The sequence below is a fragment of the Eleutherodactylus coqui genome, chromosome 13 (genome assembly GCF_035609145.1).
Source record: "Eleutherodactylus coqui strain aEleCoq1 chromosome 13, aEleCoq1.hap1, whole genome shotgun sequence".
Classification (NCBI taxonomy): Eukaryota; Metazoa; Chordata; class Amphibia; order Anura; family Eleutherodactylidae; genus Eleutherodactylus; species Eleutherodactylus coqui.
Window position 1 is genome coordinate 70452704 of NC_089849.1, and position 60948 is coordinate 70513651.

The 60948-nt window shown below is 49.6% G+C and overlaps 1 protein-coding gene across 1 annotated transcript; it reads left to right on the forward strand.

Moving 5' to 3' along the window:
- Positions 1-37922: 37922 nt before the first annotated feature.
- TSEN54 (tRNA splicing endonuclease subunit 54) lies at positions 37923-60729 on the forward strand. Its single transcript, XM_066586342.1, has 11 exons — positions 37923-38007; positions 40763-40927; positions 43266-43329; positions 43478-43561; positions 44503-44601; positions 44690-44742; positions 46686-46772; positions 48248-48876; positions 50389-50449; positions 58486-58602; positions 60011-60729. Exons 1-11 carry the CDS (start codon positions 38000-38002, stop codon positions 60159-60161), a joined length of 1518 nt encoding a protein of 505 aa, XP_066442439.1. The 5' UTR covers positions 37923-37999; the 3' UTR covers positions 60162-60729.
- Positions 60730-60948: the final 219 nt, after the last annotated feature.

Sequence of the window (60948 nt, forward strand, 5' to 3'; positions counted from 1 at the left end):
GCTCTTATGTTGCTTTTTGGGTCCGGCCTACTTTTTGGCGACGGGCCCTTGACTGTTCTCTTCCAGCGTCGCCTTTTGGGCCCGGCCTACTTTTCGGGCGACGGGCCCTTGACTGTTCTGCTCCTGCGTCGCTTTTTGGGCCCGGCCTACTTTTTGGGCGACGGGCTTTTTCCTGTTCTGCTCCTGTGTCGCTTTTTGGGCCCGGCCTACTTTTCGGGCGACAGGCCCTTGACTGTTCTCCTCCCGCATCGCCTTTTGGGTCCGGCCTGCTTCATAGGCGACGGGCCCTTGATTGTTCTGCTCTTGTGTTGCTTTTTGGGCCCGGCCTGCTTTTTGGGCAACGGGCCCTTGACTGTTCTCCTCCATCGTTGCCTTTTGTGGCCCGGCCAATTTCTTAGGCGACGGGCCCTTGATTGTTCTGCTCTTGTGTTGCTTTTTGGGCCTGGCCTACTTTTTGGGCGACGGGCCCTTGACTGTTTTGCTCCTGTGTTTATTTTAAGGCCCAGCCTACTTTTTGGGTGACGGGCCCCTTGACTGTTCTCCTCCAGCATCGCCCTTTGGGTCTGGCATGCTTCATAGGTGACAGGCCCCCTTATTGTCCTGTTCTTGTGCCGTCTTTTGGGCCCGGCCTGCTTCTTAGGCGACGGGCCCGCCCACTGTTCTGTACTTGTGCTGTCGTTTGGATGTGGCATGCTTCATGTGGGATGTTTGATAATTTGCAAAATGCTTTTATATTAGTGGTTGCGTTATGAGTGGTGAAAGAATGTAGCGGGCACATAGTTTAGTAGTCCAGATTATTCACTAGAGAAGAGCTCCCTCCGTCCATCCGTCACCACTGAGGGGGTGGAAGAGCCATTAAAGTATATGGGTATGACTGTGTATATGTCTGAAGATTTTCCCAGTATAATAAATATATATAATATATAAATTATTCTCCATAGACATCTTTTGAATTAAGTCTGAGATGCAGGCTCCACTGTATTTAAACGTGCAATATTACATTCCATGTTAAACGTCACTGCGATATATGTACAATATCCAAAGCAATATTACTCTCTAAGGATTACCTGACAACACGCGCAAATCCGATGTCATGCATCTTCAATGTTGTGATCAACAGAAATCCAGTTCAGGGCTCTCCAACCAACTTCCTATAATCTTGGCTGTGGGGGGTTTCTTCATTATGCTATGGTAAATTCCCTGGGCTGTGTTCTAGATTTGCAAGTAGTTTTTCCCCTCTCTCCCTCAACGCTATCTTCATATATTTTAGCTATGTTGCGCATATATGGTTTCCAATGCTGCCATAACTGCTAAGCATCACTCTTCTTGGGCGATGGACATCCCAATCGTTCTGCTCCTGTGCCATCCTTTGGACATGACCTACTTCATGGGCGATGGGTTCCTCAACTGTTCTGCTCCTGTGCTGTCTTTTGGGCCCTGCCCTGCTTCTTGGGCGACAGGCCCTTGAATCTTCTGCTCCTGTGTCGCTTTTTGGGCCCGGCCTACTTTTCGGGCGACAGGCCCTTGACTGTTCTCCTCCCGCATCGCATTTTGGGTCCGGCCTGCTTCATAGGCGACGGGCCCTTGATTGTTCTGCTCTTGTGTTGCTTTTTGGGCCCGGCCTGCTTTTTGGGCAACGGGCCCTTGACTGTTCTCCTCCATCGTTGCATTTTGGGGCCCGGCCAATTTCTTCGGCGACGGGCCCTTGATTGTTCCGCTCTTGTGTTGCTTTTTGGGTCCGGCCTACTTTTTGGGCAACGGGCCCTTGACTGTTCTCCTCCCACATAACCTTTTGGGCCCGGCCTACTTCATAGGCGACGGGCCCTTGATTGTTCTGCCCTTGTGTTGCTTTTTGGGTCTGGCCTACTTTTTGGGCGACGGGCCCTTGACTGTTCTGCTCCAGCGTCGCCTTTTGGGACGGCCTATTTCATAGGCGATGGGCCCTTGATTGTTCCACTCTTGTGTCGCTTTTTGGGCCCGGCCTACTTTTTGGGCGACGGGTCCTTGACTGTTCTCTTCCCACGTCACCTTTTGGGCCCGGCCTGCTTCATAGGCGACAGGCCCTGGATTGTTCTGCTCTTATGTTGCTTTTTGGGTCCGGCCTACTTTTTGGCGACGGGCCCTTGACTGTTCTCCTCCAGCGTCGCCTTTTGGGCCCGGCCTACTTTTCGGGCGACGGGCCCTTGACTGTTCTGCTCCTGCGTCGCTTTTTGGGCCCGGCCTACTTTTTGGGCAACGGGCCCTTGACTGTTCTCCTCCCACATAACCTTTAGGGCCCGGCCTACTTCATAGGCGACGGGCCCTTGATTGTTCTGCCCTTGTGTTGCTTTTTGGGCCTGGCCTACTTTTTGGGCGACGGGCCCTTGACTGTTCTGCTCCAGCGTCGCCTTTTGGGACGGCCTATTTCATAGGCGATGGGCCCCTGACTGTTCTGCTCCTGCGCTGTCTTTTGGGCCCAGCCTGCTTCATAGGCGACAGACCCTTGATTGTTCTGCTCCAACGCCGTCTTTTGGGTCTGGCCTGCTTCACGGCCACGTGTCCCCCATTTGTTCTGCTCCTGCGTCACTTTTTGGGCCCGGCCTACTTTTCGGGCGACAGGCCCTTGACTGTTCTCCTCCCGCATCGCCTTTTGGGTCCGGCCTGCTTCATAGGTGATGGGCCCTTGATTGTTCTGCTCTTGTGTTGCTTTTTGGGCCCGGCCTGCTTTTTGGGCAACGGGCCCTTGACTGTTCTCCTCCATCGTTGCCTTTTGGGGCCCGGCCAATTTCTTAGGCGACGGGCCCTTGATTGTTCCGCTCTTGTGTTGGTTTTTGGGTCCGGCCTACTTTTTGGGCAACGGGCCCTTTACTGTTCTCCTCCCGCATCGCATTTTGGGTCCGGCCTGCTTCATAGGCGACGGGCCCTTGATTGTTCTGCTCTTGTGTTGCTTTTTGGGCCCGGCCTGCTTTCTGGCAACGGGCCCTTGACTGTTCTCCTCCATCGTTGCCTTTTGGGGCCCAGCCAATTTCTTAGGCGACGGGCCCTTGATTGTTCCGCTCTTGTGTTGCTTTTTGGGTCCGGCCTACTTTTTGGGCAACGGGCCCTTGACTGTTCTCCTCCCACATAACCTTTTGGGCCCGGCCTACTTCATAGGCGACGGGACCTTGATTGTTCTGCCCCTGTGTTGCTTTTTGGGCCTGGCCTACTTTTTGGGCGACAGGCCCTTGACTGTTCTGCTCCAGCGTCGCCTTTTGGGACGGCCTATTTCATAGGCGATGGGCCCCTGACTGTTCTGCTCCTGCACTGTCTTTTGGGCCCAGCCTGCTTCATAGGCGACAGACCCTTGATTGTTCTGCTCCAACGCCGTCTTTTGGGTCTGGCCTGCTTCACGGCCACGTGTCCCCCATTTGTTCTGCTCCTGCGTCACTTTTTGGGCCCGGCCTACTTTTCGGGCGACAGGCCCTTGACTGTACTCCTCCCGCATCGCCTTTTGGGTCCGGCCTGCTTCATAGGTGATGGGCCCTTGATTGTTCTGCTCTTGTGTTGCTTTTTGGGCCCGGCCTGCTTTTTGGGCAACGGGCCCTTGACTGTTCTCCTCCATCGTTGCCTTTTGGGGCCCGGCCAATTTCTTAGGCGACGGGCCCTTGATTGTTCCGCTCTTGTGTTGCTTTTTGGGTCCGGCCTACTTTTTGGGCAACGGGCCCTTTACTGTTCTCCTCTCGCATCGCATTTTGGGTCCGGCCTGCTTCATAGGCGACGGGCCCTTGATTGTTCTGCTCTTGTGTTGCTTTTTGGGCCCGGCCTGCTTTCTGGCAACGGGCCCTTGACTGTTCTCCTCCATCGTTGCCTTTTGGGGCCCAGCCAATTTCTTAGGCGACGGGCCCTTGATTGTTCCGCTCTTGTGTTGCTTTTTGGGTCCGGCCTACTTTTTGGGCAACGGGCCCTTGACTGTTCTCCTCCCACATAACCTTTTGGGCCCGGCCTACTTCATAGGCGATGGGCCCTTGATTGTTCTGCTCCAGCGTCGCCTTTTGGGACGGCTTATTTAATAGGCGATGGGCCCTTGATTGTTCCACTCTTGTGTCGCTTTTTGGGCCCGGCCTACTTTTTGGGCGACGGATCCTTGACTGTTCTCTTCCCACGTCACCTTTTGGGCCCGGCCTGCTTCATAGGCGACAGGCCCTTGATTGTTCTGCTCTTATGTTGCTTTTTGGGTCCGGCCTACTTCATAGGCGACGGGCCCTTGACTGTTCTCTTCCAGCATCGCCTTTTGGGCCCGGCCTACTTTTCGGGCGACGGGCCCTTGACTGTTCTGCTCCTGCGTCGCTTTTTGGGCCCGGCCTACTTTTTGGGCGACGGGCTTTTTCCTGTTCTGCTCCTGTGTCGCTTTTTGGGCCCGGCCTACTTTTTGGGGGACAGGCCCTTGACTGTTCTCCTCTCGCATCGCCTTTTGGGTCCGGCCTGCTTCATAGGCGACGGGCCCTTGATTGTTCTGCTCTTGTGTTGCTTTTTGGGCCCGGCCTGCTTTTTGGGCAACGGGCCCTTGACTGTTCTCCTCCATCGTTGCCTTTTGGGGCCCGGCCAATTTCTTAGGCGACGGGCCCTTGATTGTTCTGCTCTTCTGTTGCTTTTTGGGCCTGGCCTACTTTTTGGGCGACGGACCCTTGACTGTTCTGCTCCAGCGTCGCCTTTTGGGACGGCCTATTTCATAGGCGATGGGCCCCTGACTGTTCTGCTCCTGCGCTGTCTTTTGGGCCCAGCCTGCTTCATAGGCGACAGACCCTTGATTGTTCTGCTCCTACGCCGTCTTTTGGGTCTGGCCTGCTTCACGGCCACGGGTCCCCCATTTGTTCTGCTCCTGCGTCGCTTTTTGGGCCCGGCCTACTTTTCGGGCGACGGGCCCTTGACTGTTCTGCTCCTGAGTCGCTTTTTGGGCCCTGCCTGCTTGTGAGGCGACGGGTCCTTGACTGTTCTCCTCCCGCTTCCCCATTTGGGCACGGCCTATTTCATAGGCGACGGGCCCTTGATTGTTCTGCTTCTGTGTCGCTTTTTGGGCCAGGACTACTTTTTGGGCGACGGGCCTCTGACTGTTCTCCTTCCACGTCGCCTTTTGGGCCCGGCCTATTTCATAGGTGACGAGCCCTTGATTGTTCTGCTCTTATGTTGCTTTTTGGGCCCTGCCTACTGTTTTGGCGACGGGCCCATGACGATTCTCCTCACGCGTCGCCTTTTAAGGCCCGGCCTATTTCTTCGGCGACGGGCCCTTGATTGTTCCACTCTTGTGTCCCTTTTTTGGTCCGGCCTACTTTTTGGGCGATGGGCCCTTGACTGTTCTCTTCCCACGTCACCTTTTGGGCCCGGCCTGCTTCATAGGCGACAGGCCCTTGGTTGTTCTGCTCTTGTGTTGCTTTTTGGGCCTGGCCTACTTTTTGGTCGATGGGCCCTTGACTGTTCTCTTCCAGCGTCGCCTTTTGGGCCCGGTCTATTTCATAGGCGACAGACCCTTGATTGCTCTGCTCCTGCGCCGTCTTTTGGGTCCGGCCTGCTTCATGGCCACGAGTCCCCCATTTGTTCTGCTCCTGCGTCGCTTTTTGGGACCAGCCTACTTTTCGGGCGATGGGCCCTTGACTGTTTTGCTCCTGTGTTTATTTTAAGGCCCAGCCTACTTTTTGGGTGACGGGCCCCTTGACTGTTCTCCTCCAGCATCGCCCTTTGGGTCTGGCCTGCTTCATAGGCGACAGGCCCCCTTATTGTCCTGTTCTTGTGCCGTCTTTTGGGCCCGGCCTGCTTCTTAGGCGACAGGCCCGCCCACTGTTCTGTACTTGTGCCGTCGTTTGGATGTGGCATGCTTCATGTGGGATGTTTGATAATTTGCAAAATGCTTTTATATTAGTGGTTGCGTTATGAGTGGTGAAAGAGTGTAGCGGGCACATAGTTTAGTAGTCCAGAGTATTCACTAGAGAAGAGCTCCCTCCGTCCATCCGTCACCACTGAGGGGGTGGAAGAGCCATTAAAGTATATGGGTATGACTGTGTATATGTCTGAAGATTTTCCCAGTATAATAAATATATATAATATATAAATTATTCTCCATAGACATCTTTTGAATTAAGTCTGAGATGCAGGCTCCACTGTATTTAAACGTGCAATATTACATTCAATGTTAAACGTCACTGCGATATATGTACAATATCCAAAGCAATATTACTCTCTAAGGATTACCTGACAACACGCGCAAATCCGATGTCATGCATCTTCAATGTTGTGATCAACAGAAATCCAGTTCAGGGCTCTCCAACCAACTTCCAATAATCTTGGCTGTGGGGGTTATCTTCATTATGCTATGGTACATTCCCTGGGCTGTGTACTAGTTTTGCAAGTAGTTTTTCCCCTCTCTCCCTCAACGCTATCTTCATATATTTTAGCTATGTTGCGCATATATGGTTTCCAATGCTGCCATAACTGCTAAGCATCACTCTTCTTGGGCGATGGACATCCCAATCGTTCTGCTCCTGTGCCATCCTTTGGACATGACCTACTTCATGGACGACGGGTTCCTCAACTGTTCTGCTCCTGTGCTGTCTTTTGGGCCCTGCCCTGCTTCTTGGGCGACAGGTCCTTGACTCTTCTGCTCCTGTGTCGCTTTCTGGGCCCGGCCTACTTTTTGGGCGACGGGCTTTTTCCTGTTCTGCTCCTGTGTCGCTTTTTGGGCCCGGCCTACTTTTCGGGCGACAGGCCCTTGACTGTTCTCCTCCCGCATCGCCTTTTGGGTCCGGCCTGCTTCATAGGCGACGGGCTCTTGTTTGTTCTGCTCTTGTGTTGCTTTTTGGGCCCGGCCTGCTTTTTGGGCAACGGGCCCTTGACTGTTCTCCTCCATCGTTGCCTTTTGGGGCCCGGCCAATTTCTTAGGCGACGGGCCCTTGATTGTTCTGCTCTTGTGTTGCTTTTTGGGTCCGGCCTACTTTTTGGGCGACGGGTCCTTGACTGTTCTCTTCCCACGTCACCTTTTGGGCCCGGCCTGCTTCATAGGCGACAGGCCCTTGATTGTTCTGCTCTTATGTTGCTTTTTGGGTCCGGCCTACTTTTTGGCGACGGGCCCTTGACTGTTCTCCTCTAGCGTCGCCTTTTGGGCCCGGCCTACTTTTCGGGCGACGGGCCCTTGACTGTTCTGCTCCTGCGTCGCTTTTTGGGCCCGACCTACTTTTTGGGCGACGGGCTTTTTCCTGTTCTGCTCCTGTGTCGCTTTTTGGGCCCAGCCTACTTTTCGGGCGACAGGCCCTTGACTGTTCTCCTCCCGCATCGCCTTTTGGGTCCGGCCTGCTTCATAGGCGACGGGCCCTTGATTGTTCTGCTCTTGTGTTGCTTTTTGGGCCCGGCCTGCTTTTTGGGCAACAGGCCCTTGACTGTTCTCCTCCATCGTTGCCTTTTGGGGCCCGGCCAATTTCTTAGGCAACGGGCCCTTGATTGTTCCGCTCTTGTGTTGCTTTTTGGGTCTGGCCTACTTTTCGGGCAACGGGCCCTTGACTGTTCTCCTCCCACATAACCTTTTGGGCCCGGCCTACTTCATAGACGACGGGCCCTTGTTTGTTCTGCTCTTGTGCTGCTTTTTGGGCCCGGCCTGCTTTTTGGGCAACGGGCCCTTGACTGTTCTCCTCCATCGTTGCCTTTTGGGGCCCGGCCAATTTCTTAGGCGACGGGCCCTTGATTGTTCCGCTCTTGTGTTGCTTTTTGGGTCCGGCCTACTTTTTGGGCAACGGGCCCTTGACTGTTCTCCTCCCACATAACCTTTTGGGCCCGGCCTACTCCATAGGCGACGGGACCTTGATTGTTCTGCCCCCGTGTTGCTTTTTGGGCCTGGCCTACTTTTTGGGCGACAGGCCCTTGACTGTTCTGCTCCAGCGTCGCCTTTTGGGACAGCCTATTTCATAGGCGATGGGCCCTTGATTGTTCCACTCTTGTGTCGCTTTTTGGGCCCGGCCTACTTTTTGGGCGACGGGTCCTTGACTGTTCTCTTCCCACGTCACCTTTTGGGCCCGGCCTGCTTCATAGGCGACAGGCCCTTGATTGTTCTGCTCTTATGTTGCTTTTTGGGTCCGGCCTACTTTTTGGCGACGGGCCCTTGACTGTTCTCCTCCAGCGTCGCCTTTTGGGCCCGGCCTACTTTTTGGGCGACGGGCCCTTGACTGTTCTGCTCCTGCGTCGCTTTTTGGGCCCGGCCTACTTTTTGGGCGACGGGCTTTTTCCTGTTCTGCTCCTGTGTCGCTTTTTGGGCCCGGCCTACTTTTCGGGCGACAGGCCCTTGACTGTTCTCCTCCATCGTTGCCTTTTGGGGCCCGGCCAATTTCTTAGGCGACGGGCCCTTGATTGTTCCGCTCTTGTGTTGCTTTTTGGGTCCAGCCTACTTTTTGGGCAACGGGCCCTTGACTGTTCTCCTCCCACATAACCTTTTGGACCCGGCCTACTTCATAGGCGACGGGCCCTTGATTGTTCTGCTCTTGTGTTGCTTTTTGGGCCCGGCCTGCTTTTTGGGCAACGGGCCCTTGACTGTTCTCCTCCATCGTTGCCTTTTGGGGCCCGGCCAATTTCTTAGGCGACGGGCCCTTGATTGTTCCGCTCTTGTGTTGCTTTTTGGGTCCGGCCTACTTTTTGGGCAACGGGCCCTTGACTGTTCTCCTCCCACATAACCTTTTGGACCCGGCCTACTTCATAGGCGACGGGCCCTTGATTGTTCTGCTCTTGTGTTGCTTTTTGGGCCCGGCCTGCTTTTTGGGCAACGGGCCCTTGACTGTTCTCCTCCATCGTTGCCTTTTGGGGCCCGGCCAATTTCTTAGGCGACGGGCCCTTGATTGTTCCACTCTTGTGTCGCTTTTTGGGCCCGGCCTACTTTTTGGGCGACGGGTCCTTGACTGTTCTCTTCCCACGTCAACTTTTGGGCCCGGCCTGCTTCATGGGCGACAGGCCCTTGATTGTTCTGCTCTTATGTTGCTTTTTGGGTCCGGCCTACTTTTTGGCGACGGGCCCTTGACTGTTCTCCTCCAGCGTCGCCTTTTGGGCCCGGCCTACTTTTCGGGCGACGGGCCCTTGACTGTTCTGCTCCTGCGTCGCTTTTTGGGCCCGGCCTACTTTTTGGGCGACGGGCTTTTTCCTGTTCTGCTCCTGTGTCGCTTTTTGGGCCCGGCCTACTTTTCGGGCGACAGGCCCTTGACTGTTCTCCTCCATCGTTGCCTTTTGGGGCCCGGACAATTTCTTAGGCGACGGGCCCTTGATTGTTCCGCTCTTGTGTTGCTTTTTGGGCCCGGCCTGCTTTTTGGGCAACGGGCCCTTGACTGTTCTCCTCCATCGTTGCCTTTTGGGGCCCGGCCAATTTCTTAGGCGACGGGCCCTTGATTGTTCCGCTCTTGTGTTGCTTTTTGGGTCCAGCCTACTTTTTGGGCAACGGGCCCTTGACTGTTCTCCTCCCACATAACCTTTTGGACCCGGCCTACTTCATAGGCGACGGGCCCTTGATTGTTCTGCTCTTGTGTTGCTTTTTGGGCCCGGCCTGCTTTTTGGGCAACGGGCCCTTGACTGTTCTCCTCCATCGTTGCCTTTTGGGGCCCGGCCAATTTCTTAGGCGACGGGCCCTTGATTGTTCCGCTCTTGTGTTGCTTTTTGGGTCCGGCCTACTTTTTGGGCAACGGGCCCTTGACTGTTCTCCTCCCACATAACCTTTTGGACCCGGCCTACTTCATAGGCGACGGGCCCTTGATTGTTCTGCTCTTGTGTTGCTTTTTGGGCCCGGCCTGCTTTTTGGGCAACGGGCCCTTGACTGTTCTCCTCCATCGTTGCCTTTTGGGGCCCGGACAATTTCTTAGGCGACGGGCCCTTGATTGTTCCACTCTTGTGTCGCTTTTTGGGCCCGGCCTACTTTTTGGGCGACGGGTCCTTGACTGTTCTCTTCCCACGTCAACTTTTGGGCCCGGCCTGCTTCATAGGCGACAGGCCCTTGATTGTTCTGCTCTTATGTTGCTTTTTGGGTCCGGCCTACTTTTTGGCGACGGGCCCTTGACTGTTCTCCTCCAGCGTCGCCTTTTGGGCCCGGCCTACTTTTCGGGCGACGGGCCCTTGACTGTTCTGCTCCTGCGTCGCTTTTTGGGCCCGGCCTACTTTTTGGGCGACGGGCTTTTTCCTGTTCTGCTCCTGTGTCGCTTTTTGGGCCCGGCCTACTTTTCGGGCGACAGGCCCTTGACTGTTCTCCTCCATCGTTGCCTTTTGGGGCCCGGACAATTTCTTAGGCGACGGGCCCTTGATTGTTCCGCTCTTGTGTTGCTTTTTGGGCCCGGCCTGCTTTTTGGGCAACGGGCCCTTGACTGTTCTCCTCCATCGTTGCCTTTTGGGGCCCGGCCAATTTCTTAGGCGACGGGCCCTTGATTGTTCCGCTCTTGTGTTGCTTTTTGGGTCCAGCCTACTTTTTGGGCAACGGGCCCTTGACTGTTCTCCTCCCACATAACCTTTTGGACCCGGCCTACTTCATAGGCGACGGGCCCTTGATTGTTCTGCTCTTGTGTTGCTTTTTGGGCCCGGCCTGCTTTTTGGGCAACGGGCCCTTGACTGTTCTCCTCCATCGTTGCCTTTTGGGGCCCGGCCAATTTCTTAGGCGACGGGCCCTTGATTGTTCCGCTCTTGTGTTGCTTTTTGGGTCCGGCCTACTTTTTGGGCAACGGGCCCTTGACTGTTCTACTCCCACATAATCTTTTGGGCCCGGCCTACTTCATAGGCGACGGGCCCTTGATTGTTCTGCCCCTGTGTTGCTTTTTGGGCCTGGCCTACTTTTTGGGCGACAGGCCCTTGACTGTTCTGCTCCAGCGTCGCCTTTTGGGACGGCCTATTTCATAGGCGATGGGCCCTTGATTGTTCCACTCTTGTGTCGCTTTTTGGGCCTGGCCTACTTTTCGGGCGACGGGTCCTTGACTGTTCTCTTCCCACGTCACTTTTTGGGCCCGGCCTGCTTCATAGGCGACAGGCCCTTGATTGTTCTGCTCTTATGTTGCTTTTTGGATCCGGCCTACTTTTTGGCGACGGGCCCTTGACTGTTCTCCTCCAGCGTCGCCTTTTGGGCCCGGCCTACTTTTCGGGCGACGGGCCCTTGACTGTTCTGCTCCAGCGTCGCCTTTTGGGACGGCCTATTTCATAGGCGATGGGCCCTTGATTGTTCCACTCTTGTGTCGCTTTTTGGGCCCGGCCTACTTTTTGGGCGACGGGTCCTTGACTGTTCTCTTCCCACGTCACCTTTTGGGCCCGGCCTGCTTCATAGGCGACAGGCCCTTGATTGTTCTGCTCTTATGTTGCTTTTTGGGTCCGGCCTACTTTTTGGCGACGGTCCCTTGACTGTTCTCTTCCAGCGTCGCCTTTTGGGCCCGGCCTACTTTGCGGGCGACGGGCCCTTGACTGTTCTGCTCCTGCGTCGCTTTTTGGGCCCGGCCTACATTTTGGGCGACGGGCTTTTTCCTGTTCTGCTCCTGTGTCGCTTTTTTGGCCCGGCCTACTTTTCGGGCGACAGGCCCTTGACTGTTCTCCTCCCGCATCGCCTTTTGGGTCCGGCCTGCTTCATAGGCGACGGGCCCTTGATTGTTCTGCTCCTGTGTTGCTTTTTGGGCCCGGCCTGCTTTTTGGGCAAATGGCCCTTGACTGTTCTCCTCCATCGTTGCCTTTTGTGGCCCGGCCAATTTCTTAGGCGACGGGCCCTTGATTGTTCTGCTCTCGTGTTGCTTTTTGGGCCTGGCCTACTTTTTGGGCGACGGGCCCTTGACTGTTTTGCTCCTGTGTTTATTTTAAGGCCCAGCCTACTTTTTGGGTGACGGGCCCCTTGACTGTTCTCCTCCAGCATCGCCCTTTGGGTCTGGCCTGCTTCATAGGTGACAGGCCCCCTTATTGTCCTGTTCTTGTGCCGTCTTTTGGGCCCGGCCTGCTTCTTAGGCGACGGGCCCGCCCACTGTTCTGTACTTGTGCTGTCGTTTGGATGTGGCATGCTTCATGTGGGATGTTTGATAATTTGCAAAATGCTTTTATATTAGTGGTTGCGTTATGAGTGGTGAAAGAATGTAGCGGGCACATAGTTTAGTAGTCCAGATTATTCACTAGAGAAGAACTCCCTCCGTCCATCCGTCACCACTGAGGGGGTGGAAGAGCCATTAAAGTATATGGGTATGACTGTGTATATGTCTGAAGATTTTCCCAGTATAATAAATATATATAATATATAAATTATTCTCCATAGACATCTTTTGAATTAAGTCTGAGATGCAGGCTCCACTGTATTTAAACGTGCAATATTACATTCAATGTTAAACGTCACTGCGATATATGTACAATATCCAAAGCAATATTACTCTCTAAGGATTACCTGACAACACGCGCAAATCCGATGTCATGCATCTTCAATGTTGTGATCAACAGAAATCCAGTTCAGGGCTCTCCAACCAACTTCCTATAATCTTGGCTGTGGGGGTTATCTTCATTATGCTATGGTACATTCCCTGGGCTGTGTACTAGATTTGCAAGTAGTTTTTCCCCTCTCTCCCTCAACGCTATCTTCATATATTTTAGCTATGTTGCGCATATATGGTTTCCAATGCTGCCATAACTGCTAAGCATCACTCTTCTTGGGCGATGGACATCCCAATCGTTCTGCTCCTGTGCCATCCTTTGGACATGACCTACTTCATGGGCGATGGGTTCCTCAACTGTTCTGCTCCTGTGCTGTCTTTTGGGCCCTGCCCTGCTTCTTGGGCGACAGGCCCTTGAATCTTCTGCTCCTGTGTCGCTTTTTGGGCCCGGCCTACTTTTTGGGCGACAGGCTTTTTCCTGTTCTGCTCCTGTGTCGCTTTTTGGGCCCGGGCCTACTTTTCGGGCGACAGGCCCTTGACTGTTCTCCTCCCGCATCGCCTTTTGGGTCCGGCCTGCTTCATAGGCGACGGGCCCTTGATTGTTCTGCTCTTGTGTTGCTTTTTGGGCCCGGCCTGCTTTTTGGGCAACGGGCCCTTGACTGTTCTCCTCCATCGTTGCCTTTTGGGGCCCGGCCAATTTCTTAGGCGACGGGCCCTTGATTGTTCTGCTCTTGTGTTGCTTTTTGGGCCTGGCCTACTTTTTGGGCGACGGGCCCTTGACTGTTCTGCTCCAGCGTCGCCTTTTGGGACGGCCTATTTCATAGGCGATGGGCCCTTGATTGTTCCACTCTTGTGTCGCTTTTTGGGCCCGGCCTACTTTTTGGCCGACGGGTCCTTGACTGTTCTCTTCCCACGTCACCTTTTGGGCCCGGCCTGCTTCATAGGCGACAGGCCCTGGATTGTTCTGCTCTTATGTTGCTTTTTGGGTCCGGCCTACTTTTTGGCGACGGGCCCTTGACTGTTCTCCTCCAGCGTCGCCTTTTGGGCCCGGCCTACTTTTCGGGCGACGGGCCCTTGACTGTTCTGCTCCTGCGTCGCTTTTTGGGCCCGGCCTACTTTTTGGGCGACGGGCTTTTTCCTGTTTTGCTCCTGTGTCGCTTTTTGGGCCCGGCCTACTTTTTGGGCAACGGGCCCTTGACTGTTCTCCTCCCACATAACCTTTTGGGCCCGGCCTACTTCATAGGCGACGGGCCCTTGATTGTTCTGCCCTTGTGTTGCTTTTTGGGCCTGGCCTACTTTTTGGGCGACGTGCCCTTGACTGTTCTGCTCCAGCGTCGCCTTTTGGGACAGCCTATTTCATAGGCGATGGGCCCACTGACTGTTCTGCTCCTGCGCTGTCTTTTCGGCCCAGCCTGCTTCATAGGCGACAGACCCTTGATTGTTCTGCTCCTACGCCGTCTTTTGGGTCTGGCCTGCTTCACGGCCACGGGTCCCCCATTTGTTCTGCTCCTGCGTCGCTTTTTGGGCCCGGCCTACTTTTCGGGCGACAGGCCCTTGACTGTTCTCCTCCCGCATCGCCTTTTGGGTCCGGCCTGCTTCATAGGTGACGGGCCCTTGATTGTTCTGCTCTTGTGTTGCTTTTTGGGCCCAGCCTGCTTTTTGGGCAACGGGCCCTTGACTGTTCTCCTCCATCGTTGCCTTTTGGGGCCCGGCCAATTTCTTAGGCGACGGGCCCTTGATTGTTCCGCTCTTGTGTTGCTTTTTGGGTCCGGCCTACTTTTTGGGCAACGGGCCCTTGACTGTTCTCCTCCCACATAACCTTTTGGGCCCGGCCTACTTCATAGGCGACGGGCCCTTGATTGTTCTGCCCTTGTGTTGCTTTTTGGGCCTGGCCTACTTTTTGGGCGACGGGCCCTTGACTGTTCTGCTCCAGCGTCGCCTTTTGGGACGGCCTTTTTTATAGGCGATGGGCCCTTGATTGTTCCACTCTTGTGTCGCTTTTTGGGCCCGGCCTACTTTTTGGGCGACGGGTCCTTGACTGTTCTCTTCCCACGTCACCTTTTGGGCCTGGCCTGCTTCATAGGCGACAGGCCCTTGATTGTTCTGCTCTTATGTTGCTTTTTGGGTCCGGCCTACTTTTTGGCGACGGGCCCTTGACTGTTCTCTTCCAGCGTCGCCTTTTGGGCCCGGCCTACTTTTCGGGCGAAGGGCCCTTGACTGTTCTGCTCCTGCGTCGCTTTTTGGGCCCGGCCTACTTTTTGGGCGACGGGCTTTTTCCTGTTCTGCTCCTGTGTCGCTTTTTGGGCCCGGCCTACTTTTTGGGCAACGGGCCCTTGACTGTTCTCCTCCATCGTTGCCTTTTGGGCCCGGCCAATTTCTTAGGCGACGGGCCCTTGATTGTTCTGCTCTTGTGTTGCTTTTTGGGCCTGGTCTACTTTTTGGGCGACGGGCCCTTGACTGTTCTGCTCCAGCGTTGCCTATTGGGACGGCCTATTTCATAAGCGATGGGCCCTTGATTGTTCCACTCTTCTGTCGCTTTTTGGCCCCGGCCAACTTTTTGGGCGACGGGTCCTTGACTGTTCTCTTCCCACGTCACCTTTTGGGCCCGGCCTGCTTCATAGGCGACAGGCCCTGGATTGTTCTGCTCTTATGTTGCTTTTTGGGTCCGGCCTACTTTTTGGCGACGGGCCCTTGACTGTTCTCCTCCAGCGTCGCCTTTTGGGCCCAGCCTACTTTTCGGGCGACGGGCCCTTGACTGTTCTGCTCCTGCGTCGCTTTTTGGGCCCGGCCTACTTTTTGGGCGACGGGCTTTTTCCTGTTCTGCTCCTGTGTCGCTTTTTGGGCCCGGCCTACTTTTTGGGCAACAGGCCCTTGACTGTTCTCCTCCCACATAACCTTTTGGGCCCGGCCTACTTCATAGGCGACGGGCCCTTGATTGTTCTGCCCTTGTGTTGCTTTTTGGGCCTGGCCTACTTTTTGGGCGACGGGCCCTTGACTGTTCTGCTCCAGCGTCGCCTTTTGGGACGGCCTATTTCATAGGCGATGGGCCCCTGACTGTTCTGCTCCTGCGCTGTCTTTTGGGCCCAGCCTGCTTCATAGGCGACAGACCCTTGATTGTTCTGCTCCTACGCCGTCTTTTGGATCTGGCCTGCTTCACGGCCACGGGTCCCCCATTTGTTCTGCTCCTGCGTCGCTTTTTGGGCCCGGCCTACTTTTCAGGCGACAGGCCGTTGACTGTTCTGCTCCTGTCTCGCTTTTTGGGCCCTGCCTGCTTGTGAGGCGATGGGTCCTTGACTGTTCTCCTCCCGCTTCCACATTTGGGCACGGCCTATTTCATAGGCGACAGGCCTTTGATTGTTCTGCTTCTGTGTCGCTTTTTGGGCCAGGACTACTTTTTGGGCGACGGGCCTCTGACTGTTCTCCTTCCACGTCACCTTTTGGGCCTGGCCTATTTCATAGGTGACGAGCCCTTGATTGTTCTGCTCTTATGTTGCTTTTTGGGCCCTGCCTACTGTTTTGGCGACGGGCCCTTGACGATTCTCCTCACGCGTCGCCTTTTAAGGCCCGGCCTATTTCTTAGGCGACGGGCCCTTGATTGTTCCACTCTTGTGTCGCTTTTTGGGTCCGGCCTACTTTTTGGGCGACGGGCCCTTGACTGTTCTCTTCCCACGTCACCTTTTGGGCCCGGCCTGCTTCATAGGCGACAGGCCCTTGATTGTTCTGCTCTTGTGTTGCTTTTTGGGCCTGGCCTACTTTTTGGTCGATGGGCCCTTGACTGTTCTCTTCCAGCGTCGCCTTTTGGGCCCGGTCTATTTCATAGGCGACAGACCCTTGATTGCTCTGCTCCTGCGCCGTCTTTTGGGTCCGGCCTGCTTCATGGCCACGAGTCCCCCATTTGTTCTGCTCCTGCGTCGCTTTTTGGGACCAGCCTACTTTTCGGGCGATGGGCCCTTGACTGTTTTGCTCCTGTGTTTATTTTAAGGCCAAGCCTACTTTTTGGGTGACGGGCCCCTTGACTGTTCTCCTCCAGCATCGCCCTTTGGGTCTGGCCTGCTTCATAGGTGACAGGCCCCCTTATTGTCCTGTTCTTGTGCCGTCTTTTGGGCCCGGCCTGCTTCTTAGGCGACAGGCCCGCCCACTGTTCTGTACTTGTGCTGTCGTTTGGATGTGGCATGCTTCATGTGGGATGTTTGATAATTTGCAAAATGCTTTTATATTAGTGGTTGCGTTATGAGTGGTGAAAGAATGTAGCGGGCACATAGTTTAGTAGTCCAGATTATTCACTAGAGAAGAGCTCCCTCCGTCCATCCGTCACCACTGAGGGGGTGGAAGAGCCATTAAAGTATATGGGTATGACTGTGTATATGTCTGAAGATTTTCCCAGTATAATAAATATATATAATATATAAACTATTCTCCATAGACTTCTTTTGAATTAAGTCTGAGATGCAGGCTCCACTGTATTTAAACGTGCAATATTACATTCCATGTTAAACGTCACTGCGATATATGTACAATATCCAAAGCAATATTACTCTCTAAGGATTACCTGACAACACGCGCAAATCCGATGTCATGCATCTTCAATGTTGTGATCAACAGAAATCCAGTTCAGGGCTCTCCAACCAACTTCCTATAATCTTGGCTGTGGGGGTTATCTTCATTATGCTATGGTACATTCCCTGGGCTGTGTACTAGATTTGCAAGTAGTTTTTCCCCTCTCTCCCTCAACGCTATCTTCATATATTTTAGCTATGTTGCGCATATATGGTTTCCAATGCTGCCATAACTGCTAAGCATCACTCTTCTTGGGCGATGGACATCCCAATCGTTCTGCTCCTGTGCCATCCTTTGGACATGACCTACTTCATGGGCGATGGGTTCCTCAACTGTTCTGCTCCTGTGCTGTCTTTTGGGCCCTGCCCTGCTTCTTGGGCGACAGGCCCTTGAATCTTCTGCTCCTGTGTCGCTTTTTGGGCCCGGGCCTACTTTTCGGGCAACAGGCCCTTGACTGTTCTCCTCCCGCATCGCCTTTTGGGTCCGGCCTGCTTCATAGGCGACGGGCCCTTGATTGTTCTGCTCTTGTGTTGCTTTTTGGGCCCGGCCTGCTTTTTGGGCAACGGGCCCTTGACTGTTCTCCTCCATCGTTGCCTTTTGGGGCCCGGCCAATTTCTTAGGCGACGGGCCCTTGATTGTTCTGCTCTTGTGTTGCTTTTTGGGCCTGGCCTACTTTTTGGGCGACGGGCCCTTGACTGTTCTGCTCCAGCGTCGCCTTTTGGGACGGCCTATTTCATAGGCGATGGGCCCTTGATTGTTCCACTCTTGTGTCGCTTTTTGGGCCCGGCCTACTTTTTGGGCGACGGGTCCTTGACTGTTCTCCTCCCGCTTCCACATTTGGGCACGGCCTATTTCATAGGCGACAGGCCTTTGATTGTTCTGCTTCTGTGTCGCTTTTTGGGCCAGGACTACTTTTTGGGCGACGGGCCTCTGACTGTTCTCCTTCCACGTCGCCTTTTGGGCCTGGCCTATTTCATAGGTGACGAGCCCTTGATTGTTCCGCTCTTATGTTGCTTTTTGGGCCCTGCCTACTGTTTTGGCGACGGGCCCTTGACGATTCTCCTCACGCGTCGCCTTTTAAGGCCCGGCCTATTTCTTAGGCGACGGGCCCTTGATTGTTCCATTCTTGTGTCGCTTTTTGGGTCCGGCCTACTTTTTGGGCGACGGGCCCTTGACTGTTCTCTTCCCACGTCACCTTTTGGGCCTGGCCTGCTTCATAGGCGACAGGCCCTTGATTGTTCTGCTCTTATGTTGCTTTTTGGGTCCGGCCTACTTTTTGGCGACGGGCCCTTGACTGTTCTCCTCCAGCGTCGCCTTTTGGGCCCGGCCTACTTTTCGGGTGCTGGGCCCTTGACTGTTCTGCTCCTGCGTCGCTTTTTGGGCCCGGCCTACTTTTTGGGCGACGGGCTTTTTCCTGTTCTGCTCCTGTGTCGCTTTTTGGGCCCGGGCCTACTTTTCGGGCGACAGGCCCTTGACTGTTCTCCTCCCGCATCGCCTTTTGGGTCCGGCCTGCTTCATAGGTGACGGGCCCTTGATTGTTCTGCTCTTGTGTTGCTTTTTGGGCCCGGCCTGCTTTTTGGGCAACAGGCCCTTGACTGTTCTCCTCCATCGTTGCCTTTTGGGGCCCGGCCAATTTCTTAGGTGACGGGCCCTTGATTGTTCTGCTCTTGTGTTGCTTTTTGGGTCCGGCCTACTTTTTGGGCAACGGGCCCTTGACTGTTCTCCTCCCACATAACCTTTTGGGCCCGGCCTACTTCATAAGCGACGGGCCCTTGATTGTTCTGCCCTTCTGTTGCTTTTTGGGCCTGGCCTACTTTTTGGGCGACGGGCCCTTGACTGTTCTGCTCCAGCGTCGCCTTTTGGGACAGCCTATTTCATAGGCGATGGGCCCCTAACTGTTCTGCTCCTGCGCTGTCTTTTGGGCCCAGCCTGCTTCATAGGCGACAGACCCTTGATTGTTCTGCTCCTACGCCGTCTTTTGGGTCCGGCCTGCTTCACGGCCACGGGTCCCCCATTTGTTCTGCTCCTGCGTCGCTTTTTGGGCCCGGCCTACTTTTCGGGCGACGGGCCCTTGACTGTTCTGCTCCTGTGTCGCTTTTTGGGCCCTGCCTGCTTGTGAGGCGACGGGTCCTTGACTGTTCTCCTCCCGCTTCCCCATTTGGGCACGGCCTATTTCATAGGCGACAGGCCTTTGATTGTTCTGCTTCTGTGTCGCTTTTTGGGCCCGGACTACTTTTTGGGCGACGGGCCTCTGACTGTTTTCCTCCCACGTCGCCTTTTGGGCCCGGCCTGCTTCATAGGCGACAGGCCCTTGACTGTTCTGCTCTTATGTTGCTTTTTGGGTCCAGCCTACTTTTTGGCGACGGGCCCTTGACTGTTCTCCTCCAGTGTCGCCCTTTGGGCCCGGCCTACTTTTCGGGCGACGGGCCCTTGACTGTTCTGCTCCTGCGTCGCTTTTTGGGCCCGGCCTACTTTTTGGGTGACAGGCCCTTGACTGTTCTCCTCCCGCGTCGCCTTTTGGGTCCGGCCTGCTTCATAGGCGACGGGCCCTTGATTGTTCTGCTCTTGTGTTGCTTTTTGGGCCCTGCCTACTGTTTTGGCGACGGGCCCTTGACGATTCTCCTCACGCGTCGCCTTTTAAGGCCCGGCCTATTTCTTAGGCGACGGGCCCTTGATTGTTCCATTCTTGTGTCGCTTTTTGGGTCCGGCCTACTTTTTGGGTGACGGGCCCTTGACTGTTCTCTTCCCACGTCACCTTTTGGGCCTGGCCTGCTTCATAGGCGACAGGCCCTTGATTGTTCTGCTCTTATGTTGCTTTTTGGGTCCGGCCTACTTTTTGGCGACGGGCCCTTGACTGTTCTCCTCCAGCGTCGCCTTTTGGGCCCGGCCTACTTTTCGGGTGCTGGGCCCTTGACTGTTCTGCTCCTGCGTCGCTTTTTGGGCCCGGCCTACTTTTTGGGCGACGGGCTTTTTCCTGTTCTGCTCCTGTGTCGCTTTTTGGGCCCGGGCCTACTTTTCGGGCGACAGGCCCTTGACTGTTCTCCTCCCGCATCGCCTTTTGGGTCCGGCCTGCTTCATAGGCGACGGGCCCTTGATTGTTCTGCTCTTGTGTTGCTTTTTGGGCCCGGCCTGCTTTTTGGGCAACAGGCCCTTGACTGTTCTCCTCCATCGTTGCCTTTTGGGGCCCGGCCAATTTCTTAGGTGACGGGCCCTTGATTGTTCTGCTCTTGTGTTGCTTTTTGGGTCCGGCCTACTTTTTGGGCAACGGGCCCTTGACTGTTCTCCTCCCACATAACCTTTTGGGCCCGGCCTACTTCATAGGCGACGGGCCCTTGATTGTTCTGCCCTTCTGTTGCTTTTTGGGCCTGGCCTACTTTTTGGGCGACGGGCCCTTGACTGTTCTGCTCCAGCGTCGCCTTTTGGGACAGCCTATTTCATAGGCGATGGGCCCCTAACTGTTCTGCTCCTGCGCTGTCTTTTGGGCCCAGCCTGCTTCATAGGCGACAGACCCTTGATTGTTCTGCTCCTACGCCGTCTTTTGGGTCCGGCCTGCTTCACGGCCACGGGTCCCCCATTTGTTCTGCTCCTGCGTCGCTTTTTGGGCCCGGCCTACTTTTCGGGCGACGGGCCCTTGACTGTTCTGCTCCTGTGTCGCTTTTTGGGCCCTGCATGCTTGTGAGGCGACGGGTCCTTGACTGTTCTCCTCCCGCTTCCCCATTTGGGCACGGCCTATTTCATAGGCGACAGGCCTTTGATTGTTCTGCTTCTGTGTCGCTTTTTGGGCCCGGACTACTTTTTGGGCGACGGGCCTCTGACTGTTTTCCTCCTACGTCGCCTTTTGGGCCCGGCCTGCTTCATAGGCGACAGGCCCTTGACTGTTCTGCTCTTATGTTGCTTTTTGGGTCCAGCCTACTTTTTGGCGACGGGCCCTTGACTGTTCTCCTCCAGTGTCGCCCTTTGGGCCCGGCCTACTTTTCGGGCGACGGGCCCTTGACTGTTCTGCTCCTGCGTCGCTTTTTGGGCCCGGCCTACTTTTTGGGTGACAGGCCCTTGACTGTTCTCCTCCCGCATCGCCTTTTGGGTCCGGCCTGCTTCATAGGCGACGGGCCCTTGATTGTTCTGCTCTTGTGTTGCTTTTTGGCCCGGCCTGCTTTTTGGGCAACGGGCCCTTGACTGTTCTCCTCCATCGTTGCCTTTTGGGGCCCGGCCAATTTCTTAGGCGACAGGCCCTTGATTGTTCTGCTCTTGTGTTGCTTTTTGGGTCTGGCCTACTTTTTGGGCAACGGGCCCTTGACTGTTCTCCTCCCACATAACCTTTTGGGCCTGGCCTACTTCATAGGCGACGGGCCCTTGATTGTTCTGCTCCTGCGTCGCTTTTTGGGCCAGGCCTACTTTTCGGGCGACGGGCCCTTGACTGTTCTGCTCCTGTGTCGCTTTTTGGGCCCTGCCTGCTTGTGAGGCGACGGGTCCTTGACTGTTCTCCTCCCGCTTCCCCATTTGGGCACGGCCTATTTCATAGGCGACAGGCCTTTGATTGTTCTGCTTCTGTGTCGCTTTTTGGGCCCGAACTACTTTTTGGACGACGGGCCACTGACTGTTCTCCTTCCACGTCACCTTTTGGGTCCGGCCTGCTTCATAGGCGACGGGCCCTTGATTGTTCTGCTCTTGTGTTGCTTTTTGGGCCCTGCCTACTGTTTTGGCAACGGGCCCTTGACGATTCTCCTCACGCGTCGCCTTTTAAGGCCCGGCCTATTTCTTAGGCGATGGGCCCTTGATTGTTCCGCTCTTGTGTCGCTTTTTGGGTCCGGCCTACTTTTTGGGCGACGGGCCCTTGACTGTTCTCTTCCCACGTTACCTTTTGGGCCCGGCCTGCTTCATAGGCGACAGGCCCTTGATTGTTCTGCTCTTGTGTTGCTTTTTGGGTCCGGCCTACTTTTTGGCGACGGGCCCTTGAGTGTTCTGCTCCTGCGTCGCTTTTTGGGCCCTGCCTGCTTGCGAGGCGATGGGTCCTTGACTGTTCTCCTCCCACTTCCCCATTTGGGCACGGCTTATTGCATAGGCGACAGGCCTTTGATTGTTCTGCTTCTGTGTCGCTTTTTTGGCCAGGACTACTTTTTCGGCGACGGGCCTCTGACTGTTCCCCTCCCACTTCGCCTTTTGGGCCCGGCCTATTTCATAGGTGACAGGCCCTTGATTGTTCTGCTCTTATGTTGTTTTATGGGACCGGCCTACTGTTTTGGCGACGGGCCCTTGTTGATTCTCCTCACGCGTCGCCTTTTAAGGCCCGGCCTATTTCTTAGGCGACGGGCCCTTGATTGTTCCGCTCTTGAGTCGCTTTTTGGGTCCGGCCTACTTTTTGGGCGACGGGCCCTTGACTGTTCTCTTCCCACGTCACCTTTTGGGCCCAGCCTGCTTCATAGGCGACAGGCCCTTGATTGTTCTGCTCTTGTGTTGCTTTTTGGGCCTGGCCTACTTTTTGGTCGATGGGCCCTTGACTGTTCTCTTCCAGCGTCGCCTTTTGGGCCCGGTCTATTTCATAGGCGACAGACCCTTGATTGTTCTGCTCCTGCGCCGTCTTTTAGCCCCGCCTGCTTCATGGCCACGAGTCCCCCATTTGTTCTGCTCCTGCGTCGTTTTTTGGGACCAGCCTACTTTTCGGGCGACAGGCCCTTGACTGTTCTCCTCCAGCGTTGCCCTTTGGGGCCCGGCCAATTTCTTAGGCGACGGGCCCTTGATTGTTCCGCTCTTGTGTTGCTGTTTGGGCCCGGCCTACTTATTGGGCAACGGGCCCTTGACTGTTCTCCTCCAGCGTTGCCCTTTGGGGCCCGGCCAATTTCTTAGGCGACGGGCCCTTGATTGTTCCGCTCTTGTGTTGCTTTTTGGGTCCGGCCTACTTTTCGGGGAACAGGCCCTTGACTGTTCTCCTCCCACATAACCTTTTGGGCCCGGCCTACTTCATAGGCGACGGGCCCTTGATTGTTCTGCCCTTGTGTTGCTTTTTGGGCCTGGCCTACTTTTTGGGCGGCGGGCCCTTGACTGTTCTGCCCCAGCGTCGCCTTTTGGGACGGCCTATTTCATAGGCGATGGGCCCCTGACTGTTCTGCTCCTGCACTGTCTTTTGGGCCCAGCCTGCTTCATAGGCGACAGACCCTTGATTGTTCTGCTCCTGCGCCGTCTTTTGGGTCCGGCCTGTTCATGGCCTCGGGTCCCCCATTTGTTCTGCTCCTGCGTCGCTTTTTGGGACTGGCCTACTTTTCGGGCGACGGGCCCTTGACTGTTCTGCTCCTGTGTCACTTTTTGGGCCCTGCCTGCTTGTGAGGCGATGGGTCCTTGACTATTCTCCTCCCGCGTCCCCATTTGTGCACGGCCTATTCCATAGGCGACAGGCCTTTGATTGTTCTGCTTCTGTGTCGCTTTTTGGGCCCAGCCTACTTTTCGGGCGACGGGCCCTTGACTGTTCTGCTCCTGTGTCGCTTTTTGGGCCCTGCCTGCTTGTGAGGCGACGGGTCCTTGACTATTCTCCTCCCGCGTCCCCATTTGGGCACGGCCTGTTTCATAGGTGACGAGCCCTTGATTGTTCTGCTCTTATGTTTCTTTATGGGCCCGGCCTACTGTTTTGGCGACGGGCCCTTGACGATTCTCCTCACGCGTCGCCTTTTAAGGCCCGGCCTATTTCTTAGGCGACGGGCCCTTGATTATTCCGCTCTTGAGTCGCTTTTTGGGTCCGGCCTACTTTTTGGGCGACGGGCCCTTGACTGTTCTCTTCCCACGTCACCTTTTGGGCCCGGCCTGATTCAAAGGCGACAGACCCTTGATTGTTCTGCTCCTACGTCGTCTTTTGGATCCGGCCTGCTTCACGGCCACGGGTCCCCCATTTGTTCTGCTCCTGCGTCGCTTTTTGGGACCGGCCTACTTTTCGGGCGACGGGCCCTTGACTGTTCTGCTCCTGTGTCGCTTTTTGGGCCCTGCCTGCTTGTGAGGCAACAGGTCTTTGACTGTTCTCCTCCCGCGTCGCCTTTTGGGCCCGGCCTATTTCATAGGTGACGAGCCCTTGATTGTTCTGCACTTATGTTGCTTTTTGGGCCCGGCCTACTGTTTTGGCGACGGGCTCTTGACGATTCTCGTCACGCGTCGCCTTTTAAGGCCCGGCCTATTTCTTAGGCAACGGGCCCTTGATTGTTCCGCTCTTGTGTCGCTTTTTGGGTCCGGCCTACTTTTTGGGCGACGGGCCCTTGACTGTTCTCTTCCCGCGTCACCTTTTGGGCCCGGCCTGCTTCATAGGCGACAGGCCCTTGATTGTTCTACTCTTGTGTTGCTTTTTGGGCCTGGCCTACTTTTTGGTCGATGGGCCCTTGACTGTTCTCTTCCAGCGTTGCCTTTTGGGCCCGGTCTATTTCATTGGCCACAGACCCTTGATTGCTCTGCTCCTGCGCCGTCTTTTGTGTCCGGCCTGCTTCTTGGCCATGAGTCCCCCATTTGTTCTGCTCCTGCGTCGCTTTTTGGGACCAGCCTACTTTTCGGGCGATGGGCCCTTGACTGTTTTGCTCCTGTGTTTATTTTAAGGCCCAGCCTACTTTTTGGGTGACGGGCCCCTTGACTGTTCTCCTCCAGCATCGCCCTTTGGGTCTTGCCTGCTTCATAGGCGACAGGCCCCCTTATTGTCCTGTTCTTGTGCCGTCTTTTGGGCCCGGCCTGCTTCTTAGGCGACGGGCCCGCCCACTGTTCTGCACTTGTGCCGTCGTTTGGATGTGGCATGCTTCATGTGGGATGTTTGATCATTTGCAAAATGCTTTTATATTAGTGGTTGCGTTATGAGTGGTGAAAGAATGTAGCGGGCACATAGTTTAGGAGTCCAGAGTATTCACTAGAGAAGAGCTCCCTCCGTCCATCCGTCACCACTGAGGGGGTGGAAGAGCCATTAAAGTATATGGGTATGACTGTGTATATGTCTGAAGATTTTCCCAGTATAATAAATATATATAATATATAAATTATTCTCCATAGACATCTTTTGAATTAAGTCTGAGATGCAGGCTCCACTGTATTTAAACGTGCAATATTACATTCCATGTTAAACGTCACTGCGATATATGTACAATATCCAAAGCAATATTACTCTCTAAGGATTACCTGACAACACGCGCAAATCCGATGTCATGCATCTTCAATGTTGTGATCAACAGAAATCCAGTTCAGGGCTCTCCAACCAACTTCCTATAATCTTGGCTGTGGGGGTCATCTTCGTTATGCTATGGTACATTCCCTCGGCTGTGTACTAGTTTTGCAAGTAGTTTTTTCCCTCTCTCCCTCAACCCTATCTTTATATATTTTGACTGTTCTCCTCCAGCGTTGCCTTTTGGCCCCGGCCAATTTCATAGGCGACAGGCCCCCGACTGTTCTGCTCCTGTGTCAATTTTTGCGCCCGGCCTACTTTTTGGGCGACGGACCCCTTGACTGTTCTCCTCCCGCATTGCCTTTTGGGCCCGGCCCACTTCATAGGCCCCTGATTGTTCTGCTCCTGTGTTGCTTTTTGGTCCCATCCTACTTTTTGGGCGACGGGCCCTTGACTGTTCTGCTGCTGTGGCGCTTTTTGAGCCTGGTCTACTTTTTTGACGACGGGCCCTCTGACTGTCCTGCTCTTGTTCCATCCTTTGAGCCCGGCCTGCTACTTAGGCGACGGGCCCACCCACTATTTTGCACTTGCGCCGTCTTTTGGGCCCAGCCTACTTCATAGGCGATGGGCCCCTTACTGTACTCCTCTTGCGTTGTCTTTTTGGCCAGGCCTACTTCATGGCTATGGGCTCCCCCAATTGTTCTGCTCCTGTGTCGTCTTTTGGGCCTGGTCTGCTTCTTGTGCAATAAGCCGACCCCCTGTTCTGCTCCTGTTTCGCTTTTTGGACCTGGCCTGATTCTAGGGTGATGAGCCCTTAACTATACTGCTCCTGTGTTGCTTTTTGGGTCCGGCCTACTTTTTGGGCGATGGGCCCTCTGACTGTCCTGCTCTCGTTCCGTCTTTTGGGCCCAGCCTGCTTCTTAGGAGATAGGCTCACCCACTGTTTTGCACATGCGCCTCCTTTTGGGCCCAGTCAACTTTATAGGTGTTGGGCCCCTGAGTGTACTCCTTTTGCGCCATCTTTTGGTGCCATGGCCACGCTCCCCCCCTCCCCCAACTGTTCTATTCCTGCGTTGCCTTTTGGGCCCGGCCTGCCTCTCGTGCCATTGGCCCACCCACTGTTCTTACCTGTATCGGTTTTTCGGCCCGGCCTACTTTTTGGGTGATGGGCCCCTTGACTGTTCTCCTCCAGCATCGCCCTTTGGGTCTGGCCTGCTTCATAGGCGACAAGCCCCCTTATTGTCCTGTTCTTGTGCCGTCTTTTGGGCCCGGCCTGCTTCTTAGGCGACGGGCCCGCCCACTGTTCTGTACTTGCGCCGTTGTTTGGATGTGGCATGCTTCATGTGGGACGTTAGACAATTTGCAAAATGCTTTTATATTAGGGGTTGCGTTATGAGTGGTGAAAGAATATACCGGGCACATAGTTTAGTAGTCCAGAGTATTCACTAGAGAAGAGCTCCCTCCGTCCATCCGTCACCACTAAGGGGGGGGGGGGGGAGGGGGGAGAGCCATTAAAGTATATGGGTATGACTGTGTATATAAATTATTCTCCATAGACATTTTGTGAATTAAGTTTGAGATGCAGGCTCCACTGTATATAAATATGTGCATTATTACATTCAATGGTAAACGTCACTGCGATATATGTACAATATCCAAAGCAATATTACTCTCTAAGGATTACCTGACAACACGTGCAAATCCGATGTCATGCATCTTCAATGTTGTGATCAACAGAAATCCAGTTCAGGGCTCTCCAACCAACTTCCTATAATCTTGGCTGTGGGGGTTATCTTCATTATGCTATGGTACATTCTCTCGGCTGTGTACTAGTTTTGAGATTTACTATAGAGCTGCATCATAGTCTGGAATTGTGCGTAATCTGCGACATTTCTTTAACTCACAGGTGAATTAAATGTTTTCCCAGAACAGATGGACAGAGTTCAACTTTTCTCAAGTTCTGATAAAGCTGGAACAGTTGCCTATAGCAACCAATCAGATGCGAAGTCTCATATTTGGAGCTTTCTGAAAATGAAAGCAGCACCTTATAGGTTGCTATGGACAATTTCTACTTTTCCTTTCTTTTGCGTTTCTGCCTTTCATTCCTGTTTCAGAGCGGTTTGCCGTGCGAAGTCGAGAGTAGAGCCTTCCTCAGCGTACACACGGACAGATGGGTCACAGATACAGAATGAGAAGCTGGAGTTCTGTCGTGCGGAGCGGTGGGAACTATTAGAGGAGCACATGGAGTGACTGTAAGTAATTTGTGGTAATAGAAGGATTAGACCCCTCACCCTAGTGACTAACTATAATTTCTTTAGGCTGAGGAGAGAAGTTCTGTCCAGGTTATAGGTGCTTATAGGAGGCATTTGGGATAAGGGGAACTACGCAGGGATGGGATGGAAATTGGGCTACCTTTGTACACAGCCCCGATTGAACGAACCATATGCAAATTCGGCCTCCAGTACCGTCTCTATGCTGACGACACCCAGCTATGCACCTTTTCCTGTGAGATCTTTGCACCCTTCCTCCAAAACATCACCGACTGTCTGCTGTCTCTAACACCATGTCCTCCCTCTTTGTCAAACTTAAGCCCTCAAAAACTGACCTTCTTGTCTTTCTGCCCTCAACCAGCCAACCTCTCCCATCACCATATCAGTGTCTGGCACTTCCAGACAGCACGCTCGCTGCCTCGGGGTCACACTGGATTTCGACGGCTCCCTTACCCCCCACATCCAATCTCTGGCCTGACATGCTACCTGCACCTCAGAAATATTGCTAAAATACATCCGTTCCTAACCATGGACATGCTAAATACATTTGTTGCCCTCATCCACTCCCGACTTGACTACTACAACTAGCTGTTCATCACCTCCCCCGCACCAGACTTGCTCCACTCCAATCTATACTAAATGCAGCAGCTAGGCTCAATTTTCTATCCAGCCATTTCTCAGATGCCTCTGCACTATGCCAGTCATTGAATTGGCTGCCCATCCACTGCAGAACTAAATTTAAACTCCTCACCCTCACCCACAAAGCACTCCATGGCGCAGCACCACCGTACATCATCCAGCCCGCTCACTCAGATCTACTAAGACACTCAGACTAAATACCCCTCTAATACGAACCTCACATGCTCGCCTCCACGACTTCACCAGAGCAGCACCCATCCTCTTGATTGCTCTACCCCAAGACATCCGGACAATTTCCGATGCACGAAACTTCAGACGTGCCCTAAAAACGCACCTTTTCAGGAAGGCATACCAAGTCTTCTGACCTAGTCCCCCTGTCCCACCCTATGGCTCCCCACACCTTCCACCCTGCCTATCGCATATGACCTCTACCCCTGCACCTCCTTACCGCCCCACCCCGTTTGCCTTCTAATAATTAATTTGCACATATAATTCCCTACTGCCTGCATCCCCCAGTGCCTTATCTCCCCCCACACACATATTCTGTATCCACACACACACACACACACACACACACACACACACACTCCTTTGTTTCAAGCTGATTGTATACCACATGCAATCTGTTGTGCTTGTCTGTGTTCTCCCGTGCTTGAAAGCGCTGCGGAATAAGTTGGCGCTATACAAATAATAATAATCTTCATTATTATTACACTCAGACCTGTGCCTGTGGTTCTGGCCTACTTCTGTTGTTCAGCTCCATCCATCGTTCTCTTTTGTATAGTGGGTTACTTGGAGACGTTTTGTAGTATAACTAATAGGTTTTTACTATGGAGCTACAGCTACACTTCACAGGAATACAAGGAGTGACAGCTACAGTCCACAAGATCATATGTAACTCCATTAAAATCACTCATTTTTACACAAGCATGCAAAAGTCTCTATAGCACATACCTTCATATTTCTGGCCGATACCAACAATGTCATCATTCGGCCAATCCAAATAGCACAGGTATCATCCTCAACTCCCCCACTAACTTATGCCTGGTTTAGACAACGATTCTCGCTCAAAATCCAGCTTTTGAGCGATAATCGTGTGCACTTACAGGGCAAGGTGATCGCTCAAACAGCAGTTTGACAGTTTTGAGTGATCACTTGGCGCTCCAAGCGGGGTATACAGAAGACAAGCGAGCTGCTTGTCTTCTGTATACTCCGCCTGTGTTCACAGAGCGCTCTGCTGGTATACAGCTGTGCGCTCGGAGCGGGGTACGCAGAACACAGCTGGAGCGCGGTGTTCTTCATACTCCGGCTGTGTTCTCCAAGCAGGATAGCAGCTGAAACAATAGTATCAGCGGTATTCCTCTGAGAACTCAGTGTACGGCACTGATAAGGCTCATCGTTCTCTTTCAGCTTGCTGTAAGAGAACGATGAACGACTCGTTAACGAAAACTGCACAATGTCTGTGCAGTTAGACCTAACAATTCTCGCTCAAAAGTAGGCTTTGAGCGAGAATCGTTGGGTCTAAACGGCCTTTACTGTATAGGAGTGTCATTCTATAAACATGCTTAAAACCAATCCTGTGTGATGCCGTGTTCTTAATAAAACTTGTTTGAAAATCTAACCCTCATTAAATGAATAAAATTCTGCTAGACACAAACTTATTATTTTATAGCTGATTGCTACAAAAACTTACTTTTTGATCTCTTCTTCGAAAGTATAAATTTGTATAGCTAGTTCCTGGTAGCTTTGTAGGGCAGACTCATAAAGACTACTACCCCAGCCCATATGATTAACCCTTAGGGCTGTTTTGTACCTTAAGGGTGGATTCAGACGACCGTATATCGGCTCGGTTAGCCGATATACGGTGTCCTTGTCAGTAGAGGTGGGGGGGGGGGGGGAGGATGGAAGAGCCAGGAGCAGGAACTGAGCTCCCGTCCTTTCCCCGCCCCTCACCACTATTTGCAATGGGAGGGGCGGGGGCGGAGCTAAGCACCAGGACTTAGCTCCACCCCCGTCTCGCCCCCTCGTACTGCAAATAGTGGCAAGGGGCAGAGAGGGGGGGGGAGCTCAGTTCCTGCTCCTGGCTCTTCCATTTCCCCCCCCTGCAGACAAGGACACCGTATATCAGCTCGGCGTGAAAACCGAGCCGATATACGATCGTCTGAATCCAGCCTAAGGACCAGACACTTTTTAGGGATCTTAACCATGTGGTAGTTTTACTGCCCTATTTTTCTTTTTTCTTTAGTTATCAAAATGATTTTTGCAGCGTTTTTTTTCCCCCGTAACATATAGGTCGATTTTTTTGAATATCTTTTTCACCGACTTTTATTTCTGTTTTTTAGTTTTGTTAGGGGCAAAAAGCTAAAAAAAATGATTTTTTTTACGTTTATAGTTTATTTTAGTAATGTTTTTCCCTGTACGGCTCCTGCTCCCGGAGATCCACCGCGGAATAACGCAACAGCCGTGGACAGGCAGCCTTACAGGGAAAAACATCCCCTGTAGTAATATTAGTAATTGGCAGAGCTAATCAGGGTTTTCTTGGAGCCTGTAGCTCTGCTGCAGCAGAGAATCACATGACCCCCTGGCTCCCAGAGTGGACGTTACACTTCCACGTTCACTTTTCAGTACACAGTGCTCATTGTGTACTCAGGGAAGAAGACAGAAAGGGTTAAAAACCCCTCCTGCCTTCTCCTCTGGGTTATCAGCTGTGACTAACAGCTGACAACCGATCCTGTCTCTGATTGATTGCAGGGGCAGGGGGTTTAAATCCCCGCCGGAATTTTACTATCAGCTGGGCTTTAAGCCCTGGACCAGGCGCTGTATATTTACCGCGCTTGGTCCTTAATGGGTAAAGAGGCAGTTCTCTCAGAGCAGGGAACCGCCTCTTAACCCTTTCCGATCCAATTTCCCTGCAATCATATGTATATTACACTATGCAGAATAAAGCTTTGACGTTGGACCTCTCTTCTGCATAGTGTGAGAAACATGTCGGACTTTGTCCCACATGGGAGCTATGCGGGGAAATCTCAATATCGTATGAGATCCGACACCGGATTGGAAAGGGTTAATCGGTCAGCCATTGTTGGAATGGCCTCGATGTAATACTACTTTCCTGATCAACACTGTGGCTGCCTTTATAGATTGTTATTGTGTGTCCATGTCCCACCATGGGACACTTGTTTCCGGAGAAGTGGTGCCTCGTAGCATTGCATAGTCCCCAGTGAAAGCAATAGGGACTGGATCTTCCGAGGGTGAACTGTTTTTGCAGTATCTCTTTGTTCTGACTATTAGATGGGAACCATGGTGGTGGGCCCATTATTAGGGCAAAGGCTGACCCCAAGTCAAGAGCACTTATCACTGTCAGTCATCATAGCCTAGTTTGCCATTGTTAACCTTACTTATGTTGTTTGATGCTGATAAGTTCTGTCTTTCTGCCCATAGCTTTGATGAACAGATCCCTTCCCTGCGAACAATGAAGATCCTGGCATACCGGAGTGGAGGCGTACCTGTTGTGTTTGCGCTGGTGGATTGTGGAGAAGTAGCCTTTTATACCTTCAAAGATTTTCAGCTACCGGTGGATGTTTACCCATGAGAGAATCCCCGAACCTCTCTGTGGATAGAAGACGTTCTGCTGCTTTTGGTTGAAGAGTTTGATTAATAAATATGTGTTGAAGGAAAAAATGTCACCTTGTATTTATTTTGAAAAACAAAATTATCTACATAAGGACAACTTCAGACGACCGTATATCGGCTGGGTGTTCACGCCGGCCAATATACGGCGTCTCTCTCTGCAGGGGGAAGAGGCTGGAAGAGCCGGGAGCAGTGCTCTGAGCTCCCGCCCCCTCTCTGCCCCTCTGCACTATTTGCAATGAGGGGAGGCTGGATGGGGGCGGAGCTAATTCCCAAAATTTAGCCCCATCCCCTCCCGCCTCCTCTCATTGCAAATAGTGCAGAGGGGTGGAGATGAGGCAGAGAAGGGGCGGGACCTCAGTGCACTGCTGCCGTTTCTTCCAGCCTCCTCCCCCTGCAGAGAGAGACGCCGTATATCGGCCGGCGTGAAAACCCGGCCGATATACGGTCGTCTGAATAAGCCCTAGAGCTGTAAAAGACAAACTCTGATTCTAAATATGTAGTTGTGACGCACGTCATGTCACAATTCACTGAAAGACATACTGTAAATTGCCTGATGCATGTCTTCCAGTGAATTGCATGTGAGTTGTTGATCTGTGGGTCTCAGAAAATGTATCCCATGAAAACTCAATCCCAACATAAACCCTCCCCTCCCCCCCTTCAGCTTGCTGGGCTGATTGGTTTTAATGTGCAGCGATTGCTGTTCAGGCATGTAAAATAATGGAATATCAATCTGATATCAAATTAAAGGCCTTTTTTTCTCTTGCCTTTCAGGAGTTTTCCAATTCCCCGTGGCTATGTGCATACCAGATCTGTCAGTTTATAGAATAGATAAACACAGTGGGGATTTCATATGAGCCTTTATTGTTTTCATTCATTTATCATGTTAATTTTACCAAATGGGCTTTTGGAATATGTATATCCTGGTGCGGTAATTAGTTTATAGATGTATTACTGCAAAATATCAGAGCAGTCATTGGGATTACATTATATTTCTACAGTCTTATGAAAAATATTCTTGCTCTGTAAATCCTCTTATTCTTTAGATTAAGGCTGCCTGTCCACAGCCGGGACGGAATATCGCTAGCGATATTCCGACGGAGGGGAGGAGTGTGAGGGGGGGGGGGGGGGGGAAGCACTGACAGGTCTCCATGATGAGCTTATCTAATAGTTAGGCTCACCGCGGAGAATCGCTATGATTTTCTGCTCATGGACGTCGAGCTGCGCTTTCCATAGTTAGCCTATGAAAAGCTTTTCATAGCGTAATCAATGGGCGATTTATCGCAAGTGGATCATCACCAATGGACAGGCAGCCTTAAAGGGGTTGTCCCGCGAAACAAAGTGGGTCTATACACTTCTGTATGGCCATATTAATGCACTTTGTAATGTACATTGTGCATTAATTATGAGCCATACAGAAGTTATTCACTTACCTGTTCCGTTGCTGGCGTCCCCGTCTCCATGGTGCCGTCTAATTTTCAGCGTCTAATCGCCGGATTAGACGCGCTTGCGCAGTCTGGTCTTCTTTTCTGAATGGGGCCGCTCGTGCCGGAGAGCGGCTCCTCGTAGCTCCGCCCCGTCATGTGCCGATTCCAGCCAATCAGGAGGCTGGAATCGGCAATGGACCGCACAGAAGACCTGCGGTCCACCGAGGGTGAAGATCCCGGCGGCCATCTTCACAAGGTAAGTAAGAAGTCACCGGAGCGCGGGGATTCAGGTAAGCACTATCCGGTTTTCTTTTTTAACCCCTGCATCGGGTTTGTCTCGCGCCGAACGGGGGGGCTATTGAAAAAAAAAAAAACCCGTTTCGGCGCGGGACAACCCCTTTAAGTGGTATTCTAGAGACAGAGAAATGTTAGGCAAACTTTGCCAACTTACTGCCATTGCTCCAGTTAGTACTGTGTTTAGCTCGAAAATAAAACCCTTACATTACTTTTTGCCCCCAAAAAAGAGGCACTAGGTCTTATTTTTGGGGATGTCTCATTATACTTACCTAGCAGGCTGGGTCCAGGTCTCTCCCACTGCTCTCCAGAGCTTCGGTGCGGTTCCTGCAATCCTCAGCCGCTCATACATCATCACTTCCTGGTTATGGGATTCATAAATCCTGCCCCCAGGAAGCAATGGCTGTTGATTGATTGCGGCGCTCGAAGAACCAATGTAGCGCTCCAAGAACTAATCAAGGTGCAATAAGATTTTTATATTTTCATAGAGACATAAAAATCTCTTATTGCACCTGGAAATTTGGACTCTGCTGCTTACTTTTCTTCTTTATTGGATTTACCTCTTGGCACCAGGATTCAGTCCCATGCAGGTGTGCAGTACCTCTCTTGTGGAAAGGAGCCCCCCCCTTTATGGGTTATGGTGAGTGCTGCTGAGAATCTCTTCTTTCTATCGATTCATAAAGCCTGTCTCTACAATGCAATAGCTGTTATTGGATCTTCAAGCACTACATTGATTGGTTCTTCAAGCACTGCTCAGCCAATCAACAGCCATCGCGTGGTGGAGGTGGGATTTATGAATTGGCTGAGCAAAGTCTGCAAGTGGGGGCAGGAGTCCAACCCTGCGGCTTGTTATGGGGGCCCTGAGTTTTATGAATACCCGGCTCTAGTAGGCTATGAGTAGCACTCTAGGATACTCAGAGTTTGTGACCGGACTACACCTGTCACCTGCCTTAGATCAGACCCTCTGTGCGTTGATTTTGGTTATATTGTACTGAATTCGGCAGTACAAACTGGTGAAAAATTGTGACGAGAACAAGAAGGGAGATGTGGCTGTGTTGTGATGGTGGATGTAGCAGGCATTTTGAAGGTGGGGGTTGAGATAAGACACTTTGGGAAAATGTGGCATGCAACTGGGGGTGGGGTGCTTATAGGGGCATCACAGGATGCCACAGTGCTTCTGTTCTGACCCCGGTGTAGCGCTGCGGCCGCTGCCTGGACAACCTCTTTATTAAGCACAGCCAGCAAGTCACATAAAATGAGGTGACATCAATTCGGCCCTCAGGCCCTGTGGTTGACATCCATGTGCTAGATCTTCAAATGACAGAACTGATTACTTTGAAATCTTTGCAATAGATGCGTCAATTTCTGGGCCCTTACCCTAATTTGCCAACCTCTCCTCATTAAAGGGGCGTTTCCTTTTCCCAGACCTAAAACCTTCTATTGGGATGTTTCCACTCTCATAAAATCATTGTTTCTCTGAAGTGGGAAAAAAACATTCTCACCTAAGGGCTTCTTCACAGCGGGGAGGGAGATATTGGGGTGTGGTTCACAGACTGTTATCACACTCCCCACCCTGTGAAATCCCCAGTAATGCCAGGCAATTTCATGTGAAAACAGCCTTGCGTCACTGCAGAGATTCCCTTCAACCACGGCAGAGCATCGCTGATTTCTCCCCTTGATTTCAATGGGCGATATCCCCAAAAGATGGAACATGCTGCATTCTTTCCATAAAACATGCCAAATGGGAATGAAACTATTGAAAATCACTGGTTTCATAATTATGCGTTTTCACTCACTGTCGCATTGCGCAATTTTATCACCAGTGTGAAGGCACCCTTAGGCTATCAAACATTTGATCTTGAGCAGAACGGACTCTCTGGCTTCCTGCATGTTCATTGTAGATCTAACGGCTTTAAGTTGGAGATCCGTATCCTTTGGTTGAAAGCGTGTTTTACCAGCCAGTTCATCTTCAGAAGAGGACCCACAGGGCAAAGACTTCGCCTTCCTCAAAAACATTTCTGATTCTAGCGCAGCAGAGGTATTTATGTGGAGATTTAGGCTGGGTCGACACTGGCGGATTTGCCGTGGAAATTCCGTCCGGAATTTTGCCGCGGCCAATCTGGGGATTAGCCAGCCATGTGGATGGCAAAGCCGGTGCTCATTTGCCGGCCACAGCATGTTCATTTCTTTTTTCCTTCCGCTGCGGCCGCGCTCTCCTCTATGGGAGCGCCAGCCGCAGCGGAAGAGCGTGTGGCCAGGCCGCTTCAAAACCCGTGAGTTATGAAGCAGCGGATTCCCGGCAGAAATCTCACAAGATTTCCGCCCGAAATCCACCCAGTGAGAACCAAGCGTTAGGGCTCTTTCACACTGACGAAGCACGTTATCGCTGCAGGCTGTTGATTAGTTCTTCAAGCGCTGCAGTGATTGCGGCGCTCGAAGAACTAATCAACAGTCATTGCTTCCTGGGGGCAGGATTTATGAATCCCGTAACCAGGAAGTGATGTTGTATGAGCTGCTGAGGATTGCAGGAAGAAAATTGCGGCATCTTTGTTCGCGTGATGTTTGAGCGTCGGCAATGATTTTTCCTGGAAAAACATTGCATCAGCCTGTGTTTTTCTCGTGTGATAGGCAACAGGTGTTGCAATTTTCGTGCAATGCGTTTTCAACATTAGCAAGTTTGTGCATTGTGATGCGATAAATCGGAGGCTCCATAGGGAAACATGGGTGAGAAAAAAAAAACAAAAAAAACCCTTTTTCCCTTTTGTTCCTCCGCCAGGAAAGAGGCTTCAGGGCGCTGTGGCCTCCCTGCTGCCGACGCCGCTCTGCGCTTCACCAGCCTTATGTGCAGCCAATCAGGTGCTGGGGGGCGTCACCCCCCTGTCAATCTTGTCTCCACCAGGACTTCCTGGTGGTGTCAAGATATACCAGTACTGAAGTCAGGCAGGTCACATAAACGGAACTTCTCTGCCACAATTTTGGATCAGCAGCCTCCCCAAAATAGGAAGAACAAGCAGCTGCAGAGAATGGCGCGGCTCCAGGACAGCACCAGGCAGCGAAAAAACAACCAGGGGCCCTGCCGCAACAAGGCTCCCTGGCAGCCTAGAGCAGCCTCCCCTCCGGCAATGCTGTAACTCACCAGAGCCCTGCACAAAACGAACCAACTTATTCCTGGAGGAAAGGGGGCCCAAGATCCACCACAGGGATAGGTCAATAATCGGCTGGGGTCCGCCCTTCAGAACACAGACCGATCAGCTGATCGTGCACCCACTGCCAGCGCCAAACATACACACACCAGGGTCGAAGTGGAAGCCAGTGTAGTGACCAGGGTTTGCAATTGCAGGCTGTGGTCTCAGAGGCTGCGTGTACACGGGCCAACAGTCACCCGCAATCGCTTGCTTGGGCGATCAAGTGACTATTGACCTTTATACAAATTGCTGTTGGGTGCTGAGGCTCCATCAATCAAAGCATCTTTTTTTTTGGTTTTTTTTTTTTTAAACATACCTTTAAGACAGAAGTAAAGCATCACAGGGATCGTTCATGAATCATTTATTAGTGATATGAGACAAGGATGGACACTTCACTAGACACACAAGTTACATTCTTCAAACCAGATTTACTTTTGCACATTTAGCCACCATCTAAAAACCTCTCTCCCAAATATAGTTTTTTTCCCCTCAGAAAAAGGAGTAAAATAACTCACTTATCTAATCCCTCCTGTATACTGTTTAACCCCGCGAATGCTGCAGTCATTGCCGACTGACATCTAAGGGCTCACGGGCATTTTCACATCGCACTTTACACATGCGATGTACGGTCGCATCACACACGGTGAATGCAGTCAATCGATCCATGCACATGAGCGTGTAGAGCCGCAGCGTGAGCCCTATACATTTATATAGGCAGCGTATGCAAACACTGTCCATACGCAATACATTACGTACACCCACCCTCAGGCTGCACCCCCATGGATCCCCCCCCTGCTCACAGTGCACCCCACAACACAGTTTGCACCCCCCATCTCTCTCCTCAAAACACACAGGCTGCACCCCATAACCCTCTTCCACACAAACATTGCTCCATAGATGGAGCTACTCCCCTGCACCCTTCCAAACCCCAATTACAGTATAGACCCCCCCCCAGCCATACAGTACACCAGAGAGCCCCCCCCCCCCCGGCCATACGGTACGTCATGGGGATCCCCAACAGCATCTGTGCAGTACATTACTCAGCCCCCCTATGACGCTCCTCTGGACCACCCTTAGCACACAGATCCCCAAACTGCTGCGCTGTCCATCGCTCGGACCCGTGTAACATACCCACCTGCACAGCACCTGACCGGTCTGCCCGCACTCCCCTATATCATTGCACCAAGTGACGGCCGGCGTCAGACCCAACGCGCTTCTCAATACACTCACCAAAACCGCCCCCCAAGTATAGCCGTCCATAATGTGCACCCTGCACCCCCTCCCCCCGTGCTTCTTAAATACCCCACCAGCACCCCATGTGCTCTTCAAATCACGCCTACAAGCTCAAACCCGAAACGCCTACAAGCCCACAGATACACCTTCTACCTCATCAGACCCCGCCTCTACTGGAGCGTCATGTGACAGGAGACGGCACGTGACCTGCTGACGTCAGACCTCCTTTTACCAACTCCATTCTAGCCGCTATCATGTGTAGCTGACTACTGCATGTCAATGTAAAGCCGTCGGGCGAGCGGTCGTGATGCTGAGGTATGCTTCCTCCAGGCTTGTGGTAGTCACCCCCGTGATAACGTCTGCTGCCCACCTGCCACGGCACTATAATAAATAGTTGGGTCTTGGTGGTAAACCCTGACTCCTTTCATAGTGCCATGTACGCGCCCTCACATAGACTTGTGTAGGAGAGCGCGCACACGGGGCGCGGAGAAGAGTCAGAATTTCCTGCCGCGCTCCAACTGCGATTATCGTTTGAACGAGCGAATAACATCACTATTGGCTCATTCGCTCTCCGGCAGCCTGTCTATAAAGGCAGATGCGTCGTCGGCTCGTTCAAACGAGAAATCGTTCATTCGCACTCGCTGTTTAAACCGAACGAGCGAAGGAGGATGTTTATGCCATCTGCATAAAATGAGCGGCGATTGAAAATTGACCGATTATTGTTCCCGTTTGCGCATTTAAATGGTTTTTTTTAACAGAATCATTCAGTCTTAACCCCTTAAGGGCCGGGCTGCTTTGGTCCTAAAGGATCGGGCGCTTTTTAGAGACTTCACCCATGTTGCTGCCCTTTTTTTCTTTTCTGTCGCTACCACAATTATTTTTGCTGTGTTTTTTTTCCCCGTGACATACAGGGCTTTTTTTTCACTGCCTTTTTTTCTGTTTTTTAGTTTTATTACGGGTAGTTGTTTATTTTTTTAAATTAGTTTAATTACACTAAAATAAAGCATAGAAATGGGCTCCTCATTTTGTTTCGGACGTTTTGATATAGAATTTGTATATTCTTGGTTTTGGTTGGCATCAGTGGTGGGTCATTTACTTTTTTATATATATTTTTATTCTGTACTTTTTTTTTTTTTAACTTATTTTTGTAACTTTCTTTTTTTTTCATAACATCTATTTCCCCCATGACGTTTTTATAAGACCTCTGGGGGTCATTCATATTGTTTTTTTTTTTTCCCTTAATTTCACACTTTTCCACTGTAGCTGGGGCATCCATAGGAGCCAAGTTACAGGGGCAAACATTCCCCTATAGTGACATCAGTCTCTAACAGAGCTGATCTGGGTCTGCTACGACCCTGCAGCTCTTCCCTGGCAGGGGGCACCTAGTGATTGCAGGGTTTGATAGCAGAAGTAAGATTTTGGCTTTCTGTCTGCTCATTCAGCATTATGTAGCCTGTAAAGGAGAAGTCAGAAGTGGTTAAAAACTGCTTCTGCATTTTCCTCCTGGCCCTTGGCTATGTCTGACAGTCGAGGACCTGACCTGCTTCTGCTTTCTCCTCTGGGTCCTTGGCTGTGTCTGACAGCAGAAAACCTGCCCTGACCTCCTCCTGCTACATTGTAGGAGCAGGAGCTTTAATCCTGCACAATACTTTTTCTGTAGTCCGGGATTGAAGCCCAGGACCAAGTGCCGTAAATTTACAGTGCTTGGTCCTTAAAGGGTTACGGCTGCTCTCACACAGGCGGTTTTACAATGTTTACCGCTGCATTTCTAACGCTGTACAAAATGCTTTAAAACCCCTCCATTGATTTCAATAGAGGCTTCACAGACGAGCGTTTGATCAGGGAGTTTCTAACGCCGCAATTTTCGAACACTGTCTGCTTTATTTTAGTGGGTTTCAGCAATTTAGTGGTTTTCAGACGTCTGTAAAAATACAGCAAAACTCTTTTTACAGACGTCTGTGTGAGAGCAGTCTACTGGGTCTTCAGGCTAGACAATTTTAACCCTTTCCAATCCACTGTCTGACATCTAAAGACATTCTGATTGAAGGATGTACAGGTCCGATGTCAGAAGACGTCCAGCAGGGTATTCTTACTGTAGATTACTGGCCACTGCTGTCGGGGCCTCTCCAGCATGTCACATAAAGCAGTACTGGCTCTAGCCAGCAGATGGCAACATTGTATAATGGCAGAAAGAGAATGCCCCCTAGGAAACCCTGAATCCAAAATTGGATTGCAGAGAGTTAAAATGCAGTAGCTTTATCATAGTGCCTTTGCTGAATGATAAATCTGCCAAATTTTAAAACTGTCTAGTAACTTCTTGCCACCTAGTTGGCATAGCTTATAACGAAAACTAATCAATTTTTTTTGTGCATGGTGTTTTGGCCACACCCTCTTCTCTACAAAGGAACACCCCTCTGTAGGACACCGCGAAAAAGGTATCAGAAAGTGTCCAAGCTGCTGTCACATCTGCAGTGGGGATTCTACTTTCCTGTTCTGTTTGTGAAGTAGTAATGGGGAATCCCCGTGGCCCGAACGGTTCCATCTATGAACAGAGCCGGGCAGCATTGGGCAGACCCCTATGACTATAATGGGGTCCTCCCGGCCTCTGGAGGGAAGAAGCAGGCGCTGTAAGCTGGATCTGTGACGGAGCCTCCGGCCGAAGGTTCTGATGCAGATGTGAAACCACCCTAAATCATAGTAAATGTGCCGCAAAGCATGCTCGTTAAATTTTCAATAGTAAATCCCAGTGTTTTTAGGAAAAATGTCCTGTTTTTTGTATCTCCTGTTGTTTATTTCACACTTAAAAATAAATAAAAACCCTGCAACCTAGTGTGCTGTAGGGAAAACTAAAATGTACCACAAACAGGGCATACTTGTTTACTTATTTTTATGCCGTGTTTTCTCACTTTTTGGGCATTGTTTTGGGTCAGTGACACTTTTTGTTTTTTCGAAAGCGCAGCCTGCTTTATTGGCATTCCTTTTCATTCATTTTCCCATAGGCTTCTGATTAGAACTAGAAAAGCACAGGCAAAACTGGCTGCATAAAAGTTTTCGAACTTCTGTCTTTCAGTCCTGCAGAATTATTTGCCGTGCGGAGTCGGGAGCAGAGTCTTCCTCAGCGTACACACGGACAGAAGGACTTTCTGCCAGATGGATCACAGATACAGAATGAGAAGCTGCAGATCTGTCGTGCGGAGCGAAGAGAGCTACTAGCAGAAGAGCATGTGGAGCGACTGTAAGTAATTGGGTGATAGTAGGTGGATTGGAATGCACTCAGTGGTAACTAGAGCCCCATTTACATGGGACGACTGTTGGGCAAACGATGCCCGACACTCATCCCCGCATGTACTCGCTCCCGTGCTACTGCACAGGAGCGAGTATCCTTGGCTCACAGCAAAGCGGCAGGAGGACGTTTCTCTCCTCGCAACCCCCCCGCCCCTCCCCATTCACTTAACACAGCGGCCGTTCAGTACTGAACGTCTGCTATTTACACTGAACGATCAGCGTTCAGGATCATCGCTCATCATTTAAAGGGGTTGTCCCGTGAAAGCAAGTGGGGTATACACTTCTGTATGGCCATATTAATGCACTTTGTAATATACATCGTGCATTAAATATTGGCCATACAGAAGTTATACACTTACCCCCTCCGGTGCTGATGTCCCCGTCTCCATGGCGACAACCAAACTTCTTCTCTGGTCGCTTCTCTGGTCACCAGAGCAGTCGCGCTTGCGCAGTCCGCATCTTCATAGTTGTGGACGCGCCTCTCCAGCGTGCTCGCGTGGTACAGCTCGTCTGCGCATGTGCAGACGAGCTGTAACTTCACGTGAGCTCGCCGAGCGCCCATTGTTTGCTTTTCATTTGTTGTTCATTTTATGAAGTCGTAAAAATCATTGTTGGCTCTTTCACTTATCATTTGAGTTAAATGGCGCTCGTTCAGTCCTTCTATTGGCCTGTACAGGGACTGACCGACTCTCGTTTGAACGAGCCAATGATGCATTTACCTGTCTAAACAGGCTGCACGAGTGCCAACAAGATTGCGGTGACATCACTCCCTCGTTCAAACGAGAATCGGCTCATCTAAGAGGACCGAAACTATAATTTCTTTAGGCTGAGAAGAGGTTACAGGTGGTCACAGGGGGGATTTGAGATAGGGGGGACTGCACAGGGAAGGGATGGAAGTTGGGCTGCCTTTGTATATTTAATCTACTTCTTCATTCTGTGCTGCCTTCCATATGCATCAGCCTGCATACATCCGGGCTAGCGCTCACCGTCGCCCCCAGCTGACCTATGTGGCTGCTGGTCTCTCGCTGACTGTTCAATGTAAGGAAGTGTATTATATGAGAGGATCTGCTGCTGACAAGAGAATTTTAATGCCCCCATACAAGGGGGTATTGGTAAGTCTTTGGCTTTACCCAGATAGAAACGAGATAGGAAGATGAAGCTTTACATTTATTCCACCTACTCTCCACTGATGCCAGCACACTTCTTACATCGGTATTCCAAGTTCTGTAAGCCTTGCAGGAAGAAGGATTTCAGTTGTGCCTCAAACCAGTCATCCGTAGCAGCCATGGCATCAGAAATGGTGTGAAATTTGGTACCCTTGAGGTGTTTCTTCAGGTTTGGAAACAGATGATAGTCGGAGGGAGCTAGATCTGGTGAATAAGGTGGGTGTCAAGCAGCTGGAAGCCTAGCTCCACCAGTTTTGCCGTGGTCGCTTGTGCAGTGTGAGCGGAGGCGTTGTCTTGCAGGAACAAGATTCCTTTGGACAGCTTGCCGCGCCTTTTGGCCTTCAGAGCTGCCTTCAATTGGTCCAAAAGTTCAATGTAATACCTTGCATTAATGGTGGAACCATTTTGAAGGTAGTCCTAAAGCAGCACGCCCTCCTTATCCCAGAACACAGACGCCATCACCTTAGTGGCTGACCTTCTTTGGGCGAGGAGAACCATTGTGCCTCCACTCTTGACTGCTCCTTGGTTTCAGGGTCATACAAATAAATCCAGGTCTCATCCATAGTGACCAGTCAATCCAGGAAGTTCTTATCAGTCCGGAAAAGCTGACAAATGGACCGGGAAGTTTTCACACACATGCTTCTCTGATCTGTTGTCAAACATTTGGGGACCCACTTTGCAGATCGCTTCTTCATGTTCAAATGTTCATGGATAATGACACAAACACGTTCATGAAATCCCCATGATGTCTGCTATTCCTGCAGCTGAAGTTGGCCGATTCTCCAGTATGAGGTTGTGCACAGCATCGACGATCTCCGGAACAACAACCTCTCTCGGTCATCCAGGATGTTCCTCATCATTGGTACTGAAGTGGCCCGTTTTAAATGACACACAGACACACGGCTTGACACAAGAAATGGGCACAGCAATGGTTATATTCTCAAATAGACATTAGCATTGCATAACATTTGTATTACGCCAACATTCTGCTTCAGCTTGGCTGGCATGTGGGTGCTTCGTGGTGCCACCTTATGGACATGTTATAGATGCTGTTGTATAGATGTGACTGATTTCATGGCTGCTTAATTACAAGCAAGTTAATAACTTTCTTTATTTTTGCAGTGGAAGCTTAGGGGCCGGAGTCTGGAAACCAGAGGAAGAATTGGTGGAGTTAACATTGCCGGCGGTATGTACTCTTGAGTGACTGGTGGGCGGTAAAGCTCTTGTTAGCAGTATATTCAAAGATTCAATAAACCCTTGGGGCCATTGCTATTTGTGAATGTCATACTTGTTACCAGCAAGACTAATCTGTGACTCTTACACTTCATGTGCAGGGCAAGTTCTGGCAGACCATGGGGTTCACAGAGGAAGGAAGGCAATGTCTACTGCCGGAGGAAGCGGTCTACCTACTGGAGTGTGTAAGTCTCACTGCACCCCCAGCTTACCCATATACAATTTATATATTTGTGCGGAGAATACATTAGACCTCATTTATGAAAACTGTCGGATATAGAGGCTTTGTTGCCCTTAGCAGCCAATCACAGTACAGCTTTAGTGTTTCCAAAGAAGAAATGAAAGCTGAGTTCTGACTGGTTGATATGGACAAAGAGGCTTGTTTTTTTTGTGACTAGCAGTTTTGATAAGTGAGGCCTATGAAGCATAGAAAACATATACTGTATAGTAAAATAATCCAATTGTCACCATGATTAATAATGTTGCAACTAGAGATGAGCGAGTATACTCGCTAAGGCACATTACTCGAGCGAGTAGTGCCTTATCCGAGTATCTCCCCGCTCGTCTCTAAAGATTCGGGGGCCGGCGCGGGTGACAGGTGAGCTGCGGGGGGAAGAGAGGGAGAGAGATTTCCCCCCCCCCCCGCCGGCCCCCGGGGAGATACTCGGCTAAGGCACTACTCGCTCGAGTATACTCGCTCATCTCTAGTTGCAACTTTTTGCCCTTTTTGCACTGCCCTCACAACTTTAAAGAAAAGTTGTTAACAAATGGTTGGGGTGTTGTGGAAGGGGTGGGTCATCCGTGGCCTGACAGATACTATAATTTACGCCATAAACCTAGATAAATTTATAGCGTGTATCTGTGCCAGCTGGATTAGGTTTGGCTTTGTGGCATACACATGGCCAAACGTAGAAATGTGTTAAGTTGTGTGCAACTCTTGATAAATTAGTTGTATCTTAATTTAGTGGGCATTACACTAAGACCGGTGTGTAAAACGTCAGTCTTACCAAATGTGCCCCTTAGATTTCCTTGCAGCGTTTGCCCCACACATACTATAAGTGCCTAGCTTATAACATAAATGTTCTGCGCCTTCTTCACCATATAAGTGGCCATTGTCTCTGTTTAGGGAACTCTTCAGCTGTTTTACAGGGATCTTCCACTGTCTGTTCAGGAGGCTTATGAGAATCTGCTGTCTCGTGGTCCAGTCAATCTGCTACACTATCAGGTAGTAACCACATGACATAGATCTATTTACCTTGTTGTCATTTCTCTTCTCTACTAGCTAATTTCTTTATTTTTGGCTTCTTATACAGGTTTATGGCCACTTGAAAAGACTGGGCTACATTGTCACCCGCTTTGACCCAAGGTACGAACACTTTATGGAAGCTTCTCTGGTTTTACATGTTTCAGTTGATTAATGCAGAAATTTTCCAGGTAGCATAAAATCTGCACATATAGATTATGGGTTCTTACAGAGCTGGAATAGATCTTGAATCTGTGGAGCAGTTTAGTTCCGAGCAAACCTTCTGCCTGTAGTCTTCAGTCATTTATTAAACTAAGGACAGTTGCAGACGAGCATCATCTGAAACCAGCTTGAGGGTGGTGGTGGTGGTGGTGAAGGTTCACACGTGGGGGATTTTGGTGTGGATCCTCCGAAAACTTCACTCTTTCACTTGAGGGAGTAGAAGTCTGCTGGGAATCCGCATCAAAATGTGCACTAATGGATTGTCTGCTGCTGAAAATCTAGATTAAATCTGCTATATGTGAACGCACCTCTTAGGGGTATGTTCAAAAAGGGAGTTAAACTCAATGGGGAAATTGAATTCTTAAGAAGAAAGGATATAAAGTGTTTGATTAGCAAGTATCGACATATTTCAGAGGGTGGTAAGTCAAAGTTCTTCTGTAAGATAGAGAATGAGGTGATACCTTCTAATGACAGTAAGTGATATACTTTGGTGAGACCTTTACTTGTTCAGTTTTTAAAGGATTGGGGTGAGTTACTCACTTGCATGATTTTTTTTTAATGGTATCACATGCCTGTTCCCATTAACAGTGGATCCAGCATCACCTCATAACCTTCACCATCAGGTTGATGCCCATTGGTACAGTGACTGACGAATTGCCATCCTCCTGGAACCCTGTGCACCATCTATTCAGTCTAACTTGGAACTAAAAAAAAGTCCCATCCTTAAAAGGAGCCCGTTACCTCCTGACAGCACTGTAAACTAAGTTATGGTGCTGTTAAGGGAGGTGACAGTGAGCCAGGTGATGTTTTTGTTTCTTCATATCTGCCCGCTCTTCTGATCCCTTGCCGTCACTTTCTGACATCTGCGGCCTGCATGAAAATCGGTCGCTTTTCAGATTGCCATGCACGCTGTCTTCTATACAAGTTTATGGGAAAGCGCACATACCGCAATCTGAAGAGAGTGGTGCAGACTTTAATGGGTGTCAGCGTGGGATTGGGAAAAAAAAAATATATATATATAAAATAAATCTCACCCGGCTCCCTGTCACCTCCCCCAACAGCACAATCTCTTAGTTCATGGTGCTGTAAGGAGGTGACAGGTTCCCTTAAACTTAGATGCTACATCCTTATGGTAACTGTAGTAGTCCAGCTGGTAATACACCTTTTAAATAGTCAAGTTTTCTCATCGCTATAAAGCATGACTGGCATAGTTGTTTTTTGTTAAATACAACCCAGCTCCTACCGCCTTACAGAATCTGCTGTCGGGGCATACTGACAGTACGCCCTAGTATGTGCCCATGCCTAATACTAGGTACAATAATTTACCTATACGGGATAAAAAATGTTGGGAAAAATTGACACAGACATGTTTAATATACAATATATTTTATAAAAGTGTATTACAGAACATAACCTCCACACATGGTATCCTATTGTCTGTAACATGTCTCTTAATGTATACACTTAGATCAGCATCAAATGGGAAATAAAGTTAGAATCATGTTTTGGTACCCCTAAATTACACTGTGTGGTGGCCCGGAATGGTACTGTAAACGTTCTCCCATTCACTTGAATGGGACTGAGCTTGAAGTGCATATTTCAGATCACATTCTAGTTGTTACATTCGCCATGAGCATCGTTCTGTGTCCATATTCTTTACCAGTCCATCACAAGGGGTCCATCACATAAAATAAGATAAGAACCGCTGCTCTAAAGACATGGCAGATGAGGGTTAAGGATCTGTAATGTTGGTTATTTGGTACATATCACTTCACTGTTGCTCTGCTGTTGTGAGTGATATCCTGATTCACAGTCTGATGTCCTCACTATACATCTTTCTTTAGCCTTCTAGAATTACCTTATGAGAGACAGATAAACTTGGAGAGCCATGTTGTTTCAAATAGAAAACGGAAGAGGAATTCAAGACATAGGTAAAGGTTCACATTTTCTTATAGTTTAGTCCTTTTATTATAGATATTTTGGTAGATTGCAAATAATGGGCAGAATTTACTGAGACCGTTTTGCAGTATTAATTTAATTTAAAAAAATTTCAACTGCTATTGTTTTTGTTTGCGTTTATCAAAAACGTTATGTCCTCCTGCGGTCCAACAGATTTCCTATAATTTATTCCAGAAACTGACCTATAGAGTATGCATCCTAGCCTCAGGGCCCATTCACACAGTCGTTTTTTTTTCCATCCATGTGCTATCCATGTATTTAACATTCAGCACATGGACCATTATAGCCTATGAGGCCGATGGCTATGCTAAGCCAAAAGCATTTGGAAGTCATGTATCGCTTTCCAGAAAAACCTCCCCACCTGGCTTGTCTGTGAGGCCTCCCTGGATACGGGAAGGCTACTAGTTCGCACCTCAGCAGCTTCAGTAATAACTTGCTGGACTCTTTGGCTCAAATCCTGGGCCACAGAAGCCACCTCTAAGTGGTCATTGATGCATCTCCCATTTGTTGGCTCGTGCCTCTTTGGTGCCAAACTGGATGAGATTATTTCTGAGGCCACTTGTGGGGAAAAGCCTGCATGCAGCCATGCGAGATCTGTGCAGAAGAGACAGACTCTGTTGTGTTCCTTTCGTCGCTCCAGACCTAGCTTCTTGGATAACAATAAATCCTGGGAGGTTCAAAATCGAAAGGCCTTCTTTTACACTGTGGCCTTCCTGGCTTCCCTCGACTACAATCTTCCATAATATGTGATATTAGAACAAAGGCTGCGTTCCGATTGGTGGAAATAAATGCAAATCAATGGGGAGGCTAGGAAGGAGTGTAAAACCCCGTCACTTCACAACACCCACTTAGGAAGTTGTAGGAGCCAGTTGTGTCATCGGAAACGATGTGCTGGACCTAGTATGGCCAGCATATGTTACACTAAAGAGTCGGAAACGCTGTTTTTTTTCTTCTTAGGGAGAGCACCTAAACGGTGAGTTAGGAGACTTAAAAGGGCATTTACGCTCCTCTGGGTAATATGCAAATAAGGGAGATGGAACACCACAGCGCCACCTATTGGAAGGCAGCAATCCCTAAAGTCAATGTTAGACTCTTTATACAAGCCTTGTAACAATGACCAATTGCTGTCTTCCAATAGGTGGCACTGTGGAGTTCCATCTCCCTTATTTACACAGTGTGTGGCAGTATTTTTGTGATTATCCTGAAACAGCGGCACATATCCAGGCTTACGCCCCGTCAAATTCATGTTTTTATTTATTAAAAATGCAGATAGATGTTGGGTAGGGGTTAATGCTACCATTATCCCGTTTTAATTTTATTCTGATGAAATCAAGGCTGTGCAGACCACAAAGTTAGACAAAGTAAGGCTAATAGCATGGTTTGTTAGTGCCTATAATTGGCTATTTATGTTTTTGGTTTTTTTTTTGTGTGTTTTTAAATCTTGTAGTTTAGGAACTACAAAGGAGCTGGGGACATCAGGAAGCAACAGCAAAGGAGAAAGTAAGCCTTCAAAATCCAAGATCAGCCATTGCTCAGAAACAGTGGCGGCCTTCACCCCCGAACCAATGACATTTGTGCCAACTATATTAGAAGACGTGAACGTTGATGAAGGCAAAAGTAACAGCAGTCAGTTGGAGAGCAAAGAATCGGCAGATGAGGAAGAAACGAAATCTTCGGAGGCTTTTACAAAATCACAAAGGACCTACAGATGGGATTTCTCAAAAATCTCCTTCCCAAACTGTGCCTTCGATCAAAAGTGCCTTCAGCTGCCAAATCCCGAGCCTGCTTTACTGCCTGATAATGTGATTGGGCATCAAGTGGACATATCGCCTTGGTTAGGGAAGCTAAACTTGCGTACAGAGAAGTTTTCCAGAAGAGAAGAAGAGCAATTGGACTGGGAGCGGAAGTACAAAATTAGCATCAACGCTGACCCTAAAATAAAGAAATGCAGCAACTGGAGTGAATATAAGAAGCTCATGCAAGAGAGAGAATGTCAGAGTCATAGGGAGAGACCGGCACATCTGTGGGCCAGTACGGTCAGACCGCTGCTGACCCCCGCACATGTACAATCTACAGGTGATTTCTCACGATGTTTTTGTGTCTGAAAGAAAGTTATTTTATCCTAAAAGTTAAATTGCCGTCTTGTGATATTATAGCCCATAAGGTGGGGGTGGGGCTTTGGTCATATGGGGGCGGGGTTATGCAGCGCTATACACCAAACAGCGCTGTAGACCAGGGGTGCTGTTGGGACCACTCTACTGCCCTGCTACACTCCCTGGCACCCTCAGATGTGCGCTCACCGGATCCGAAGCACTGTCCGTGTGGCCATGTCCTTACTGCGCTGCAAGAACTCTAGGGACCCCGTCAGTTCTGACGGCGTGGTTCCTGAGGTCCCCGCTATTCTCTCCGCTCCCGCGCGCTCACTGCTATGCTGGCGAGCCCCCGCCACTGGTAGCAGACAGCAGCACACGATGGAGCGTGTCCTCCCTGCCGCAGTACTAGCCAATCGGAAGCTAGGGGGCGTTCACTCCAAAGTCCGCTCACCCCTTAGCTTCCAGTGACGTGACATCAAGGTACAGCAGTACCGTGCTGGTCTGCGACGCCGCAGACCGGCAAAGAAACCCTAACGGCTCGGTCCCGGTCCGCGGACCGGTGGTTGGGGACCCCTGCCCTAGGGGACTAGTCACATGAACGGTCTTTCTCACCTGGCAGCAGTGTGTTGTTCCCGACATTTACCACTGAGAGTGAGTTAGAAGGCCCCGAAACACATTAAATAATCAGCCGCATGCGCCATTTAGGTTCAGCCAGTATAAATCTTATTTGTATCGCCAATGTTGGGCCTCATTCAGATGGCTGTAATGCGGTTGCATTTGAGCATCTTGCAACTGTAATAAAATCTTGGCCCTATGATACTAAGAGTTTGGATCTAATGACTCGAACGCACAGCATCCTAGGGCCAGGATTTGCAAATGTTCATTCACACAGGCGAATGCAGTTTCGTTGTGTGAAATATGTTTTCACACACTGAATCTGCATATTTGCGGCATATTTAGTTCTTGTAGTACCTCTGTGGGCATATTCACAGAATTTTTCACGGGCGCAAAAAAAAAACAAAACACAAGGTCCCATTGGTTTCTTCTACCTTGCATAAATACGCAATGAATACGCATGTATTGTGCATATCCACCGCTTTTTTACGCGATCCCATAGACTTAAATGACCAATTTTAGTCCATAATATGGACCTAAATTAGGACATGCTGCAATTTTTTTTTCATGCGCATCTGAATAAGTCAGTGCAAATCAACGTGGTGTATGATGTCTTTATTATACACGTAGAAAATACGCACTTAGTACGGACAGCAAATACCCCCGCGTGAATGAGCCCTAATACAGATGGTAAAACATGCTGTGTTGTGAAAGTCTGAATGAGGCCCATCTGAGGTTCAAATTTAATTACTTTAAATTATCATTTTTTCCCAGGTAACCATTTTTGTGAACAATGATTTGTATTCTATGTCTTGCTGTATAATTATTGATAATGTCCATAATGACGTTTGTTGTATTAACTCTTTATTTCTGCATCCAGCTTCTGTTTTAGAGCAAGTAACAGTTATCACTCGATCTACTATGCTGGAGGATGGTAAGAGGTAAGGAAAATAAAGAATAGAAGAGAAATAAAGTTTCTTGTTCGTTTTATTGTTGGGAGGGACGGGAAACGCGGTATAGGCTGCTGCCACTAGGAGGCGTGACGCCAAGGAAAGATGAACTTAGCTCCTCCCATTCAGACTTTGCACAGCCTACAGGCACTAAGCTAATCCCTTTTTAGTTGGTGACAGTAGGAAGAACGCACAGATCTGGTTCTACAGATTCTTTTACATAATGTGTTTAGTTTTTTAGTTGTTCTATTTTTCTTCTTTTCCTTCTAAGTTTGGGCAACAGAATGCGAGCGGCCTCTCTGTCTTCCTTACTGCTCAATGAGGTTACACTGCATCCCCTCGCTTGTCAATAGCCAGACCAAAGAAGCCTACTCTCCATGCAACTTGCATCACACAGTATGCTGATACCCCGTCCATGTGCTCTGCGAGGGACGGGACACCACACATTTCATGTCCCATTGTAATTCGAGACTCGCACGAAAATGGTACATGCAGTGACTTTTGAAATCTCGGACCATTGGTCCAAATGAAAGGTTGCACATGTCAATGATTTAATTTCAAGTGAATGTGTTCTTTTTCCGTGAGAGTTCTATGCGTGTCAGTCATGGACAGAACTCTGATAAGAATATCACAGGTGTGAATGCATCCGAAGTCAGGAATGTTGGCGCTACTGTCCATTCCTCGCACCTGGTTCTTCCTGGCCTCTTTCCTATGACCTTTTTTCTCTTGGTTTCCCTTGCACTATGCTCGCCACTGGTCCATGTTCCATCTACCTTGTGTTTCCTCCTGATAAGTCTTTTCACCTTCTCTTCTGAGCCTTTCCCCACTGTTTTGTTCTTCTCCGCTCAGAGCTTCAGCCGTATCGGACCTTGTCTAGATCCAAGCAGGATTGTAGCCTCCAGATTTCTGAATGATACTCTACTTCCAACAGACAAATTTCAGTACAGTTTCTGGATCTTCCTTTGCCTGGTTTCTGCGTTATTTAGTCTGCGGTTTTTTTTTCTTCTTCCCAGTGCATTTGTTTGGGAGAAGCTACACAGCATGTTAAGGACATTCACGTCCCGTTCCACAGGCTAAATGGGTTCTCCTGATCGAGATCTGGTCACTCAGACCATTTTTCCTAGCTTTCCTGTCTCTGTACTCAGATCCTACACAAGGTGCACTTATGGGAGCGGTGCTGTCCTAGGCCCCTTCTTTAAATGTGACAAGTTCTTCCCTCGGGTTGACCCATCCTACCCTGCTAACCAGTTTCTCTTTCTCTAGTTTCCGCATTGAGGTCCTCTCATTTCCCTTCCCCAGATCATTGTCTTAGTACTCTGGACATGATCATGAAGGTTTTTTTTCACCGTGTCCTACAAAACAGGTCCTTGGAACCCCTAAAATGCTCCTCTACTCATCAACCCATGATTCTTGCTCACAGTGAAGCGGCAGACTCCTCTTTACACATTTCTCGCACTCTTACAGCTATTTCTGAGTAAGGGACTGCGTCCCTGAAACGCGTTAAAAATGTCTGTTTTTTGAAAAAAATTAAAAACTAATAAAGAAAACTCCCTTGTAACATTTTCTGACTAAAAGTGTTATGTTTTCAGCTCACGTTTTACTCCTTCCCAAACTAAACTACCACGCTCCATTCTCACGGTTGACCGACAGTGAGCAGGCACCACCTTCCCTCCTTTGTTTTTCTTGTACGGAAAGAAAAAAACCTAGCAGAAGTAGATCCACCCTGTTTGTCCTTTCACTCTTTGGATCCTCTACTCATGAAGGCCTTTATATTAGCTTGACTTTGGCCACAATCTACAATGCACCTGTGTACCAAGTTCAACAGCTCTCAGTAAGTCCTCATGAAAGCCTAGGCTTGGCATTATCTGCATCTACCTTCCCAGGGTAGATGTTCAACCCCCTACTCCATTGGGAGCCACTGTTTATAGTGTTCACACTTCCACCCCATTTTCTTTCAGCTCTGTGAGCATCAGGGTACTTCATTCATCGACTATAGCATTTCTGGGATACTCCAAGTATCGCGGCTTCATCACCCTGCCCTTGACCCAAGGGCAGTCATTTCCAGAGCTCTGATTCCCCGTGAGCATAGTGCTCTTCTGTGGCACCTCATCCTTTCAGTGGTCGTTCTTTTTATTGGACACCAGCTGGTGCCCTTCCACCATATCTTCTCTTTTGCTTTTTTCTGGTACTTGGTTGCTATCACCTTCGTTCCAGTGGAATGACCCACGAGGATACGCAAGAGAAGACAACAGCGAAATGAAAAAAAAACACATCCCTCTTCTTGGGTGATGGTACGCCGTCCATGATATAGCCATGAAATAACAGTCTCTTCCAGTGTGCAGAGTCGCTGCTTTACCGTTCATTCACGTCTTACTTTTATGCTATGACGGTGCACATCTTCTGCTGGCCTTTATGTTGTGGTCAACGTTGGCTTTTCCACTGTACTAATCAAATTTTCTGCCTCTTGTCTTCTTCCCATCCCAGGGACTGCTCTTGGATGTCCCATGGTTTCCTGTGTCCCCCAATGAAATGAACAAGGAAAAGGGATTTTTGTACTTAACGCAAAATCCTCTTAGTGTAGTCTTCACTGGTGGACACAACACCCGCCCGTTGTGAAGGTTATCTTTGCCTCCTGGCGGTGTTCTCTCGTTGTTCTGGTTTTTTTTGTTATTCTATTTTGCCATGCTTCTCCTACTGCTAGATTGCAAACTAAGCAGCTCAATGCCTGTAGGCTGCGTCTAGTCTTCATAGGAATAGCTAACTTCTTCCTTCCTTAGTGTCGCAGCTTCTAGTGGCAGCAGCTTATACTCATGATTTCCTGCTTCCAGGAATGAAGACTACAAGAAAGGTATTTTTACGGTAAGTACAAAAATCCTCTCTTGTTCCATACATATATGCACCCCAAAAAGTTGCCTTTAAAAAATTAAAACCCATCCTGCAAAAACACAAGCTTTTATAGGGCTACATCGATGGCAATTTTTTAAAAATCTCACCTTTACAAGTGCAATTACTTTTTTCCATACCCAGAAGATCGAAATCAGCCCCTTAACCCTTTGTAATCCAATTTTGGATTCAGGGTTTCCTAGGGGGCCTTATTCTTTCTGCCATTACACAATGTCGCCATCTGCTGGCAAGAGTCAGTACTGCGGTATATGACATGTTGGAGAGGCCCCCGACAACAGAGCGGCCAGTAATCTACAGTAAGAATACCCTGCGGGACGTCTTCCAACATCAGAGCTGTACAGCCTTCAATCAGAATGTCTTTAGACATCAGACAGTGGATTGGAAAGGGTTAAGGGGATAATCAAGCACTCTGGGGAGACATTTTTTATTTATTTTTCCTGTGTAGTGCACATAGAGGCTCTTGTGTATGCCTTGTGTTTACCTATTTAGTTGATATACCTTTTATTGGTCGTCTGCCATCTTCCTCTTTTGTTATGGTTCTCCCTCGTTGCCCATTATTCTTTTCGGAGACGGGGTGCGGAGTCTGATCACACTGCAATAGTTCTGATTAAAGTCCAGTATTAGCAAGTGGCAGGGAATAGAAGCTTTACTTCACTGATCTGATTCACACTGCAGAGTCTGTGCATCCTATGTGATGTAGCTTCACACTGCTCTCCTGCTTGTGATAGGGGTCTCCCTGTCAGCAGGAGGCAGGTAGTGCAGTATGAAGCTGCGGGTCATAGAATGCATTGGAGATTCTGCATATACTGCTGGAGTGCATTGGGAGAGTTTTATAACTGCAGCATTGTATGTACTTGCTTACAGCAATACTGTGCAAAAGTTTTAGGAAGGTGTGGGGAAAATGCTGCAAAGTAAGAATGCTTTCTAAAATAGAAGTGTTAATAGTTTTATTTTTGTCAAGTAACAAAATGCAAAGTGAATGAGCAAAAGAGGAATCTAAATCAAATCGGTATTTGGTGTGATCGCCCTTTGCCTTCAAAATAGCATCAGTTCTTTTAGGTACACTTGCAGAAAGTCAGGGATTTTATAGGATGATAGTCAGGTTTATCATTCACCTATTATACCAAACACATGATCATGATCATCATCTCCATATCTAGGATAAGGCAAAGTAATTAATTAAAACAGAAACAGAGGCTTAAAATTGGGCAAGGAACAGACAAACCCTGCTACAAAGGTGAGGTCGTGGAAGACAGTTTCATGTCATAGGTCATACACCAGGACAAGACTGAGCACAGCAACAAGACACAAGGCAGTTATACTGCATCAACAAGGTCTATTCCAGGCAAAGATTTCAAAACAGACTGGGGTTTCAAGATGTGATGTTCAAGCTCCTTTTAAGAAGCACAAAGAAATGGGCAATGTTGCGGACCGTAGATGCAGTGGTTGGTCAAGGAAACTTAGTGCAACAGATGAAAGACTCTTCATGCTTACTTCCCTTCAAAATCTGAAGATGTCCAGCAGTGCCATCAGTTCAGAACTGTCAGAAACCAGTTGGACCCAGGTACACCCAACTACTGTTTGGAGAAGTCTGGCAATAGTGGTCTTCATGGAAGAATTGCTGCCAAACACCTATGCCTTCAGTGTAGAAACAAGGCGAGGCAGCTCAACTATACACAAAAACATTGGAACTGGGGTGCAGAAAAATGGCAGCAGGTGCCTTGGACTGATGGATCAGAATTTTAAATATCTGTCTGTAACAGAAGGCAGTTTGTTCTCCCAAGGCCTGGCAAGCGGTACAATAATGAGTGTCTGCAGGCAGCAGTAACGCATGCTGAAGGATCCATGCAAGTTTGGGGCTGCATTCCAGCTAATGGAATTGGGGATTTGGTCAGGATTAACCCTTTCCAATCCACTGTCTGAAGACTGAAGACATTCTGATTGAAGCCTGTGCAGCTCTGATGTTGGAAGACATCTGGCAGGGTATTCTTACTGTATATTACTGGCCGCTCTGTTGTCGGGGGCCTCTCCAGCATGTCCCATACCGCAGTACTGACTCTAGCCCACAGATGGTGCCATTGTATAATGGTGGAAAGAGAAAACCCCCTAGGAAACCCTGAATCCAAAATTGGATTGCAAAGGGTTAATGGTGTCCTCAATGCTGAGAAATACAGACAGATATATATCCATCATGCAGCACCATCAGGGAGTCGTCTGGTTACACATTTAGTCTGCAGCAGGAGAACAACCCCAAACATACAGCCAATGTCTCTAAAAGAAACTCTGTCCACTTCTTAGAGCCCTATAAACTCAGCTTATAGGCTGAAAGTACCTGACCTGCTGAGTCCAGGGATGTAAGTTTTTTTTAATACCTAAATTCACGTCCGTTACCCCAGCACCACCACTCAAACCCGCTGCTGCAGTGCATTAGGTGGCATGCTATCCTCCCATTCTAAACTTAGAATGGAGGACTAATTAGCAAGCTGATCAATGCACTGCAGTGGCTGGTTTGAGCACTGACACTGGGGAAGGTAATGTATACAACCTGTCCCCGGGCTCAGGGAGTCGGCTACTTTTGAGCCCCATCCCATTTTTTTACATTTTTTCTTTTTTTATATCCATGTAGGGGAGTTGAACCATAACCGCTCTGATCGCTATGCTAATGCATTGCAGGGCTTCAGTACTGCAGTGCCTTTTCGATCACAATAGGGATCATATGCAGTGGCAAGCCAGGCTGCTGGTAAATGGCGTCCCGTTGCCATGGCAACCCATCGACAGCCCCCCGCACGATTACATTGCGGGGCTCCGATGACGTCACAGTGAGAGCGTGACCCTCTGTAAGCCCTTTGCATGTCGTAAACTACATAGATTGTGGAATGTAGGGGGTTACCAGTGGAGATCGCTGTTCTTATGTATACCCGCTGTTGCGACTGGAGACTTGCTATTGGTAGCGTCTGCCTCCCACTAAATCGGCTTCTGACCCCGCGCCTTCCACATGACGTGAGTTTACATCCTGTTACATTAAAGGAGATGTCCCGAGGCAGCAAGTGGGTCTATACACTTCTGTATGGCCATAATAATGCACTTTGTAATATACATTGTGCATTAATTATGAGCCATACAGAAGTTATAAAAAGTTTTATACTTACCTGCTCCGTTGCTGGCGTCCTCGTCTCCATGGTGCCGACTAATTTTCGCCCTCCGATGGCCAAATTAGCCGCGCTTGCGCAGTCCGGGTCTTCTGCTCTTCTCTATGGGGCTCCGTGTAGCTCCGTGTAGCTCCGCCCCGTCACGTGCCGATTCCAGCCAATCAGGAGGCTGGAATCGGCAATGGACCGCAGAGAAGCCCTGCGGTCCATGAAGACAGAGGATCCCGGCGGCCATCTTCAGCAGGTGAGTATGAAGACGCCGGACCGCCGGGATTCAGGTAAGCGCTGTGCGGGTGGGTTTTTTAACCCCTGCATCGGGGTTGTCTCGCGCCGAACGGGGGGGGGGTTTAAAAAAAAAAAAACCCGTTTCGGCGCGGGACATCTCCTTTAAGTCCCCTGCAGCCAGGATGTAAGCTTCCGTCCTGTGGCGTTAAGGGGTCATAGGAAACTTGTCATCAGTTGTTTTTATGTTGAACTGCCACCATAGTACTTTGATGTTGAATGCTGTTCAGACATGACTTCTGCAAGAGTGAATAAACCCAAAATCTTACTTCAACTTTTATACAGGGTGGGCCATGGAAAATTAGCCCGCCTCCAATCCTTGCTCCACATTCTCTTCCAAGAGGCTGTAACCCTTTCATTTTACTGCAGCAGCATAAGAAGTGAAAGCTGCGTTGTGATTGGTTGTTATAGGCAACAAAGACAGATTTTCTTTTAGACCGCTTTCATAATTCTGTCCCATGGTGTTCTCCCTGCAACAGCGCATAGCTATTGAGTAAGGCTTTGGCAAAGCGGATCAATTAAGGAAACACAAGGGGTCTTTGCCGACAAGTACCCAGATTCAAAACACCTGCTAACTGTTGTATTCAAAGCCTGGTTCGGAAGTGGTGTCAAACCGGGACTGTCGCAAATATGGAGAAACTAAGGCTTCTCTTATTCCAGACATCCAAAGTTGTCCATGACGTTAAGCGGCGAATTGCAAATTGCCTTTGAAAATCAACTTGGAGAGTTTCCCAGCCTGTGTGCGAATATAATAATACGAAGAACTGAAAGAGCTTGACAAAGCTAAATGTGTAAATTACTGTACATTGGACGTTTGGACCTATCGCTGTACTTTTAACGGACAAAGCGTGATTTCATTTATCAGGTCACGTGAATTCACAGGATACGAGGTACTAGTCTACTGAAAATCCCCACCTCGCTCACGAAACACCACTACACAAGCAGCAAATTAGCAGTGCCGTGTCAGGAACACGAATAATGGGCCCAATCTTCTTCAAAACAATCATGAATACCTTGCTTTATCTGGACACGTTTGAACAGTTTTATGACCAGCTAACACAAGAAGAAACAATACAAGATGGGCAACATGGTGCGCCTCCCGTAACTCATTGACACGGGTTCATGAACGGTTTATGGAAGAGCGGCTTATGACCACCACATTCCTCAGACTTCTCCACTGCTGATTTTTAGCTCTTGAGAAATTTAAAGCAGAATATGTATGTGCCAATAATCCTCAAACCGTGGATGAACTCAAGGAAGACCTCACAAACCGCAACATTACTGTTAAAGAGCTGCAGGCAGTATCAGCCAACATTTTGCAATGTGCCCAAAATTGCATGGAAGTGAATGGGTACCACTTCCAGCATCTGTTGTAATGTGAGTAAATCAATAGAGTTTTCACTTGCTTTTTCTTAACGTTGTATCGTCAGACGCAGGCTACTTTTTCATGGCCCATCCTGTATTTTGGTACCCTGTATGTTAATCGTTGGTCTGAAGTCACCCTGACAGTGCCCAGAGTCACTGTATAACTACATGACCCACACCCCATCCAAGTGTTTTAATTCTAATGTAAAATAAAGGTTCTCGTAAGAACAGATAAATACTTTTTTTGTGTGTATTAGAGAAATATAGTGCCTGAAAAGGCAAAAAAAAAACTCCAGCTGAAATGGGTTATGAATTTTCCATTAACAGGCTTCAGGACACACAAAATATACCACGAATACACTTTACTTTGTATCATGCTGATGGCAACTCGGAGTTCAAGAAATCCAAACCGGGCAAACCGTATGCTTATTTGTGTGTGCGCAGGTAAGTGGATGAAGATGGAAACTCGGTGACTTGGCTCTTGATTCTAATGCTAACAGTCTGTAGACATTAACTAGTCGCATAGTTTTCAACAAACTTGTGTTTATGTTATAGCCAATGTGATAACTGGCAAAAGTGCAACTCTCTTTACCTAATATTATATACTGGCCACTAGGGGCTACACTTCCTTCAACTCATCCGCTGTTGTCAAGTGAAATCCACCTAGGTTAGTAGAGATGTTAAGAAGGATAACGGGAAATGTTTCTGCCCAATACCTTCAATATCAACATTTGGCCAAACCAAATATGTACAGTATATTTATGGTGGTGTTGGAGATGATATCTGTGCTGCGAATGTCATTCTATAAAAGTTCAACATTAGAGATGAACGAGTATACTTGCTAAAGGCAATTGCTCAAGCGAGCATTGCCTTTAGCGAGTACCTGCCCGCTCGAGATGAAACGTTCGGGTGCCGGCGCGGGAGAGCCGTGAGTAGCGGCAGTCAGCAGGAGGGAGCGGGGGGAAGAGAGGGAGAGAGAGATCTCCCCTTTGTTCCGCCCCACTCTCCCCTGCAACTCCCTGCCCGCCGCCGGCACCCGAACCTTTTGTTTGGAGCGGGCAGGTACTCGCTAAAGGCAATGCTCGCTCGAGCAATTGCCTTTAGCGAGTATACTCGCTCATCTCTATTCAACATCTAAAACACATCTATGTGATCCCACGCTCTTTAGTACAAATGAATAGAGCTCTGCTTGATACAAACTTTTGTTTTTTCAAATGGACATTTTCTTTCATTTCTTAGCTGATTTTTTAAGAACTTTTTTGCTTTTTCCTCTCTGATCACTACAAGTATATATGCATTGTGTTCTTGGTATCTTAGAGGGATTCTCTCATGAAGACATTCCCTGTTCATATGACTTATTAAGGGGAGGTTCCTGCTCTGGTGGACCCAATTCATCCATCTGATTGGACCCAATTCATCCATTGGACAACCATTATTTGAATGGCCTGGGTGTAAAAGTGTTGACCTGTAGCAGTCATTGGAAGAGGAATATATGGCTGACAGTATCTAATCCACAGCATGGCTGACTTTAGAGAAGGGATTAATATGCATTCATGTCCCACCATGCGATCGCTTGTTTTCAAAGAAGTTCTCACTACCTCTTGTCCCTTGTAGCATTGCATAGTCCCCAGTGAAATCAATGGGAACTGGATTCTCAGAGGGTAAACTGGTTTTCGCAGCAGCTCCTTATTCTGGTTATTAGAGGGGAACCATATTGGTGGGCCCATTATTAGGGCAAAGGCTGACCCTAAGTCAAGAGCACTTATCACTGTCAGTCATCATAGCCCAGTTTGCCATTGTTAACCTTACTTATGTTGTTTGATGTTGATAAGTTCTGTCTTTTTGCCCATAGCTTTGATGAACAGATCCCTTCCCTGCGAACAATGAAGATCCTGGCATACCGGAGTGGAGGCGTACCTGTTGTGTTTGCGCTGGTGGATTGTGGAGAAGTAGCCTTTTATACCTTCAAAGATTTTCAGCTACCGGTGGATGTTTACCCATGAGAGAATCCCCGAACCTCTCTGTGGATAGAAGACGTTCTGCTCCTTTTGGTTGAATATTTTCATTAAATGGGTTGTACCAGAATTGCATGTTATCCCCTATCCAAAGCATAGGATGTAACTTCCTTAGTGGCATTCCCACCATTGAGACTCTCATTGATCCTGAGAACGGGGTCCTATTACTGCTTACTTCAACCCCTCCAATATGAGAATGAATAAAGCGGCAGTCGCACGCCACTCCATTTATTTACAATGGGACTGGAAATAGCCGAGCAGCAAGTCCTCGGGTATTCCTATCAGCCGCTATTAAATGAATGGAGCATCCATCGCTCATGTTTGGCCAGCACTTGATTTACTTTGACTGCGGGGGAGAAGCATTCCTGTAGTAGCTAGAAGAGGGGGGCACAGGATTCCTGGTCTCAGGCTCAATGGGGGGGCTCAGTAGTGAGACCCTCCACCAATCAACAAATTATCCCCAATCTTGTGAATAGGGATAAGGGGATAATTTTTAATTCTCTTACAAGCCTTTCAATAACTATATACAAAAAAATAAATATATATTTTGAGAGAAGAGTATCGTTTTTTTTTTGTATGTAGTTGAAAAGAAAACTGTAATAAGATTTTAACACATAAAAGGCAATATAGATAATGTTTCACAACTGGGGAATACAATTACATTCTATGTCATCTCTGACAACCTACCTTATGTATTCCAGTGGATTGTATGTAAGTTGTTGACCTGTGGCTTTCGGACATGAAAACCCAATCCCAAAATTAACCCTCCCTTTCC

Coding starts and splice junctions, on each gene's coding strand:
- TSEN54 (XM_066586342.1), top strand. Junction 43,330..43,477: donor TGGAGTTAACATTGCCGGCG/GTATGTACTCTT, acceptor CTTCATGTGCAG/GGCAAGTTCTGGCAGACCAT. Junction 58,603..60,010: donor GCTTATTTGTGTGTGCGCAG/GTAAGTGGATGA, acceptor TTTTGCCCATAG/CTTTGATGAACAGATCCCTT.